This window comes from Chelmon rostratus, chromosome 4 (assembly GCF_017976325.1).
Source record: "Chelmon rostratus isolate fCheRos1 chromosome 4, fCheRos1.pri, whole genome shotgun sequence".
NCBI lineage: Eukaryota > Metazoa > Chordata > Actinopteri > Chaetodontiformes > Chaetodontidae > Chelmon > Chelmon rostratus.
This window is the reverse complement of record NC_055661.1, coordinates 3,027,313-3,099,401: the sequence shown is the minus strand read 5'-3', so window position 1 is coordinate 3,099,401 and position 72,089 is coordinate 3,027,313. Positions and strand designations below refer to the sequence as shown.

General features: G+C 41.1%; 1 non-coding gene across 1 annotated transcript; it reads right to left on the bottom strand.

Annotated features, from left to right (window-relative positions):
• Positions 1-34,376: 34,376 nt before the first annotated feature.
• On the bottom strand, positions 34,377-34,450 carry trnat-agu. The gene has a single exon. It is a non-coding gene; the product is annotated as a tRNA-Thr (tRNA).
• Positions 34,451-72,089: the final 37,639 nt, after the last annotated feature.

The following is a 72,089-nucleotide window of genomic DNA, read 5'->3' as shown; positions in this document are numbered from 1 at the left end:
CAAGGCAAGACTGTCACAAAATTTCAAATGTGATCACATCTAGTGAGGTTGATTTAGATGATGTTCAATGGCGATATTAATTATTATAAGTAGTAATCAAGCACCCTGCAGATATGTGTGGCCTAACCCCGCTGCTGTAACTGTCTCATCTGGCCCAGATCATAGAGATCAAACTGAGATCCACCTCCCTCACTTATTCCTTCCCTTTCTTAAGGTCTCTCCCTCAACAGAGCAGACCTGTGTTTGAGCCCCGAGGCACCCTGACCCAGCAGAACCTCAGCCATACCTCAGCCCTTTGCTTTTCCTGTCATCTTTTAAATAAAGTGACTCCTCCTGCAAGGTCAGGTCCTCAGAATACAACACACACACACACACACACACAAACACAAACACAAGCACACACTATTTTTTCAGACAGTCCTTTTTCCTGCCCTGAAGCATAATGTGAGCACACACACAGCACACAAATTGAGTAACATGAAGTAAGTAAATTAAGGTGCATTCAATGAAGCTTCCAACTGTCAGGAAACAATGTATTTATATCAAGTGATGCCACAGATAGTGTCGGTTGGGGCTGAAGGCTACAAGTTTAAAAATAAAAAAAATCTGGAAGAAGTGATCTTACCAGACCTCTGTAGCCTGCTCCTCATCTCTGCTTGGGGCTAATGGCTCAAGGCTTAATCAGCAGCTACTAGCACAACTAGGAGAATTCTGAACGAGCTGTCAGTGATTGAGTTGCATTGTGGGTAACGTAGGTACCTGGGGCCACATGCATAAAACTGCGTGTATGCACAAAAGTTACTGCCTGCTCCAGCACTCCTTAGAACTGTCAATGAAAAAATGGCAAAGAAGAAAAATGCAATTGAATCACAGTAACCATTTGACACAGCTGTGGCTATTTACAACACCTATACCACTAAAGCATCAGCTGTAAATCACCATCACTGTAATATCTCCATCATTAAACATCAGAAGAACAATCAATGATCAATATCTGCACCTCATATTGACTGACTTTGCAAAGTCCTTCACAATTCAGGATCAAAGGCAAAGATCATCAAATGTAACTAAAATGAATGATAAAATTAATCTTTATAAATGCTCCTTTGAGCAACATTTTTCAGAACACTGAGTAGTTTGCAAAATTATCTCACCTGCAGTTACCTCTTGAAAACCACGTGTACGCCTGCTCTGAAGAATGCTGAAGACACACATTCTTACCGCACATTCCTCTTTTATAACTTCCAGTTTGTGTGTGCGAGAGAAGGCGTACACACACTTTTTGAGCATACATGTCGCTTATACATCTGACCCCAGGTTTTAAAGGCATAGAATAACAAGGCTGCTGCATATATTTTGATTCTTTTTTTCAAACTATTCACTGCGAGTCTGACTGTGTTATTGGAGTGAAACGCTAAATCAGTGAAACACTCTTTTAAAGATTACAACTCCAAGTCACTATAAATCAGTATGCACCTGATTATTTGGTTTCAGCTTCCTAAACATGATGATTGCTGCTTTTCTTTGTTTGTATCATAGTAAACAAAGTTTCTTTGGGCTTTGGACATGACCTCTCCTCTCTGTCCTTCATTTAGTCTGTCCTGCACAGCTGTCTCGATAGCTGTCAGTTTCAAGCTGTTTCATGTCATTCAGATGCAGACAGTAGGGGTAGAGCTGAGTAGAGTAGCTCAAAACTGTACTCAAGTAAAGTACTGTTACTATGTAAAACCAAGTACTCAAGTAAAAGTAAAGGTATTCATCAAAATAACTTAGCTGAGTTAGAATACAAAAGTATTTACTGGCAAGTAAGTTAAGAAATTAAAAAAGAGTAAACTGGAATTATTTCAACCACAGATGGTCTTCCTCAGGTAAAGGTAAAGAAGTGAGCGTACGCCTGTATTTATTTGTGATGAAATGACAAGTCATCATCTCCCAGGGCAATATTCCCAGTCTGTGTATATGTATGTGTGTGTGTGAGCCCCCACATCCAGGCTTCTCCAATCACACAGAGACAACAAGATTAGAGAAGTGGCTGAATCTGTCGCTTATCTTCCAGAAAATGTCTCATATCAGATGACTCGTTGAGGCTAGTTAGGAGATAATGCTGCGATGTGTCATCATTAATGGCCTATTAAAATACATGTGTGTTCACTTTGACCTGATCAAGACCATCTGTGGCTGAAACATGACACTAGTCATGTCCACATGAAATTAAAATACAAAAATGTGTCTTTTGTCTTCTTTTGTGTGCTTAGTTCGGTCTCTGGTGTCTTAGCTTAAATATTTACATGACAGCAATTCTGAAGCATCATACCCTGTGTATACATATTAGAAATCTCTTATTAACATTCACACAACAGACACACTTACTGCTCTCTGTTCAGCTCAGTATCAGCACATTTGCTGATGACTTCAGACCAACGGTCACAACAGAGACCACTGCACTGTGCACTGTTAACTCATCTGTAAATATAGGCACTAGCACTATTTGAAAGCCACATTCCTGCTGTAGCCTCAGCCATTATGATGCTTTCAACAGGGTCAGGTGGAGGCATCAGACCTGGAAGCAGCTGACCACCACATGAATGCATGAAAAAATAGATACTGTTGTGCTGCCAGACAGACACCTAAAATGATAGGCCACAGACAGTATATATGTATACAGTGGTGGAAATAAGTATTTGATCCCCCACTGATTTTGAAAGTTTTCATACTAAGAAATAAATGATCAGTCTCTGATTTTTATGGCAGCTTTATTTTAACAGTGATAGAAAGAATATCAAAAAAACAATCGAGAAAATCACATGAAATTAAAAATAAAAATGTATTTGCATTTCATTGAGGTAAATAAGTATTTGACCCCCTAGCAAAACATGAGCAATGTTGGCTCCCACAGACCATTGACATACTCCTAATCTCAGTGAAGTCATTACCTACATGAGAGACACCTGTCCCAAATTGTCACCTGTATAAAAAGCCACCTGCCCACAGACTCGGTGACACTCCAACATCTCCACCATGGGCAAGACCAAAGAGCTGTCTAAAGATGTCAGGGACAAAATTGTTGACCTACACAAGGCTACAAAACCATAAGTAAGAAGCTGAATGAGAAGGTGACAACTGTTGGTGCAATTATTCATAAGTGGAAGAAATACAACATGACTGTCAATCGACCTAGGCTGGGGGCTCCATGCAAGATATCCCCTCGTGGGGTCTCAATGATCAAGAGAAAGGTTAGAGATCAGCCTAGAACTACACGGCAGGAGCTGGTTAATGATCTCAAGGAAGCTGGGACCACAGTCACAAAGAAAACCATTGGTAATACACTGAGAGGCAATGGTTTAAAATCCTGCAGTGCGCGCAAAGTCCCTCTGCTCAAGAAGGCTCACATCCAGGCCTGCCTCAAGTTTGCCAGTGAACATATTAATGACTCTGAGAGAGACTGGGAGAAGGTGCTGTGGTGAGATAAGACCAAAATCGAGCTATTTGGCCTCAACTCAACTCGACGTGTTTGGAGGAAGACAAATGTTGAATATGACCCCAAGAACACCATCCCCACCGTCAAGCATGGCAGTGGAAGCATTATGCTTTGGGGCTGTTTCTCTTCTACGGGGACAGGTCGACTTCACCGCATCGACGGTAAAATGAACGGGGCCATGTATCGCAAAATCTTGGGTGACAACCTCCTTGCCTCTGCCAGAATTTCCCATAAGAAATGAATGGGAAATTTCCTAAAATTTCAGTCTTTTTCAATTGTCCGCTGCTTCGCCATACTTTCTCCTAGTAGAGACTCCATTCAAACTTTAAAAGGTAGATAATTTTGTCGGCTCAAAATGAACTTTGGCACATTTTTTGATATCTCTTACGGTTTTCGAGCTATGACCATCTGAAGACCATAAAGTTTCACAAAAAATGCTCAGAATTTCTCCCCCTAGAGTGGGTGACATCATCAGTTAGAGTGAAAGAGGCAGTGAGAAATCGCCTGAAATTTTTTTTCTAAAATTGCCGTAAAATCCAAACGGTGAATAGGAGACACATAATTTTTGGATCTTTTTGTAGACAAACCTTTCGTCTCTCGTCAAAGTTCAGTTTTAAAGGGTTACCCCCCACCAAATTTAAATAAAGAGGGATCTTGCACCAGCTGCCCTGCTCTGCTGCTCCATGTAAGGTGTGCTCCAACACACCTGATTCAAATGCTCAGCTCGTTACTGGGCTCTGCTGAGGCCTGATAACGAGCCATTCATTTGAATCAGGTGTGCTGGAGCAGGGATACATCTAAAACATGCAGGGCAGTGGGACTCCAGGACCAGGCTTGAGAAACAGTGGTATACATAACACCAGCAGCCCCCTCGTGCAACTGTCAAAATTTCGGCAGCGCCGGAATTGTCTAGTTTATATTAGTGTGCTGTCTGCGGTCAACTTTCTGCATATCTCCACCAGATCAACCTTCTTGACCCCCATTGGTCTCGTTTCAGGGCCACTCAATTGAGACAATCCTCTCTGTTGTCAAAGGGGATCTCCGCACTGCTAAAGCAGTCTCCCTTTTGTCATACTGCTGGACCTTTCGGAAGACAACTGTATCTTCTTCTCCACCCTCCAAGAACTGGAGTCTCAGGCTTTGCACTCTCCATGTTGACATCCTATCTCAACATCCACACTAACAGGGTATCTTGGAGCGAACCTGTGTCTGAACCTTGTAGCCTCACTACTGAAGTTCTGAGGGATTTTGTTCTCAGTGGATATCTGCACACTACCTAAAGCTCAACCTCACAAGACTACTGAAGAACTGCTCTTCCTCCCAGGGCATCCATCCATGAGCAGTGTGTGCCAACATGTGCCACTGGACCACTGCAGCTCATGCAGAATGCAGCAGGCTGAATGATTTTCAACCTACACAAGTTCCCCAACACTACGCCACTCATCCACACCCCACACTGGCTACTGGTGACTGCTCGAATCCGATTCAAGATACTTGCCTAATGTGCTGCGAATGGCTCAGGCCCAGAACACAGATAGACGTGGACTTCAGTTCTGATCAAGTCTTTAGCTCCCACATACTCTACCTACTGCTGATGGGAAGCTGACAGGAAGACCCAAACTCTCTTATTTAAAAAGCCCACCAGATGTGCCGATTTCTGCCAAAATGTTCTGCAAGATCTCTGTGTGTGTAACAATGAAGGGGTCAAGCACCCTTAATTGAAGCAGTAATTTTCATAAGTGAGGACAAAGCAGTTTTGTGTGTTTGTGAACATTTTTGCATACATGTGTTTGTGTTAATGCTTCAATCTGGGGGTGTAAAAGAGGAAAGGAAGCACAGCGACCAACAGCACAGCTTTTGAATACAAATCTGCTCCCAACTCTCTGCTTCATTGGCTGCAATAACAACCACCTCCCACACACACACACACACACACACACAGATTTGCAAAATGCTTTCTCTGATAATTAACTTTGGCCATATCTTCTACACACACACACACACACCCACAGAGAGAGACACACACACACACTACACAGATTTGATTCTTGATTCCAAGGGGAATCCTTGGTGGTGATCAATGTTGAGAGCCTTCTCCGTTTCACTCCCCTGGTCACTGGTTGTTACAGGATCTCATTTAATATGCACGCTTACACACAAACATAAACTCACACACCTACCTAATTTCCTTACCTTGCATGCACACACCCTCCATAATACACATACAACATTCTGCACACACACTTATACAGATACATTTCGCATCCTTGGCAAAGTAAACAGTGCTGGCCGGTCTGAATGCATGTGCTCACAAACGCATGAGCACACGCACATGTACACACACACATAAAAACAAACACACAAGCCACAACAGCAGCCGCTAAATTAAAAGCAGAGGGCTAATTAGATTAATAACCTTTATTTGAAAAGGTTGCCCCACTATCAATAAGCAAAGCAATGTGTGGCAGTGAAATATCAAGCACTGGTTGTGCATCAAGGGAAGATCCACCTAAAAAATCACTGCAACATTTTGTAGAGCTGTATCAATAAACAAGTCTCAAAGAGCTAAAGGACTTTTACAAAACAGCCATTTTGATCAACCAAAATGTCACAACTGCAGCCAAATCCTTGCTATTCATTCTCTTGTCTACTCTTTTTTCTCTGCCAAATACTAAATCTCCTTTCATCCAGACTTTCTCACTTCACCTCATCAGTTGTGGAGTCAAATTGTATACTTAGCTTGCACCTTAGTTTCCTAGCTTTTTGTTCTGGTTGCCTGAGTCATGATCCGGCAATGCTACAGGCTGCACACGTGGAGCAGAGAGCAGCCCCGCCAGTCTGTCACGCTGGCCATGTCCACTTAATTCCCCCCTCACATGGTGGAACCACACCAATATCCCCGTCATCCTTGGTTGGCTCCAGGATGTCCCCCGCTGTGAGGCAGATGTTGAGAAGCACTGCACAGGCGGTGATGACTGAGGGGACAAAGGTGTGGTCGACCGCCAGAGCCCTGAAGAACAGCAATCTCCAACACGCCTTCAACACGCCAAAGACTTGCTCCATGATGGGATGGGCCTTAGCATGACGGTGGTTGAAGTGGCTCTGCACCCTCTGTTGCAGTGGTTCACTGTATGGGGTGATGATGGCCACAGGTAGGGGGGCAGGGGTAGTCAACATCATTCACAATGAAGTACCCTGCAGTGAGAGGGGAATCATATATTACAATATGCATGGTTGTTCATAACTGTTAATGTGTTAGGAAGTTACTTATGTCTTACCTGAGTGGGGGATACAGAACCTCGCTGGAGCTCCTGCTGTTCTTCAGGACTCTGGTGTCATGGACTAAGCCAGGATACCCCACAAGGTGTTGAATGAAGAGGCCCTTCCCATGACATGCAGCCTGCAACTGTATGGATGGAAAGAGCTTTCTGTTGAGGTCATGGCACCCACACACCTTCAGAACACTGGGCTGTTGGCCAGCTGTACGAATACATGACCAACCTCATTGCACATTTCTGCACCTCAGTGCACCATTCTGTACACTGTAGACTGTGGGGACACCACACTGTTTGATAAGCCATGTGTCAATCAGTAGATAGTACACAATATGTGTACCTCATGTGGCTGGCCCTGTGTGTGCCTTGATGCCAGGATCCAGCCAAGAGGTCCTCCCGACCATCATAATGCATGGCCTAAACTGGCGTATTGGGGTTTAGGTGTGCATATACTGGCTCCTGGTCACACTTCACAGGAAAAGGAATCTGTGTTACTTTTCACGTCTTATCTTCATGCAATAACATGTGTCTGAACTATATATTGTGTTTGACGCAGATAACATATTTGTTTTCATCTACCTGGCTGACATATTCCACCTTCTCTGTCTTGGCTAGTGTATGCATGCACAGTTGTTACATTAGGCAATATGCCATGGTGTGTGATGAGCCAACCTACAGCTAGCAATGTGTTTGCTGCATTTGCTATGTTTTTGTGATAATCACCAGTAGTAGGCACAGGATTGCACGCTGCCTCAGAAGTGCTCTCCTGCTTCTTGCATCCTCCTCCTCATTCTTGAGCATGTGCCAAATTGCCAGTGTGCATGCCGTTCACTATCGTCGCTCCGTTATCTATTTGGTTTGTAATCCACATGTGTCTGTCTTTGTTTCGCACTTGTATAGACCTGGTACCTGACATTCGTCGTTAACTAATTGAGTTGACTGGCCTCACCCAGCACAAGTAATTGGATTCAGTTCAAGTGCTGAACAGCTGCATGACAGTAATTACACAGAATGACACAGCTCCTCACAGAACACTGTTTATTGCCACTGATGGTATGTGGCAAAGTATGGCAAAAGACTCCATAACAATGCACATTTGAGTTCACCCATGAGGGTGGTGTTTGTCTTAACCTGGTGTGCTTCACACTAATGTCTTCAGTGTGTAGTAGATGGTGACCCACATATCACAGACTTTGGTAATTACGTCGTCAGCAATCACATATACGTATGTTGCACTTTAAGTGTGCATTCATCACAATGCTACGTACTCCTTTGGTGGTCCTGGTAACTTCATTCTAATATTGTGTTCATGAGTGTATGTGTCCACACGGCGTAATGAGGGTGGGGCGTGGGGGGTGTTTGTGTCAGTGTGCATATAGAGGTGAATGCTGGCCTTTTTATTCGGCAGATCCAGCTGTGTCGTGTCATCAGAAACAGACGTCGCTTCACATGACTGTCAGAGGGAAGGACGTCTCAATTCTCCTAAAACATATTTCCTCGTTTCTTCTCTCCTTGCGTGGTTTCCTTGCGTTGCTCCATGCATCCTCGGTGGGACCAACTAAGACGCAAGGAAAAGACGCAAGTGAGGGAAATGTGGATGCAATGAAGAGAAATTAGATGCACCCATTGACTGGTGTTTGGGAGCAATCTTGGGATGGAGTCCAACAATTCGTTGGTACGATAATGTTGAGACAGGAGTGGGCTAAGATAACTAAAAAGTGTACAGAACCTAGAGAGGACCTTGAGAAAAATCGAGAGTATGTAGAGTGGGGTTAGACAGTGTTGATGCTGTCTATCTCACAGGTAAAGAATACTGTATGATTTATTGTCAGATACATCTATGTCTATTAATCCCATGCTGAGTGAAAACAAGGTCCAAGGCATGGCCACAGTTATGTACTGTTTAAAGTTATAGGTAGGTATAGTGTAGTAGTACACAGTGTAGTGTAGTGTAGTGTTGTTTAATGCTTAAAAAACCACTGGCATTAACTTTGGGGAGTCATCAACATGAATATTAAAATCACAACAAAGAACAAATCACAAGCCTCCACAATGAGTACACCACCTTTTGTATTTGCTTTTTGTTTTCTGAGTGATTGTGAAATACATGCTGTGATTGGTCAGGGTCATACATGTAGTCTTGCCAGTCACCCGACCATCGTCAAAGACAAACAAATTATGTAGTCTGATCCCAGCATAAGACAATCATAGGTCAATACTCAGGTCAACAGATTGAGGTGAACCCATAGAAGAAGGGTTTCTGATGGGCATGAGTGAGATGTAAACGTTCAGTCATGTGGATGAGACAGCACTGTGTGCTGCAGTCGAATGCTTATAATATAATGATAATATATAATATATAATGCTTTTAAGTTGTGCACAGACCTCCCTGGGTTGGTGTTTCAGGCATGTCCATCTGGGAGGAGACCTCGGGGCAGACCCAGGACACGCTGAAGAGATTATATCTCTCGGCTGGCCTGGGAATGCCTTGGAATTCCTCCGGAAGAGCTGGCAGAAGTGGCTGGGGAGAAGACTGTCTGGGTTTCCTTGCTGAAGCTGCTGCCCCCGCCACCAGGAAAAAGACGGATGGATGGACGGAGAAAAAGACATTCAAGCAAACCTACTTAACAGACAGATCAGGCTAGTCACCTGTTAGTGGTTGGTAGCATTATGTTATGTAGGCCTATACCCTTTATCCATGTGTAGATTTGAAGGTCCAACAGTATGATGAACAACTGAAATCCTTAGAAGACATTGAAGAGAACACTGTGAAGAGAAACTTGTGCAAAAGGTGCAGGTTAGGTTGATTTTGATGCTAAAAATGGGGATAATCCCAATCTCACTGGAACTGATTCAACAGATTTGATCCAGATAAATGGTCAATTCAAAGCAACATATGACGTCCAGAAAAGGTGGATTAAAAACTTTCATTCTGGCCCATCTGAAGACGTCTTCTGGAGGTACACAAATGGCGTCTACCCACTTTTTGCTCAGCGAGTAGTATCTCAGTCTGTCTTGTAACTGCTTATGCTGTTGCCTTACCTTGTCCTGTGTTTTGTGCTCAGGTGATTCCAGTCACCTGGTCTTGTCTGTGCCCTGCTTGTCTGCTCTCCCAGTGAGATCTCGGTGGAAATCCTGCCACTCAAACCTTCGTCTGGACCCAGTCTGTCAGTACTCCTCTTGGAAACCTCAGATCACCCAAACCCCACCTGTGGATCTCATCTATTCCTCTGTCTGCCATCCCTGAAGACTGATCTGGAGCTTCTTGGACTTAGCACCATTGAACTCTCTTCATTTTTGGACCGCTTTGCTGGTTTGCTTGCTGAACATTTATCGAAACACTGCTTACGAACTCCTGTCTCCTCAGCCTGAGTCTAGCATTAGAGTCTGTTAAAAACCCTAAATTATGACAACTTATCAGATGCTCTTTGCTGGATCCTTCTGAATAATTGCAAACTGCCATTTGTGCCTCATTTCCTCGATGATTTTCTGCTCGAGGACTGTCCAAATTCAGAACCAAACCGATGCATCTACGCTCTCAAGCCTTCTTTCGCAAAATTAGGTGTTCCGCTATCTGAAGAGAAAACATCAGATCCGCTTCAATAGAATTTTTAGGCACTTTGGATAGCAACCCTAATGCAAGCCCCCCTGCCTCTGGAGAAATTAAATTGCATCAGAGAAATTATGAAAAACATCCAAGAGGCAGTAGCCATTTCTAAAAAAGAGTTGTTCTCTTTGCTTAGGTATCTTAATCTCACCATGCATGTTATTCCCCAAGGACGCTCCTTTACATCCAGGCTTCTCGACCTCTCCAAAACTGTTGAGAAGCTTACTGATATGGTGATCTTGAATGCAGGCTGCAGATCCAAGCTCTGCTTCTGGTGTCATCTGCTTGACAACTGGGATGGATTCTCATTCTTTTATAATGAAAATCTAGAAACTCTGTTGGCTTTGAAATTGTACACAGATGCAGTTCCTTCCATTGTTTTTTTTTTTTTTTTTAACAATGATTAAAATATACCCAATTGTTATTGCTTGTCTTCTGTTGGGTAGACACTGGGCAAGGACACAAATATTGTTTTTCTACAACCATGAGACAATTGTAAATATCGTTAACAAAGGGTGCTCCTCAGTTCCTTTCATTAACAGATTCGTTTTGCGCCTTACATGGTCATCTGTCTTGGGTAACTTCAAAATTCGAGGAGCTTGTAATTAATAATAGTAATGATGAAATTACTGTCATGATGTGATTTTCATATTCTGCTTAAATGCTTAAAGGCTGTTTCTTTACTAATTACAGCACAGCAACAGTGCATAGTTTGCAAAGTTTGACCTACCATGCTCTCTTGTTATTGGTAGGTGGTCGATGTTTAGATGCTTGTGTTCCTTGTACCGTCCGAGTTTGTTCTTAGTTCAGTTATGTATTTTATTTTGTACTCATTCTTGCCTCAGCCTGCACCCTCGGTTTTTGTTGCCTGCTTGTTTTTCTGGGCTGGAATTGTTATTTTGTTCCAGCTTGCTTTTGTTTCTTACATTCATCTATAAGGTCCAAACTCTTGATTTCCTGCCCCCTGCATACAGAACTGTGACGGTATCTGCTCTGCTTCCTCAGACAGATTAGTGATCTTTCAGTGGAGTAGTTTGCTTCATTAGTTGCCCAAACTCCTTCTGTGAATTAAATCTGCAATATTAGTTCAGTTGTAACTGAGATGGGTACAATGACAGTGTCTTTCCTCTATCTTATCCTGGTAGTATCACACCTGCTAAAAGGTCACAACTCCAGCAACACTTTTGTATTACAACTATTTATTCATACCAAAGGTATACATAGAGTTTGAACCCTTTAAGAGCACCTTCGCCTTCAGTTTTGCTAGTAATTCTCACTCACACCAATTCTTATAGCCATGTAAACAAAAGGGATTTTGCATGTGCATCAGTGATGATGTGAATTCATTAGAGGTGCTGAAACCTCCTGTAAAGTATAAGAGGCAGTGTTTTTTTGCTACATTTTTGGACACACTCTAAACACATGATGATGTGCAGAATAAGATTTTAATCTGAACAATGTCTTTAAGTTTGTACTATCTACCCAGCAGTCTAAAGAAATTCAAGTTTACAGCTTTAGCATGTCTTTCATGCACGACTCCACAGTTCTCAGCAGTACAGAGCATCTCCCAGCTCATTGTTTTTTCTCGTAAGCACGTGAAAGGGCAAGGAGGTTTTACAGGTATGGTTGTTTTGGGGGTCTTTGCCGCTGCTCTTCTTGCATATAGCTGTTCCATGTCGGCACATGGAAGAGCAGAGAGGTGCTCTCTCTGCTTCAGGCTTGTGAACCGATACCAACATGTGAACAGGAATAATTTCTTCCCCAGATGTAGTAGATGTATCAACAAATGAACAACCATGAAGAAAAGGAGACAATAAAGCCAGTTGTGTAGCCTTATAATTTTGCAGCACATGAGTCAAAGAGCACTAATTAACTCCTGCTCATAAAATAAAAAAGTTTTTTTCAACATGTATATTCACCTGCAGGATCTGCACAGTGTAAAAGATAGTGTTGCAAATACTCAATTCATAGGATAGGCTCACATCATAAAAGTTAAAACCACACGAATAAATGTGCATACAATAAATCAATTATATTGTGTGTCGTAATTCATCTTGCTCCCACCTATAAAATTCATTGAGGGGAATCGTATAAACAATAATAATCTCATAGCAAATTCATTATTATAGATGTAATTCTGCATGTCTCTTACTGATAGCATTGTGATAACAAATTGAGGTCTGATATTCACATGTTTCAATATAATAGCTGACTACTGTTAAGTGATATCCATAATATTCTACCTACAGATGCTATAAATAATGAAGGTTCACTTTCTCTGCTCTTATTTGTCTATAGAGAACAACAAAGACAAACAGCTGAAAACAAAGCTACTGAAAGGTGGATGCTCAGTACATTTATACATTGTGATAAAGGGAGGACTGTTGTGCTCGAATGCTTTGCATGTAATAGTTTTCTGTGTTGCACTCGAGGATTATAGAGAAGAAAACTGAACACTGCATGAAGACATATTCAAAAGGTATGAATGGCTTTGACAGATGAAAGAGAGCTTTTGCACCTTATTTCAGACGCTTTCTGCACTTCTATGTGCACAGGTACACTTGCCTTGAGCCTTTATGCATTTAAGGCAGGATCACAGAAATGGCTGGAGGAGATGAATGTTGTTGATGTGTGCATTCAGCCAGATTTATGAACCTTACACAGTTTGAAAGGGACCGTTTTGTGCAGAAAACTCTCTTCCTTGCCTTGGTAGACATTTGTGCAGAATATTAAGGGATGTTTTTTGACTGTAAACGGAAAGATTGAATTAAGTTGAATTCTATAGAAATCTCAATGACAGCGTTATAAAGAAATAATAAGCAGTTAGGTATGGGGAGTCGCTGCTCTTCGTTTATATAGGATTTTTTTCTGCATTCAACAACAAAACAAGAGCCACATTAGCAGCCCTGTGAGGCTATGCTCACCCACCCACGGTGCATCATGTTTTCCCTGGCCACTGTGCATTGATGCATCATGTACATCAGACACAACTGGTCCTGAGGAAATTCCACACAAACAGAGGAGGGAGAGGTGCTGAGGGTGATGCAACAACCCCCGCCCCCAGGGGGTGTAGAATGTGTATTAACATTATATATTTATCACTTTACATCCCACCTGCCCGGGTTCCTATCACCTGTGATACACAGGACAGATTTGTCTTAGTTATTGAAAGCAGGGGGAGCTTTGCAGATGGTTTTCTATAGTGTTTTGTATAGTGTCCTGCACTCATTTGTCTGCAGACCTATTGAGCTGCTGTGGCAGGAAGGTTTGGGACAACTTCAGACAGCCTCTTTTGAACGGACAAAGTATAGCTGAAATGCAGCTTTCAACCAACGGCAGCAGTGGCTTTGTCTCAAGTGCTGGCACTCTGTACTGTCAGTGCAGTTATACTGATGGCTAAAGTAGCCGACATTTCTTAACTATGATGTTTGATACTGTCAAAAATCATATGGTGGTGTTAAGATATTACTTACAATGTTGCAAGGACATTATGAAAGTATTTTGCACAAAAGTGTAATACTTTGGTTTTATTGGCTAAATTACAGATACGTACATGTGTGTTCTAGCTGAAATATATTTGCTTGGGCAAATGTTCTGTACTGTATATAAATCATCCTTTCTGGGCAGGACAGGGTTGAACTTGATGTTCTCTGAGATGACCGCACTCCTTTTATCGCAATACATTTGCATGACCAAAGTTTGTTTAGTGAGTCCTACTGCTTGAGTTCGGAACATTTCTGCAAATTTTATTATTCAGATTATTAGGATTTCATCAGTAAATTAACGTTTTCTCGTACTTGTATTGCATCCTTAGTAAATGTGTTGGAACGTTATTAATTCTGAATACATTTGGATTTCTTGTCTGATCTTTCTGAACTGTGCTTCTTGAAAGCCCCCTTGCACTCAGAGAGCATCTAGAGGGCAGCCAGTCACCGACTGCATAATGAGTTGCTCTCTTAGTAAGTCAGATCACACACAGAGTGAAAGTGCAAATTGGTTAAAATGTGCAGCGCAAGTTGTTGTTACGCTGTATGCACATCTAGCCCAGAGTAAAGGGAGTATGTTCTCAAAATTACAAATAAAAAGGCAAATATTCCAAAAAGTCCTGTCAGTAACCGTCCAAAATAACACCTAGAACAGTTCTTGGCTTTGGTTTGAAGTCCTTTTTTGGCTTAGGTAGAAAAATTCAAGTAGGGAGGTTAAAACTTCTTAGAGACAAAATTTCAAAAGCTGTTGTTGAAATACTTGAGAAGTTTAGTTCAGTTCACTCGACTGTGATGCGTTTAGCCCAACACTGGAGTTAAGAAGTGGATTTGTACAATACCAGTGGCAGATTGGGTGATCACCTGTTTTTCAAGTGTTTACCAAAATGGATAATAGTGGCATGTTGACTCAGGGGTTCTGTGTGTGTGTGTGTGTGTGTGTGTGTGTGTGCTCCTTCAGTGCTGTGTGGGAGCCAAACACACAGCCTCTCCAGTAATCAAGGCCCCTCTGTTTGAGTGCAGACAACAGCCATCATAATTAACTGAACTGTTTCATAACACCGCCATCATGTAAAAACCTCATGTGTCCCAAAAATAAACGGACTAGAAGAGAATGAGAAAAGATATTTCCAATGAGCTTTAAAGGCATTATTCAACATTTTGGGCAATGCAATTATTTGTCTTCTTTCCACAAGTGAGATAAAAGGATAAATATCAGTTTCAAATCTGTGCATTAAGAACTGATTTGGAGTCAGGACTTGGTTAGCCATGTTTAGCATAAATACTAAACAGGGGAAACAGCTCGTATCTGGCAATCCACACTTTAACCAGATGTGCTGGATAAACTATTGCTCATCAAATACTTGCTCCAAAAGTACCTTAAAGCCATCCTTAAATTCACACACTTTCTGTTAAATGAATATGATACATAATGTGAATAATACAACAAACCACTGATGTGGGTTATTTAGCAGCAAAAAAAATTTGATGAAGAATTCTGTAGCATAACAACAAATGCAGAGGGTTGCCAATCCTACGCTAACCACAGTGAGTGATTGCACTTTTTTTTTTAAATCTAGGAACAAAGGAAACCTTCCAGAATCCACCTCAGATGCCTACAAGGCTTATTTTTTTTTAACTTTGGATAGAACCAGCCTAATCAAATAATTTACATTATACAGATAAACTCCGATCAGATAGATTAAAAAACCTTGCAACTGTCATCCTTGATAGGAAACAAGTCTACGCACACATGTCAACACTGGCTGCATATAAACACAGTCAAACGTGCGTATGCAAACACACAGCGACAGCACATACAGAGCTCCCAGCGCTAAGCTGCATGACATAAAGAAGGGAATAAGTGCACAGACTTCAAATCAAACTGAGTCAAATGGAATTGATTCAGCTCAGCGGGCAGTCTGTGTGTCAGCCGTGACTCAGTGTCTCAGTGTGCTACTCACAGAGACAGAGAGAGAGAGAGAGAAAGAGAGAGAGAGCTTTGTCTTCATAACTGGTGTTGTAAATAAAAGGTGGGTAAACTATGACCTTCAGTCACCATGAGGCAATGCGCTGATATAAACATACATCAACTGCACTTTCATTTTCTCTTTCCATGGACTATTTATTGTTGCTTTCCATGAATTCATCTTCCAAATGTTAAAGTCATCCTGAACAGCACACTTTGGCTGAGCTCAAATGGCTTTACTTCCCACTACATCGCCGGCGTTTTGATGTATGAAAATATTTCAAGGGAAACAGCATCACAGTAGCACATTAGCAGCAGCGTTACCCAACCGCAGAGCAAGAAAGGGTCGTGTAAACTGAGATTACAAGAGCATTTGCTGCAGTGCGCTGTGGACCTGAAACGACTGCTCATGGTCGTATACAGTGTAAAAATCACATTGTGTTCCCGCTTTTGTTTCTTAAATGAGGGTGTTATCTTTCCAATATCACACACTTCCCACTCATAGCTGGCCAATGCAACCGCAGCTTCTGCCTCCAGATTTTCCATGGCAGCCAGGCTGGAATTGGCAACCTTCAAGTCACAAGCTCCTGTCTCTAACTGCTGGCCAGCTATGCGTGCTGTTTGATGCCAATGTGCTTATGATGCTGATGAAAATACTGTAGAATAGCATTTTCTTTCACATGGAGAACTCAAGTCTGGATTACAATATGTTAGGCAGGCTGCAGTTTAAACAACACAGAAGTTAAAAGGTGTTTTCATTTCCAATCTCATCTACAACCAGCAGATAAAGCTAGCACACACCGACATGACACTTTATCATCACCACCTTTTCTTCCACTTCACTCTTTCAAGCCAGCCATAATAGAGTGTTTATTATCCTTTAATAAACACTCCAACTTATAAATAATCGAGTGATGCTGCAGCCATAAGTTATTATTGAGAGCAATGGGTTGCCAGATGTACAATTGTTGTTTATCCTTTCCAAACACACTGGCTTTGTCTTTTTAGACCAAAATCCACTCATCAACAGGAAAAGGTACCATTTTGGGAAATACACTCAGCTGTATTTGCTTTCTTGCAGAGGGTTAGATGAGAAGAAGATCGGCTTCTCTCATGTCTGTCCAGCACAGAAACTGAAAAAAGAGTAAAACTGACAAGTTGCAGTTTCATGGGGGGATATGTGCCAGACTATTTCTTGTCTGGTTGCTGAACCATGAAAGGAGCCACCGCCCCCACCTAGAAACACAACCCTCATACAACCACGACTTGTTGTTTTTACACATTTGTTTGTGTTTAGATTAAACAAGCAGCATAAGATGTGCTGTTCAGCAAGCTTGAGAGGTCCTGCAGTGCTCGTTGTTTCCCCCTGTTTAATCACGTCAGTTGTGGACACATTACCAATTTCATTAGCAGGACAGTTAGGAATAGTATGTGTACGAGCAAACTTCCATTATATCACCACAAACTTATTTCACAAAGCTCATCTTAGAGATGTACACATGCTGTATGTGCCGTTTGTCTCTAATGTCCAAGCAGAGGTGCTGAAGGGAACTTACTTAAACTTATGACTTCAGAATTCAAGACTAACAAAGCAAAGAAGCATAGAATTTGCAGTCTCGGTTCTTAGCTGACCTTCACTTTTTTTTATAAAGTCATGTGTCTTTTCATTGATTTTGTGTTTTGCCTGCAACTTTGTACACTGTCATCTTGGCCAGGCGTTCCCAACATCAATGGGAATTAAATGGTTGAATAAAATAACAAATATATTACTGTGTAGTATGATAGTTTACAATTAAGCTTGGGTGAAGCTGCGCTGGATGCACTGCAACTCAAATCCTTCATTATCAAGCAGCGCGCCGGCGCACGCACACACACACACACACACACACACACACACACACACACTTATCGAACACATGTACTTCATACAACTCATCTGCAGAGTAATAAGATGCTTTGGTAATGCTCGTTCATACTGCACAACCTTGATGCCAATAAGCAGAGTTAACAGCCAGCTGTAGAGATGGAGGGAGAGCTCCAGGCGGGGAGAGGCAGGAGGCAGGCTGGGGTTAACGTTCAGCACCACGGACAGCGCCGCAGTGCCAAACGGACCGCTGTTAAACGGTTTACTGCACCCGTCTCTGTGTGCGCCTGTACGCGCGCGCGTGTGTGTGTGCGTCTGTGCGCTCCTGCAGACGCGTGGGCGCGAGGATGACACGGAGAAACAGGGACACTTCTGGTCTACAGGGAGAGTCGAGTCACCGAGTTTTTGATGCATATAGACTACATTCTCTCTCTCTCACACACACACACACACACGCACACGCACATGGCACGACCCTAAAACGGGCAACCCAAAACATTCCACCAACCTGTGCCGTGAATAAATACTCTTCCGGTGTCCACACAACGGCGAAGAACGATTAAAACATTTCCACGTTGAAGTTGTGTACCTTCAGCGGGGCAAATCCACGATTCGGTCAAACACGACGTGAAGAAGGTTTAGGATGAAAGCACAGAGAAGGAGCCGAGGTGGATTCCTCTGTTACTGTATTCCCCTTCGACAATCCCAGACATGTTCCTCTCCTCCGCCGTCCAACTCAGGATAGTTCAGGGGGGAGAGCTCAGCGTCAAGTCGAGCAGGAAACCCCCTCGTCCGTCCTCTCCTTAAAGTTTGAACACCGATCAGCCCCCCCACCCCCCCTTGCCGTCATGCAGCCGGGCTTTCGTGAGCGGACTGTCAAAAAGAACCGGAGGGGGAAACCGGGAGATAAAACCATGCGAGGGGTGCCGGTTTGCGCCCTGGCGGTGCACAGCGGTGTCTGCAGGCTTTAAGCCGTGTCCTCTAAGCTCTGGGGGTCTTGACCAGGTGAATAAACATTTTTCAAGTTTTTAATGCACTTTTCCTTAGAGTGGCTCCTTCACTGGTGAGACAGTCGGGTGAAAGCTGGGATACAGTGTCTGTCACTTTGTTCGCAAACGCAATTCATTACCAGTCCCTCATTTCTGAGAATTTAAACTGGAAGTTGTTCAAGGTTCAGTTTATTCATCCATAAAAACAAGGAAGCACATGCATTGCCCCCCAGTCAACATGAGCATGGAAATACTGATAGAAATCAAACCATTTAGATGAAAAAATAAAAACAGACAACTATTCCACACAAAATTGTGCAAATATGAAAGATGTTATCCAAACGTGGTGATGATGATCATCAGTGTGAGAGGAAGCATTAAAGTGCTCAGAAAGAAAAGCATCATTTGTTACGATTATAAATACTTTGACAATTTATCAAATCAGTTTTTTCCTTCACTTCTGCAGACGGGTGACGACTTAGAGGAAAAGCCCCGACATGCAGAGGCTTCCTTACACGTCACAACAGCAGACTGAACATGCTGTTAATCATATGACCTTCACAGTCTCCAGATCTCAACCCAGTGCTCGTACCACTGTCATGTTTTGCAAATGTTGCAATACAAGCTGGGGCTATATATCTGGTTCATGAGTGAAGGAGAAAGAATAAATGAGGAAGGAAAAGATTGTGGAGCGCAGCAAAGGAAAAGAAGCCACCTGTCATGTTGATTTCATGCAGTGGCTTTCAGGTAAACATGTTTTTTCGCTGTAGATTCAAATATTGTGTCATTTCTAACTGTCTTCTTAGATCAACATGAATTCAGCATTTTCTGATCTCACGCCTGTGCCCAGCAGCCCATTCAGTAATCCATATCTGTCGATCCAGGCGATAAACATCGTCGACCAGATATCGACCTTCTGTCCACGCTGACCACTCCCCTGTTCTTGTTGGTGACAGCATGATGATGATGATGGTTGAAAAGTTTTCTAGATCTTTAGACTTCTGCAGGACTACGCTTACAATATCACTACTTGGTGAAGTTCTGATCAAGTTTGTTCGGCCATGATTCCAAAACCAAAGATCCGAAACTAGTTCAAAACTATTAAACTGATCATTTCAAATCACTAATATGACATGAATGATAGTTAAACTATCACTCAATTCATCATTCTAGTGGAGAAGACCTGACACTCTGTTGAAGTTGGTCCACTTACGAATGTAATCCATCTAAAACAATTTTGGCGGTCCAGACACTGGCTTTCAGAGAGCACTTTAACAGCAGCCAAGTGCAGTGTTGTCCATTCACTGAGTTACTCGCTGAATTAACGTTAATAAGCAGGTCTGATATGACCTGCAAAAATTAGAAACTGCTGCCTGAATATTTTGTGCTCTGCTGGTTGCTGATAAGAACGAGAGAGATCAAAGATGCAACTCATCGCAGGTTAAAGTGAACAAAACACAGCTCGGCATGTGATCGGATTTATTCAAGCTGATAGCAATACACTAAAATGTGCCAGGATCAGCCATGATACTTGTCTTGTCTCTGGCGATCTCTATTCCTAACGTGATCTTTTGATATGTGATAACATGATACATATCAGCTGATCAGCAGATCTTGTGGACATTCCACATCAGGCCCAGTCACACATTAGCCTCTGAATCCAGTGGTTTGCTGATAGGGAATGACACTATTGTCTGGTCTCTATTGTCTAGTTTTACAAACTCAAACAAGGTGGGGAAGTGAATTTCGTGTACAAATGTTAATGCTTTGCTTTGGGTTGTCTTTTGCTTTACTTTCATGCCAGCACAACAGACTGAAATGAGAATTGTTAGAAGCTGAGTTCAGTTAGGGTCCCACTGGCACTCAATGACAAGCATGCCATTATATCTGCCATAATTTCCCTGGAGACATTTTTTTCTGTCCCCCAGTTCCCTTTCAATGGGACCTCCTTTTCAATATGTTCTGGTATGAACAAGTGGTTCATCTTTTTTTAAAAAATACAGCTACATCACTAAAGGTCCACTTGAGGATGAACTTTTTTCTTGATTCAGGCAGGTCATGAAGTCCTAACATGTAGTTTCTATTTGTAGAATAAATCAAGATTCAAGATTTCTTTATTGTCATTGAGCATGACATGTCAATGAAATTTGCATTGCAACCCCCATGTTAGAAACAGGATAAAGAGAAAGATAAGAAAGATACGAGAATAAAATAAACTAACATGCAGTAAAAATATTCTTAAATGTAATAAAAATATACCAGAAATGAAAATAAACTAAGACAATAAAAATATACTTAATAATAAGCAATAAAATGAAATGAAATGTACCAACAGCAGCTGAAATATACTAAAATCTATATACTGAATGCAAATGGCTGACCATTTAGTTAAGCATGTGTGTACCTAAATGTTAAGTACACAGAAGGTGCAGGTGGAGGTGGAGGTGTAAAGTGCAGTGTGCAGTGGTTCACAGTTCTCACAGTCTCTCACTGCAGTGAGGGGCTGCTGGGGGTGATAGCTCTGACAGCTCTGGGGAAGAAGCTTACCCTCAGTCTGGTGGTTGTGTGATAACACAACCACCAGACAACACGTGGAGCCAGTGGTGTAAAACATCACTACAACATGGAATGCTACAGTATGTAATTAAAACACCTTTAAAAATTTGCCACTTTTCATCTCAATGAACATGGGTGAAGTTCCTGTTCCAAGTTCTCCTGTTGCAAAAAGTCTCAATGTACTTGATGTTAAGTGTGTTTAAAGAGAAATAGCTGAAGAACTTCAACAGTAGCTGACTTTGCAGGAATATGTTTCTAATAACTAATTCCTGGTCAAATGTTAAAGTAGTCTGTTTGATGCAACACAGCCAAGCCTGCTCCTTGTAGAATACACAACTATGGAAATATTTTTCTTTCTTTTCTTTTTTTTCTTTGGTACACAAGACCACCAGCATCACACACGAGGCTTCTCTCAGTTTGACTGACAGTTGCTTCACCCGCCTCCCTGATAACATCTGAACTTGTGCGTGATCGTGAAATAAGACGTGCCGTGATTGGTCGAGGTCATACGTGCAGTCTCGCCAGTCATCCGACCAAGACACAGCAAGAGTTCAGATCTGATGCAGTGACCATCGTCAAAGACAAAACAATCGCGTGGTCTGATACCGGCACAACCATTACTGACATATTGTCTGTATGTTCTTTTAAAACTGTGTACATTAGTACACTGGGCTCCATGTTAACGGTCAGATACCTTTCTGCAAAGGTTAACATTTATGGTTATTCCTGGAACTATTGTCAGCATTTTATTTTACTAAGTGTATGTGCTGCACCTTCCATTAGCTTTTACTTCCTCTTTGGTTTCGGGCAGGACTTTACATTAGAACAAAGGTAAACGGGGTTGAGGATCTTTGGCAGCTGGATTTTTTTTCCCCCAGTTTGCAACTTTTTATGAGAGTCAAAAGTTAACTCATACTGATCTACAATCTGTAGGCCTAACAGACTAATGTACACACAGATTTAGCCATTCAGGACTTCTGGCTTGTGAGATGCAATGTGTGAAACATGCACTGTACCACTGAAGAAAGCAGAGACATTCTAACCCTTCTATGACAGCGGTTCCATTAATTATCACACAACCTGTAAAGTCACAGTGACTGAAATGAGAATCATGAACTGAGGGTGGCTGCACTTTTACCCCTCAGTTCATCAGACTATTCATGCACAACTGTCAGGCTTTTTGTTTTGCTAATAGCATGACACCACACATACACAGACTCACACACAGAGAAACGAGATGCTGAAATGGTTTTGGTGTCCCAGTTTTGAAAACCTCCGACAGGCACGTTGTATCGCTCCGCCGTAGAGAGCATGGAGGCAGACCTTCAGAAGCACAGAGCTGATGTTCTTAAATGTGTTTTCCTTTTTCTGACAGGAAATGGGATGGAGGATAATGGGGCAAAGCCTTAAACTGTGCATTGAAATGAAAAAAAAAAAACCTCAGAGAAAAAGGATGTTCTCACCTTTGCCACCGCTTGAAAGCGTATGCAGTTCTTGATAGCAGGAGATCATTTTCGGTGCAACAACTCGCACCTAATCTGATCAGTAATATTTTAAGAGAGGTGGAATCCGATTTGTGCTCGAAGGAGTTATCTTTATGAGAATGTTTCTTTCAAAATCCACTGAAAGTGTGATTTCCACTTTCAAACAGACAAGAAAACATTACTGGGAACTGGATCTGAAGCGTTAAAAGCCCTGATTTACGGTATTTCAAGACAGGGGTGATCTGACACTGTGATTGACCTGTTCAGGAGTGCAGATAACAGCTATAAGAGACAAAGATCAAATTAAGCCATCAGGGAAGAACAACGTTAGCAGATTATACTTTCAGCAGTTTCAGAAGTACCATCAATCCAAACGGGATTAAAGAAATGTTCTGCATTTTACAACAGTACACAGTGTCTGCTTTGTTTATCTGATAGCATTTCAGCCATGTTAGCAGTGTGTGACTGTGCCTGTCTGTCTGTCTCTCTGTCTGTTGGTTTTGACCACACTGAACTATGTCAACAACTTTTGTACAGACATTAATGGTCCCCAGAACGTTAATCCTAAAATTACTATTAGAGCTTTAAAGGATAACTTTCGTTTTTTACAACCTGGACTTTATTTGTAGCATTAAATACGCCCATTTACTCACCCAGACAACTTTGGTGGCATTTGGAGTCGTTTTGGAGAAATTAGCCCCAGAGGAGCGGCGCGTATATCCGTATAATGCGAGTACTCGGGGCATCCGTGCGTAGCCTCTATAAACGCATAATCTGTGGCAAAACTCATTCATATTCCAATATTTTGTTGTGATATGCTGGTGCTATTCCCCTCTGAGCCTGTGGTGGCATGTTATCAACATCCGGCGTCTCTAGACAACTACTTCTGACGTGGATGACGTCATTTTCGAGTGGCGCACTGCGAGCAACCAGCCACAACACGGCTAACTTTGCGGCGGTCGGCTAGTTTAGCTGTAGTTTGCGACTGTTATTTTTCACAAAATGGATGAATATTTTTCCGACTCTGAGGTGGTGGACGATGACTTAGTTTACAATGGATGTCCTTACCGTTTGAGCCAGAGTGCACGCGGAGGCAGAGAGAGGAACAGCTGGCCAAACAACAACAAACGAGTAGACGGTAACTGGTGGTGTTCTTGTGGACAATGTTCATCGATGACAACAGAGGAGGATATGTCTGTGCTACGCACGGGTGCGCATTACACGGATATACGCGCCGCTCCTCTGGGGCTAATTTCTTCAAAACGACTCCAAATGCCACCAAAGTTGTCTGGGTGTCTAAATGGTCATATTTTTGCTACAAATAAAGTCCAGGTTGTAAAAAACGAAAGTTATCCTTTAAGCTCTGAAGACATTTGAGTTGAGCATACCAGTTCTTTAACTTGAGACCGATAAAGGGACCAAGGACATTAAGATATGCAGGTATGACCTGTGTGTAGAAAAATGAAAGTAGGTGTGGACAATGTAAATAAGATCCTCATGTATACCCAGTGTGATCCAAACCCATGCTTCTCTGGACCTCTGTTGTGATGTTTATTACAGATGTGTGCAGAGGTGTGAGTGAAGGCTATTATTAAGCGCTCTCTGCTCCAGCAGCCTTTATTGACCAAACTCTGCTGTCTGCTTTTGAGCAGGTTGTTTCCTTATATGTTGAATGTGAACGAGACGCTTCAGGCTCAATAATAAACATTAATGTGAAAATCCAACCGCTCTTCTAATCCTTGATCAGATACTTAAAATGGCTTCTTTCATCAAAGAGGAGCAAGTGGAGCATAAATAGAAATCGATGATGTGCTCACAGAGTTGTGAAAAGAGCTTGACAGGTATCTGAGAGACCACACAGCGTTGTTACCAGTTACCACAAACCTCTTCAATATGAGTTTTGTAGGCCTATAAAACAACATATTTTCATCCTCAAAACATTAGCACTTTGACGGCAAAAGTCCTATAAGAGCTGTGATTGCCTTTTCACACAAGTTTCATGAACCGAGGCACTGTCAGTGGTGCCACAGAAGCAGTGGTGGCAACCAAGCCCACTAAAAACGTAACATTGAACATGCAGTATCTGCAAACTGCTCCAACACAATGTTCATTCTAAGCATATCTGCAAAATGTTCACTGCCAACATATTTTCTTTAACAGTATCTACACGCTTCGCAACTATGGTTATGTTTGTTGTGTTTAGGTTAACCAAAAAATGGTTAAGGTTTGGGAAAGACAATGGTCTTGTTCCAATATAGAAAAAGTCAGTGCTGACTTAAAGCATGCGATAGGACATGCTGTCTTATTTTAGATTAGATTAGATTCAATAGACAAGGTGCAAGTGCTGAGGCAATGAAACAGAGTTTAGTATCTAACCATAAGTGCAAAGAGCAGAGTATGGAGATAATATCTAATATAATAATAATAAACTTTATTTGTATGGCACCTTTCATACAGGAATTACAGCTCAAAATGCTTCACAAGAAAGAAATCACATGTACCAAGTGAGTGTGTCACATAGAAAAGACAGAATAGGCATAAAAGCAGACAGGAAATTAATGTAAAATAACAATAATAATAATTATAATAATAGTAAAAGTAAGATAGAATGTGGATGAAAATAAAAGTAAAGATAATGCATGAAACCACAGAATAAAATAATAAAATACGAATGCATGAAATCAAGTACAATACAACAATATATACAATATATAAACAAATAGTATAGTATTGATGATGAATATGGTAAGATATAGTATTAACTGTATGATTTATACTGTTCAGATTGTATAAACAGTATGAACAGAGTACACTAAGACATATGCAGCATGTGAAGTATAACATAACACATACATGCTGCAGTCTCATGATAGTGACAGTTGAAAGTGTTTCAGTAGCTCACATTAAAATGTGGCGCACAGGATGTGAACCCTCGTCGTACATTTCCTACTAAAAGTAATATATCTATGAATATATTTCGCTGGAGATCCTGGGCACATCGGAATCAGGGAGGTAGTCGTTTTACAGAGGTGCAATGAAAAGCATGCTGATTGGAAACGCAAACTGACATGGGATGTACACGGCCCACAGCTGGAGGACTCTGCAGCTGGTGATTAAAGAACATTACTGGTGCCCATCGACTAAGCATGAGTGATGTCGGTGAGATGAGGTGCTGTGCAGAGCCCAAAGGATACAAAGCAGCTTCTCTCCTCAGGCTGCGACTCTTAACTCCACCTCATCCTCTGCACTCCACCATAAAAAATTGACTCTCTCATAAAGCGTTTTGCATGGATGTTTCTGTTCTTTCTGGCCAAAAGCCCTGAAGGCAAACTTCTCAATGCACGGTGCACTTCAGCCTCCTGTGGCTGAAAGGAGTATTACACCAACAAACGCTTGAAAAATAATCCTGACATTAAAAAAATAAAATCAAAATCAACTCATTTTTTTTTTGTGGACAAGGCAAGTGATCTGACAGCAATCCAGCAAATTTGTATTTGTTCTTAAATAACAGTGTGTACAAAACTTAACCAGTCGGATTAGGATAAAAAATGATTTCCAATAACTTCTCAGACATGGAAATGAAGAGGACGTCATTTAATTATGTGCAACACAAGGAAAAACAAAACATTTATCCAATCGTTTTTAATTATAGCAGCTCCTCACCAGGAGAGAACACTCCATTCAATTTACAGTACGATTAAATTGACCGCCTTGTCTGGCATTGCAAAGTCCTAATTTGCTCTATAATTCACATGCAAACTACTCTGCAATCAGACGAACTCACATGTCAACAAGCCCAGCGCCCACAAACAAATTCAATAACTATAGGGAGAGGTATGGGCTGACGTGATAGGCTTAATAAATCAATGCTTGTCACCGGAACAATGCAGTCATTTCTTGGTGTAACTTTGTTTGTTAATTGGCTGTACCAGCTCACAGAAGATAATATTTATGCTTTGGGGGATGGAGAGGGCTGGTAAGTGGGATATACAGTGAGGTATTATAAACACTTTATTGCCCCAGAACAGAAGTTGCCATTGATCTTTGTGATGAGCACAAAAGATGAGAGCCATTACAGGGCACACAGTGCCTGGTAGCTTATAAATATGAGCTCTAAATACACCTACATACACATATGCAAAAACAGATTATCTCGGTAACCTCATCTCTTTTTATTGCAGATGACAGTTTACAACCTCCATTTATAAAATAATATCGTTCTCTGCAAGTAAAGCCAGACTGCCAACAAGTACCAAGGTAATGCAAAATGCTGAAATCATGCTGTTTGTTCTCAGTGGTTTGGTTTTTGATCACAGAGGACCTTCACAGGACAAGCATAAAAACTTCTTAGCTTCTAACCAAGATGCAGGTGCAGATCAGTTACAATTCCTACCTGCTAACTGAAGCCCTTGCAAAGTGCTTTGAACCCTTAACTGAGAGTGATATATTCATTCTGAAAATAAAGTAAAATACATTAAGAAAAACTGACTTAACGAACTCCTGACCTACTGTTTAACCTCTTTGCAGCAGTATTGTAGAAGAGTACTTCAGGGTGTGTCAGCACACTATCTACTACTACTATCACTGTTGCTTCGGCTCATAGTCGGGACACACTTGAAAATTTTGACCCAAGATGATGGTGAAACACTGAACCTGACGTTGAAGCCAGAGTAGGAAGTTTATTTCAGAAGCATTTGTTGAAATGGAAAGAGAATGAGTGAGCTGCAGCTACAGTGTTAAATGATCAGTTCACTGAAATCACAAATGTTTCCAATTTGCCCCGCAGCGGAAGGAGGGTTCAGTTTCTACCCAGGACAATGAAGGTGAATCTAATTCAATTTGTCCTGCTCAGAGGACTGAAACTACCATTTTAAAAATTCGAGCAGGACACAATCCAGGCACAACCTCCATAGTACTTTTGATAATGCAGACAGGTCTGTCAACAGTTTTCCTTGGGGTCTGTTTTGTTGATAGAAATACTAAATTCCATTCAGTTCCATTGTGTGTGCTGACTTTGATGATTCAATTTTGCAGAATTAATGTTTTGCTTGGTGATTTGGTTTGAAAGCAATGTTTTATATCCTTTACTCTCAATGTGTACTTCTAAAACATGGCAGTTGCAGTAAAAAAAAATGAAACCCCGCTCTGGTTTCCCTGCAGCTTCCTCTTTGCAGAGCAGTGACATTAGCATGTTTCTGATGTGTTTGTGACTCCATGGTCATGCAGTTATATGTTGATTTTCACGTGGTTGAATGTTAATGGCTGCAAAATAAGCATTTAGCACAAACCACGCAGGGCTGAGAACTGAGCACTGGTCCAAACCTGTGTGTGTCCTGGATGGAACGTGATTTACAATCCTGGTAATTACAGTCTCTTTGGGGAGTCTGCCTCCAAACACACACACACAGACATAGAAAGAAAAGTTCTGGACCTGGCTATCCATAACCCTGACACTGCCGCAGTGGCACAGCGGTCTCTGTTTCCTCTCCCTCTGACACACACACACACACACTCCACCATCCTTGCACCCTTGCTAACTGTTTCATTGATCACCGAACCACTGATTACCACCAGTTTGGATCCAAACAGTGAAGCCAACTGAGACCTACACTTAAAATTTTCTAAAGAAGCCATTGCGACTTGTCCCCCACATCACACACTGGGGCAAAATATGCTGTATCACAGGCAATATAGTATTCAAGGGATTTTATCACGCACACCAACCTCACCCACCTCTCGTTTAATTTGAAGTGTAACGGCGTCATTTGGGAGCAGAATATACTGAGGGCTCTAAGTGTGGCTTTAAAATATTTCCAGAGCATCTCCCTCATCGCCACACACACATTTACACACAGATCACTACTCTGGGTCTCTGGAGTGTGGCCCTAAAACATCTCCTCATCCCTTTTTTACTTTCCTCTGCACTCTATTAATCTAGCCAGCAGATACTTATCCCAGGCACTGATTTACCTGCAGATAAATCTGATGCCATATGGATTGGATTAAGCGTTGGCATACAGTTAAGTTTATAGTGCTGGTTTATGATGGAAGCCAAGGGGTCGGTGCCTGGCTTTGGATTAACACTCTAACTCTCTCTCACTTTCTGTCACTCTGTCATTCTCTCTCTCAGTGCAGGAGATTATATCAGGAGTAGGAATACAGTCAATCAATTTTGTCCTCGGTGCAACGGGCCTGTAAATTCTAATCACAGGCTCAGATTTAGCTGGACTGATTTTCACACACAGTGAAAATGTGACCTCCATTTCAATCCCTCGCAAGACACAGAAACACATTACCTGCTGAGTTTGGCTTCACTGGTTCTTTTACAGTAAATTAAAAGTAATTGTTAACATTTGTGCACAATATTTACATTGCGAATAATATGGTCTAGTATTTATTGTGATTAAATTACTTCATTCAGGCCTCGATAGTAGCAAACATCTATATATCATAAACAAGCCACGGTGAAAAACGTATCTGATAGATTTTGTATTTGACACAATTTCCCAGGCACGAGAGTCAGGACTCAAAATGCACGACACAGACAGGATGGGAGTACAAGGCTTCAGGCCGGTTTTAATAACAAAACTGATATTTACAAAAAGGAGGAACAAAAGGCGCACGGCTCAAAAATACAACTAAGGACGCGAGGTTTTCAGTTCTCAAAAAGGCAATGCAAAACAGAAGCTCAATGACAAGATAATGGCGATGGTTAACGCTGGACTGACGTGAGACAAGGTACAGGACAATCTGGCACAGGACAAGGGGAGACGCCGACTATATATACACATGAGGTAACAAGGAACAGGTGGAGACAATCAGGGCGGGGTAGACAATCAGACAGGCGGGAAACCACAGCAGGAAGTCAGGGTCTGAAACGAGAGGAGAGTCAGGGTTTCACAATAAAACAGGAAGTGCAAGACCAGACTAGACGCTCGTGAAACAAACACCTTAACAGACACAGTGAAGCTCTGTGGCACAGAGGGCAATGTATGAAGTTTTGGATACACACAGAATACTTGGATACATTTATCATTGATTTTGGTCTAACCGATCACTGGCTTCCAGTTATTCGACCTTTAACATTTAATTATTGTCTTAAGGCGTCTATAATCGCTATTTTTACTCTATATGACAATGTGTAAACAATGTGATAGTTTGAAAGGTGGTAGCTCGTAGCGAATTATCACCTGAATCTGGAGCCGTCCTCAGCTTCACTGAACTTTCTACGGAGTTTCAGCTCATTGTTTAGCTTTACTGTTGAGGTTCACGCTCACCGCTCTCATAGTGTTGTTTTCGGCAGCAGCAGGCAGCTGTTTTTTAAAACAAACCTTTGAAACCCCACTGTGCACTACCTGCTCAACACCAAGTCCAGAGGCACAGTGAATGGACCTCATGGGCAGGTGGAGACCAAAATCAGAGCTAAAACAGGTCTTACATTCATCAGATGGCGAGAAACTCCAAATTAATATTAATGCTGTTCCATAATGTGTAAATATGCTACTGTTTGTTAACAAGTTCACCATTTTAACTGAAAAGAATGACATGTCAACGTTTTATTCTTTAAGTTTACTTTTTTGATTTACAATCTCAAGACGAAAGTAAATTCTTTTTCAGCACTAATGCAGCATTATGCAAATAAACTGTGATGTTTTGTAACTCGCACTGCTGTTCAGTCAATTACCTAACAGTACTAAGTCTTCCATCAGACTGCTATAAGATGGCTATATCATGCTATGCTATTTGTTTGGTCATCGGATTCATTTCATGACCCATATTTTTAATAGACTTGTGAAAGTCCGATTCCTCTGTTTGCTATGTAAAATGCCAGGGAAGATGCAAAGCTCCTCTAAGCCAATTTGTTTGTGTTGTTAATCAGTTACGGGCTGATGCTTTTAATTAATATCACACTCCCTTCTTGGAAATTAATTTTTTGTTATTACCAATCTCCTCTTCCTCCTTCTCTTCCGCAGCTGTCTTTTGTCTCACATTTGTTTTTCTGCTTCTGCTCACTAAACACCGACATCCCACAAATCTGTAGATCCACACACACCATACAGCAGCTTTATTCTGTGAGTGTTGTGAGTTTTGTGAGATGGGGGGACTGTACCTGTCAATGTGGATTAACGAGACAGTTCTGTACTTTCACAGGATATAGTGGGACACATGCTGCACTAAATTAACATTTTTTAATTAGAAATTCATGTTTACTCTGTAGTTAATATAACTATCAATACTGTAATTAAAGTTGCATTTTAAAATGAGACTCTATCCCATTTAGATGCTCTTAAGCTGTGAGTGACACAATTTCTCAAGTTTCTCATAACTGTCAGTACAACCCCTTTTGCATCATTTTTCCTTCAGCTTTTTAAATATAGGTCAGTGTTATGAAATAACTGTCTTAAAGTTCAGTTCACACAGATTAAAATGAACTAGTTTGCATTCATTTCTTCTATTTTTTATCTATCAGCTGCATATCTCCTACACTGCAATGAGATACAAGTTTGTGTACTTGTTAGGAAAAGAGGGTTGGTCCTTTCCATAGTGTTGTGTTTGACCTGGACTGAGGAACTTTGCTGATGTTGGCTCTTTACTCTTTAAGGATTTTTTTTTGTTGTTATTATCGCTCAAGTATTTCCCAAGACTGACCAGATGCTTCAACTCAATGTGTCGTTTCAAATTCCACTGACTGACGTTCAGACTTGTTTTTGTCAGACCCAGCAGGATAATTTAAAATTTCTTCCGCTGGAATCTTTTCTGATTTTTTTAAATAAAAGTCCTTCAGATACTCATAGCTGGATCTGAAATTGCCAGTTGCACATGCCAATTTCTTCCCCCAAGATTACTAAGTAATGACCCGCCCTACTCTGCCTCTGATTGGCTAGTACTTGTAGCCTTCATTGTTTGATTTGCTTGCTTGGGTTTAGACTGGAGGAGTAAGATATGGTTAGGGTTAGAGTACTAATATCAGGCTAAGCCAATCAGATGCTGAGTCGGGCGGGTCATGACCAAGGAAGGCGGGGGGTCTCTGTGCTATCTGTTCAACTCCACCTCCTCCTTTGCCAGATCTGAAGAAAGACTCAGCCGTCGTATTGAGATATGCAGGGGACACCGCAACAGACACCGCAGAGAAGCCCCTCATTATGTGTGATGTCAGAGAGTTTGGTTGTCCTCAAAAATATTCCTTTAAAAGTTGAGTCCAATGACAAGCCCGGAGGGATGAGGTTTCAGGACTCAAAATACAGACTCAAACACCACAGCGAGGTTTCAAAATAAAGGAATGATTTATTAACAAAAGGCGCTCAGGATAATAACAACAGCACATACAACGTATGGCAGAAAAGTTCAAACAGAAGACGCTAAGGATAATTTGGTAAATAATGTAAACTCAAAACGGGCTCAATCGGCTAGAAACAAAGTAACAACAAAATCTGGATTAATGCTAGAAAAATACTAATTATCAACAAGGACTTACTTACGAAAAAACACTAGGAACAACAAGGAGACAAGGATCAAGGGAACTAGATAAATCACGGCTTGGCACGAGACAATCTGGCACAGGACAAAGGGAGACGCGGACTATATATACACGAGGTAACAATGAACAGGTGGAGACAATTAGGGCGGGGCAGACAATCAGACAGGCGGGAAACACACCGGGAAGTCAAGGGTCTGAAACGAGAGGAGAGTTAGGTTTCACATTAAGACAGGAAGTGTAAGACAAGACATGACGCTCGTGAAGAAAACACAGATCTGACGAGACATGACATCCAAGTAAATCTCATTCGGGTTTCTGGGCCCATTTACTGTGGATTCTATCATCAACACCTCTGCAGTCAAATTAAAATGACACACATGCATGAGAATCCATTCTGTGGTCCATGTCTCCCAACTCAAGCCTGTCTCCACCAGCCAGTTCAAACTGAAAAAGCTTAGCCTTTTGACGTGTACTCAATAGAACAAAGACTATATTTCATGTTTTACTTCAACTTAATTACTTATTCTGAATTCGATTTCATCAACACGTTTAAAACAAGTTGGGTCAGGAGCAACAAAAGCCTGGAAAAGCTGTGGAACGCTCCAAAAACACCTGTTTGGATCATTCCACAGGTAAACAGGTTGATTGGTAACAGGTGATAGTATCATGATTGGGTATGAAAGGAGCATCCTGGAAAGGCTCAGTTGTACACAAATGAGGATGGAGCGAGGTTCACCACTTTGTGATCACATGATTGGATAAAGGAGATTAATACATGGGCTCAGGAACACTTTGTAACGCTGTCAATAAATGCAATTAGTTTGTAAGTGACTGCATTCTTCTTTCATTTACGTTTTGCACCTTGTCCCAACTTTTTTTGGAATCAGGGTTGTATAGGCTAGTTTAAGGTAGTGCTAAGCTGAACGTGAGGGGTTTGACTAGCGACTCTCAGCCCCGCAGGGTCGTATGAACGGTGGTGCATTAATTTATCAATGTACGCACTGAGGTGCATTTGAACAGTGATGTGACCACTTAATGTAGTAACTAATAAATAAACAAATATTAAACCTACAGAGTCAGTGACTATGAATCACTGACCTGAACTGATCATAATTACTCAAATCAGCAAAATGATTCAACATCTGCTTTAAATGCTCTACATTTTGCACTGTGGCATTGGCATTGCTTGAATATTCAGACTAACTGAATGACCAGGTCACCTAACTACCAATGGCCAGTCAAAGCCTGCCATGTAACTGAATGCAGAGCTGGATATATTTTGTCATTTCAGAGGGTGTTGTAACATAAAACAGTGTACAGCTGAGGCTGCCTAGATTGGCATTCATTTTCCGGGTATTTGACACTAACCCAATTTAGTCAGCAAGATGAAATTCTGACCTGATGATTGATAATAAGTCAGGAGATCACTAAAGCTTTTACAATTCATCTTGAGGGAACATGAACGTCTGAACAAAATTTGTACCAATCCATCCAGCAGATGCAGGCATATTTTATTCTGGACAAAAACGGTCAAACCTGTCACAGAAGGGTAGGCAGTTCAACATTACTATCATAACACACGCTGCTCATATGGCTTAAAAATGCCAAGATATACGTGGCGTTTGTAACGATTAGAATGGTACAAATCTTCTCCAAGCCTACACACTCTCCTTCTTATAATGTGCTTTTTGATTCTTTACAAACAGGATTTGTTTTTATTTTGCACGATATGTTGTCAATCATGTTGTAAAGCCCCTTTCATCCACTAACAGTCTCAGATGGTTACCATAGGCGCGCACTACCACAGGCAAACGATGACATCCACTTCAAATAGGTGAGGATAAACTCCTAAAAAAACAAATCCATGAATATAAAAATTTCCAAAGCCTTGGGCTGTAGCAGAGAATATGGAACCTTGTCCGAGGAACACAGAACAAATTAGACAACAAGAAAACAATGACACTATTAGACAGTAGAGAAACCATATACAAGTAATAGAGTTATATTCAGGGGGGTCATCTATGGGAGTGAAGTCTGATTTTTTTTCTTTCATTTTTCTATATAAGTTAACAGCAACTAGGATTGTAATTGATAATTTCTTAATTTATGAATATAGTTTATATTTCCAGCTAGTTCTACTATTTCTATAAGATAAGATAGCACTTATTAATCCCCAGCCAGAGCAATTCAGGAAAGGTGCTGCTGGGATTTGAACCCAGGATCTCCTGTTTACTAGACAGGCGCTTTTACCAACTAAGCCACAGCACCTCTTATAGTGTGCCTGGATAAAAAGAGTTGTGTAATAAGACATGTCGCCCATCAGGAGGCACCCACAGGGAATGAGCGCCGAGCTCGACACTTCCAAATGCTTATCATGCAAAAGTTATTAGAGTAGTGCAACTGACTAACCTCATGAAGTCTTCCTTGTGTGACCTTTGACATGTGACAAGGCATTTAGTTATGCTTGAGGGGGAAGCTGTCAATATTTATTATATTTAAGATGTAAAACACAGGATGTAGCAGTATTTATGTTATGCAATTTTTTCCAACAGTTGGTGCCATGTTAGCTTGGCAATGACTGTGACTGGAGACATTGGGTTCTTAATATGCTTGTATTATTGTATTATTTATATACTTTTGTTTATTTCAGACATTGGTGTTGGGGTTGCTTCATGTTGGATTGGTGAAGTTTCTCTCTGTCTAGGTGGCTTCTGAATTCAAACACAAGGTCATTCAGCAAAGCAAAGCAAGAGACCTGGAGGAAGTGCTCCAACGCACATTAAGTACTTGAAATAAAGAGGAAATGGACGATGACAATGATTGGTCTGAACATCTGTTGTGCAGCCGCAAGCGCACACATTTAAGCCTGGCAGGATGGATTCTCATGTCGTGTGATGCTGTGAATCCAATCTAGTGGCTAGCTTGCGATCACAATGGAAGATTTACTGACTCAAGAGATGTGTAGCCCAAATCTGATCTTAAGTCAATATTGGATCCATTCATCAGATGCAGAGAAATCCAGCTCTGAATAAATGCTAATGTTCCTCTGACGATGTTGGATGTAGAAATTGTCACGAAGCACCTCAGTCAAATCAACTTTAAAAGGGTATAATATACCAACGCTGTCTTTGAGACCTATTGCAATGCCCACAGGTGGCCAAAAATAGATATATAAATATTATTATTTATTATTATTATTGCAGCTTTAAAGTCGACACCTTAAACGACCACATCACTGTTTATAACCCGATGATGTTATGGCACACACACACAGTTCCAGACAGGATGCACCAATCAGGAGGCAGCCTATCACTGAGTTCCATACACCAGGATTTCTATATTAGCACCGTCTAAGCTGGGGTTTAAACTATGTTTGGCCACTGAAAAACACAAGAAAATGTAAATGCAGACAGGTTCACTTCCAGTGTAATTACATGGAAGCTGAGGTAAGTGTGGCTACGTATCAGCTGCAGCAGTGGTTTGCCAGCTGAAACACTTTTATGCAAGATTTCTCTCATTTAGACAGAGGAAACAAACGCAGTGACACTTCATTCTTGGTGTGGCTGTAGAGATTAAGTCATTTGTTACCTTCAGAGAGCTGTGACTAAATTACGAAATAAGCCTTATTCTGCCATTTTGCTGTGTTGCAGAGTGAGTAGAGCAGACGACTGACCAGGCAGCACCAGCCGAGGAATTTCATTAGTGTTTGAGAATAAGGACAGTGGACTTTTTCAAAAGATTCTTTATTTTGAGTTCTGGATTGTTTTTATTATATCTTTCCTGCAATATGGAGTGACAGCATATTCCACTATTCAAACAATATTCCCAGGGCTGCAAGTATCAATGATCAGCATGAAGTTGAGTATGGAGAGGCAGATTATGGTGAGCCATTGCCAAGGGTGCCACCATTTACTCACCACAAACAAACTAATCCTATCTGCAAGACCGTGGCTAGATGAATCTGCATGTAGGGTAAAAATGAACTATAGGCCCTAATCACCAACCTCTCCCCATAAACCCTGAAATTTTCCTTCCTGTATCACTTAATGTGTAGTAATTTAATTTATGAACGTGTTCAATGAAGCAGAATAGTAGAACTGAACTGAAGCTAACATCAGAATGAATGTGAGGTTTCAAACTTATAATAATAAAGATGACACTTTTTCACATCCCTTCTTATTGCACTTTGGAATTTTCAATTAACCAACTGACTGCTATTGATACGAATATCATTTCTAGGAGACAGGGTTGTGGATTGACACGTAGTGAACTTGTGGCTTCAGGGGCCCTAGAGTCTGGGGACCGAGGTGAATTGTCTAACTGCTATATTTTATTAAAAGTTGAGATATATCTGATTAATAAGAAACTGATGAAGGAGAGCTTTTAAGGATGTGCTTTTACACTAGTGTATAGATAGTCTCATCCAGTTTATATAACACATTATTACCACTGCACAAGAAACGGATGAACAAATGAAAGTCAAATCTTGCATTCATGAAAACTTCAATATTAAAGGTTACACATTTAGTTGTTTTGTATGACTTAAGGACACTTAAGCGAAAAGATTACAATGAATAGAACTCATGGATAGGGATGCAGTGACAGAATTTGGAAAAACCTAAATGTCTTGTGAAACAAGTGATGCCATCAACCTCTTTACCATGGAGCACACATCACATTGGCACAAGCGTTGTAACTTTCCTAAAGCATCCTACAGTGCAGAGTGCAGACCCTAACCTGCCTATTAGTGCTACCAATAAGCCGGAATATAATACTACTATACTTTCACTCAGCAACAAAACTGGAGCGCAGACTTTTTGGACAGTCCGTTAGCACAAGTATCCACACAGAAAAAAACTCAACCAAAAGCACCAAAACCACAAACATGGCTAATTAGCTGAGGGGATGCCTCACAGACAGCTAACACCTGCTACCTGTCACTCAGAGCGGCCACTCCCTTAATTATGCATAACTTTAAGTCTTAATATAATGAGTGAGGTGAAAAATTCAACCCCTGATTCAGCCCCCATACAGTTTTCATAGGGAAATTAGCTATAGAGACCCAAATACTTTTTTGTACCAGGCTGCACATGTGTTCATTTCTGCTGTAAAGTTGGGCATTTTATCATGGCAGTCAGTGGAGAGTGACTCGCTTTCGGAGCCAGCCTCAAGTGGCCGTTTCTGGGACTGCAGTTTGTGGGACCTCCCCATATGCTTCATTTTCCAGCCCCTTTGCTGCTTGGTCTAGCTTGTGGGGATTTTGTCAGTGTTGCTACTGACATCAGCTCTGGTGTTTTTGTATAACCGCTTTTCCAAAAATGTTCGGACGCTGTGTAAAACATAAATAGAAACAGAATGTCTGCAAAACACTGATACCCCATATTTAATTGAAAATAGCACAAATACATATCAAATGTTGAAACTGAGAAATTTCACTATTTTTTGAAAATTATATTCATATTTAGAAATTGATGCCAGCAACGCATTAAAAAAAAAAAAAAGTATTTTTTTTTTCACTGCTCACATCTTGTTGGCCTCCTTTGTTTCTTCTCTTCTTGGAAAATATGAAAGCTACTGGAAGTAACTGAGAGCTGGTGAGACTTTTGGAAACAAACAGAAAATATGTGGCCATTGTATTTGGTGACCCCCCACGTGGTTCTGCTCTCACTTGGCAGACCGTAAGTACACCTGTCAATGTTCCCTCTCCCCTTCTCCCCCCACAGGCATGCAGCTACTCCACTGTACTGCCCAAGGAGCTGCCTGATGTCTATGAAGGGCTCAAGCTTTCCCATGATCAAGCCCTGCAACTTCAGGAGGAATCAAGACACCAGAGCACCTGTAAAGTATGACATTTCAAACGGGTCTGCTCCAGGCGCACAAACTTTTGAGTGTCTTGACTCTGAAGTCCATCCAAAGTGAGAAAAGGAAAAGGCAAGTCAAGCTAGAGATACAGGCAGCACTCTGGGAATCAAAAGTCACAGGTCATCAGGTTTTCCCTTGTGGCTTTGTGTTGATGTTGATGTTATCTGATACCTGACACGAGCGTCACACACCTCAGTGCAGACCCCTGCCATGGTCTTTGGAAATCATACGCCCCAACAATGACATCTGCAGGAGTTGTTCATAAATAATTGGAATGGAGGTTGGCTCTTGTTCCCTCAATCCTGGCCACTATGTATCACCAATATCACCATCACAAGTTTTATGAGCTATGTTTAAATTCTGTCCCAGTGCTGTATAAACAGCCAATGCCTCTGTCCCACTCTAACCAGTCCTCTCAGCCTCTCTGTCCCACTATAACCAGTCGTCTCAGCCTCTCTGTCCCACTCTAACCAGTCCTCTCAGCCTCTCTGTCCCACTCTAACCAGTCCTCTCAGCCTCTCTGTCCCACTATAACCAGTCGTCTCAGCCTCTCTGTCCCACTCTAACCAGTCCTCTCAGCCTCTCTGTCCCACTATAACCAGTCCTCTCAGCCTCTCTGTCCCACTCTAACCAGTCCTCTCAGCTCCTCTGCGCTCCTCAAATTTTAAAATATTTAGAGCTGAATGAGGCTCTGCAGTCACAACTGTGACAGAAATAGTCAGAAGCAGCAGAAAGTCCTCACACACCTCACTGAAGGGAGATGACGAGTGGATAAGCCACCTTGAGAATTTTAGCATTTTGCTAAATGCAACATGCTCGTATTGGTTATGCTATTATCTTGGGTGTGTTTGATTTGGGTCACTTAGCGCACTCACTGGGTGGTGCATTAAAGGTGGGGTGAGTCATTCTGGAGAAGGAGATTGTTGATATTGTCATGTCTCCTTCTTCACAATGCGATTAGAAAGAGAGAGAATAGCGGTGGCTAGTGAGAATAAAGAATCAGAGAATTGAAACTTCACTTTCTTATTGTTTCACTGATGTTACATTCTAAAGCTCGAATAAACACGCCCACACTTCTGCATAACCTTGAGAAAAAGTGCCATGTTGCTGGATTTTGTGTGAATGCAGCTGAAGCAAGTGCTTCAACATGTCCACTGTGGCCTCCCTGCACTGTGTTCAAGATTCAATTCAAGATTCAAGAGTCTTTATTGTCATTGCACATGTCAATGAAATTTTCATTGCAACCCCCATGTTAGATGGTAAGAAAGATAAGGCTAGAAAGAGTGAATAAAATTAAGATAACTACAATAAAATAAAATAAACCAACATGCAATAAAAAAAAAAAAAAATATTCGTGAAGCAATTAAAAATATATTGTGTGTGTGTGTGTGTGTGTGTGTGTGTGTGTGTGTGTGTCAGCCCAGCCCTTTGTCGAACGGACACACAGACCTGCAGCTCTTTATATTTCCATGACACAGACAGAGAGCAGAGGAGAGAGACTGAGAAGGTGATGTAATCTAGTAACATCTAGTCATATTGTATACGTTTATAAAAAAATGACTTACAAACAGGTAACGTCTGCTCACATTGTAGAGGTTTAAAATCATACCTACTAACATTACATTTACACTTACTAGTTAAAGAACAAACACAGCAAAACAGAAGTGGAATGCACCTTCACTTTTGTTTCTTCTACATCAGAGATGACATCACTACGAAGGTCGCACAGGGCTGCATAAATTCTTTCTAGGTCCTGTGTGGTAACTTCTTTGACACCTGATTGCTGATAATACCTGGGTACTTAAATAAGGTTTTCAATGCATGACTCCTGCATTTCACAGTGTGGTATTTTTCCTTTTAATTATGTAAAGAATCTGAAAACTCATCTAAGATGAGTTACTTTTGACACAGTCAAAGTATTTTCCTATAAACTGAAACTCTGCAGTCCTGGATTCCTCAGGCCTGAAAGGGGGATTAGTTTAGCTTTGAGAATCACAAAAGGACGACTCCGTCATCAGCAACAGTTTACTGGGCCAGCTTGTTTAATGATTGATTGAGTGATGTTGAAACGAAAGCTGTCACCAACTTCTCCAAATTCTTTATAGAGGTCAGTGTGTCTGTCCTTCCAGGAGCTTTGTCATTTGTTCTCTAAGCACAGCTTTGTAGCATCGCTTGCATATCCTTTTCCATTTCCAAAGCATTTCCAAACAGCACTTTTGTTTGTCAACCAAAGTCACAGAGGCTCTGCACTTACCATCTTTAACCAGCTAACACCAGAACAAAACCAACTATGTGCCACAGCCTGTTGTGAGATATGTTCAGCTGGAGCAAATGTGACGAGACGAGAAGACAGCAGCACTGTGAGTGAGTGGGGAGGCGGGGCTATGTGGCCACTGCAGCGGTTTGTGTGTCAGCTGGCTGTCAGACAGAAGAAAGCGCATCTAGCACCAGTGCATCAACACTCAGGAAAAATAGTATTGAAACCACTTTGAATATTCAAAATTGATGTGTTTTGAAAAATGTATTCATTTGACAACACATTTTATATTAATGTTTGGGGTATGTGTGTGTGTGTGTGTGTGTGTGTGTGTGTGTGTGCTGGTGGGAAGGGTGAGTCTGCTGCAGACTCAGACCATGCAGAAACTGCCAGATAGATTAACCGTAAAACTCATGCACACATTATATTCACAGGTCTGAAAGGTGACCACAGAGATGCATTTTCCTGTCTTCAATTATTGTTCATCGTTCACTTCACATTGTTCTCTCCCTGTCTGCAGGAATGATAATCATACCTGGAGTACCACAAACTGGAGATCAAGCACTTGCCCCGGCTCAGAAGGTCCACAGAAATGCAGACCATGGCAAAAGGTCAAAGGGGGAAAGTAAGGTAATTAGCTAATTAGCTTTCCCACAATCCATTTTGTTAAGAGCTGGACCCAAAAGCAGAACACAAAAACTGGAGGTTAGGATTAAGAAAGGATCTATTGTAGTGGATTTCATATTAGGCAGGAGAACCGATCCGTGTCGGCCCGGGTGAGAGCAGGCAGGCAGTGGAGGAGATCCACCAGGCGGGCAGGTGGGGGACTGGCAATGGCCAGGCAAGGGAGACAGGCAGGTAAGGACTGAGCTCGAGGGTTTCCATGTTAACCAAGATGGAGAACACAATGATCTGGCAAAGACTGGTCAGCAGAGCTGGGTATTTATCTTGTGGTGGATGAGGAGTGGATGGATGATTGGCAACAGGCACACAACCAGACATAACAAATAAGAGTGGGGAAAGCACAGGAAGACACAAGGAAGGGAAGCTGAAGGCAGCCCTCTTCCAACACATTTTTAATAATTGTCAGCAGTGGAACTTCTCTTTGTTTGTTTTGTCACATTTGTTCCTAATAAACTCATTTGTGTTTTGATTTTTCATTCTGGCATCTTATACATGGTGCTTTTTTATTCCCATATAAAATGGAACATCCCCCTCCTGCACCACAGATAGAACAGGTTGGAAGTCTATGTCTGTGAAAGTATGTTTTCAATTTCTGAAAGATTTATTGTTACAGCTGCTTTCCCTCATATTTATTCAGGAAGGTGCCATAATCTCTTTTTCCAGGGAGTCTCACTTGATCACAGTCAAGCTTTACCAGTTATGAGTTATTTATAGGAGTTTACTTTTGTGTATTTGGTATAAGGATGCTAGTTGCAAGTTATGCACAGGAAGTTGTGTACATATGATCAAAACTAAATGCACTGAAAACATGGACTGTGTACATTACTAATTCAGTCAGTACTGTCACGTTGATCCGATTGCTAACTAGGTCATAATATAATTAAATTAGAATGAAAAGACAATGCAGTATAGTTCATTCCACGTTGAAAAGTAAGGTGTTAAGGCAAAGTTGTACAGTATATTATAGAGTAGCAGTAGGCTAATTATTCAAGTAATTATCTTTAATTGATCTCCTTTAGTAAGTAAGTAATGATGTAGCAGATCATCTTATGTGGTTGTCTGAAGTATTTTATGTAATTATTTAAGTAACCCATAGACAGATTGCTCTATCCTCTGTCCTGCGTTCTGCAGTGCCCAGGTTCTTCTGTTTCCTGATTAGGGTCACATGGGGTTGGTGCCCATCCAACTAGGCAGTGGACAATAACAGGGAAACACCCTTGGTCACCAATCCATCTCAGAAATTTTATTTTACAAAAATTGTGAATCAAAATTTAGGTTTGTGAATTACCTCAAATCTGTCATTTCTTTGTCAACATAAACATCCCACATGACTATGAAACATTAGAAAATGAATAAAACTACACGAATGCTCAATCTTTTTTGAGTGGAGGTAACTTCCTCTCTGGTGAACCGCCTCCTCTCATTGAGAAACGGAGGCAAGAAATGACACATTGATGGTTGACAACAGATCACTAATGAGGAAACCTTATCTGTCATAACCTCATCCCCCTCCTCCAGCAGTGACAAGTGAGAAAGTGAGCCCTCGTGTAGACTGCTCACAAATGGAATTTCTCCAGAGGGTCTCGCACCAATCAACCCTTTCAAAGGTGGGGTGGGTCATTCAGGTTGTTGATATTTAAACTCAACAGCCAAACAAATACACCCACATCCGTGCAGATAGGAGGAGGCGATTTCCCTGAGCCAGCACACCGTCCAGACAGCGATAACTCTCCTGCTACTGTAGCGAACATCGCAACAAGAGCTTATCTTGGCAAACTAGACAGTGAGCTGAGCTGAATATCTATGGGAAAGTAATTTAATGTTAGCAAAACATTGCAACAGTAATGTTACCAAGCAGAAATAGAGGAGTCCGTCTTCATGCCTTTCAACTCTCCGAGGTCTCTGTGCCATTGGAAAGCCTTTCTGTGTTTCCCATTTACACAGCCAGGGCACAAACACAGAACAGATAGCTAGCAGACCACGTGGAAGCATTTGCTGAATATGTCAAGGTGTATTAGATTCTTTAAAGTTGTGCACCTTTTGCCGTTTGAATAGGTCTCAATATTAACCACCTTTGATTTGAATGCTAACATTAGCTGTCACCTAACAGCAGCTAATGGCCTAACAAATATATTGTTTTATTTTGGTGATGGCCAGATGTGCCTCCATTGAGAGCAGTGAGGTGCTAATGATTCAGATCCAGATTGCTAACAGTATCAGTATCGTCAGGTTCATTCGTTTATTGTCAGTGATTTGTCTGTTCATGTACTGAACACCTGTAGCGTGACAGTATATTGTGACAACATGTACACTTTTGAGCAAATATTCCTTCAAACTGCAGTGGGCTAATTTGATCAATTATTTTTAATGTTGCTGTAAGCTGAGCCAAGTTTATAATTGACAGCACCAACTTGGCAGCTACACATTTAAGTTTGTGCAAAATACCAATCAAAAGTAAGACGCTGTATGAGGCAACCAGAAACTGGCTTCACGATGTAAAAGCATGGTTGTTTTTTCTCTTTTGCCTCCCTCCTCTCTCCCTTCCATCTTCTATCTACCGCTGTCTCTCATCCTCCTGATGAGTGACATATGGATTGCACATGGATCTGTGCTCCTCATTACTGCTGATGGAGCGAGAGCCTTCAGCTCTTTAAAGTGCTACTATTTTAATGTAATGTCAAGTGTACTACTTAACAACAACAACAGCACTCGCTTGGCAATGGCAACTCTGTCTCTCTGCCGATATATTCCTCTTACTCTCAGTTTTAGTTACCTAACTGTCTCACCTATACTGACAAATTTTGCTTGTGAAAACACTGATCATTAATTCTCACACAATACAAAACGAGGTGGAGCCAGAAATAGTGCCGGTTATTCACACATGACCCTTCACGCCTTCATTATAATTAGAATGTATTCCACTTCACTCCTTATACCTTAACCAGAAGGGATGTTAGCGAGTAAAGCCAGCTAAACTCATTTTAAGCTTCTGTTCATGGTGACATAACTCGTAATTAATATAAAGGATAATACTGTCCAAGTAGTGTCAGAAAGACAGGGTAAGCATTTCAAGGAAAGCATCATCGAAATCTCTTTTAATAGGGGTTCGTTTCCCCAGGTAGCTATTTTCCTTGAGCCCCCTGAACCTCCCCAGCCAGCCAGGTCAGGCTGTGGCTTCGTTCCAGAAAGCTCAAACCTTGCCCTGGAACCAGTGGACCAAACGTGAGCCAGCTCTGGCTCATATATGACTGTGCTAGATTTGGCTGGGATTTCAGGGTGCAGACTTGGATCAGTTTGGGTTGAAAATCATTGGCAGTTAGCACCACCTGGGCCAGCTTTGGCCAGTTTCAACACCCAGAATCAGATAAGTGTACTTAAGTTGATACTGATGTGTTTGGAAAGTTGAACATTCAGTAAACTTTTCATGGGGAGTGCTATATAGCCTGTAGAAATAGACCTCTGTGGCTCTGGAGGAGCTCTCTGAAGTCTGCCAAAATAACCCTTGATGATGTCATCAGTGTCATCTCAGTTTGGGATTGAAAACTACTAACTGTTAACAGAAAGTCTGTGTTGTGTTCTGTCAGGTGGATTTTATGGGAGCTTGCCAAAGGAGTTGAAAAGTGGGATTTGCTCCTTCGAGCCACCAACCATCGTTATCAGAACAAAAGGTGAACAGCTGCATTAGAAAATATCTGGTTCTAATATCTAAATGTCTAAAAACTCAAGGTGAGAAGTTAACTAAGGTACATTTTGGTAAAAATATCATTTATGGCGCTTAAAAGCAAGCAGAATCTCCAGCTTAAATGAACTCACTCTTCTGATTTTGGGTCATTTTAGATTAACTCAGTGATGGTGTGTGTTTTCTTTTCTTTTCTTTTTTTTTTTTTTTTTGCTTTGTTTTGTTTTGTTATTGTTCCACAACTGCATCGACTTGATGAATGGTAACACACAACCCCAAAATCCCCAGTTTTTCCGTCAATAGATTTATGTTGCATGTTATTCCCCTTCTAAAAAAACTAAAAAAATAAAACAAAAAAACTGCAACTCACCTGTTATGATTTCTGAGAATTCCTCTCCATTTTTTCTCAAATGTATTCAGCGTTCCAGATTAACTGTCCACCAGTTATATCACCTGGGAGCATACTGGAAACCAGCAGCTCTCCCCTCTTTCCCAAAAGCAGTCCAAAAAAATAGATGCAGCCTTGCATTATGGGAAGTGTAGGATGCAGGGCTTTTTAAACTTGATCTCTTCTAGCAATTTAGGACAAGCAATGCAGTGAACAAGTATTCTTTAAATCTGTGTGTGACATGCCACCCAAGTCTATGGAAGTTTAATACTGCATTTCTGAAGTACTCGTCTGGCTAGAAACCAGACATGATGGACTTCAACCAAGCCATGCCACACACACACACACACACAAACTCACATCCACTCTTCAGAGTTAAGGCCAGTGCTACTCACCTACCCTGCGGCTAACAGAATCTATGGAACAAATGTAAACAGCTATTTATATGCAACAGAGAAAGCAACAGCCGAGCTCTGACAAAGAGCTGTGTGAGTGCTTCCACCTACCGCCATCATCCTCTGCTCCGCCTCTACTTCTACTCCGCTCTCTCTCTGGTCCTCTTTTTCTCCAATGCGCTATGAGTTCAGCTTCTTTGACTTCTCTTTGTCTGCTTTCTCCCTCCCGCCTCCACACTTTCGTACTCTCTCTTTCATTCCTCGTCTCTCTGTTCCTGTCTGGTAAGATGGCAAACGGGCTTCCTGTGGTTTGTGCTGCTAAATACAGCTTTCACCTAGTCACACTCACACACAGACGCATTCATCCATGCACACCATCACACTCTCATTCTGTATCACAAACTCCATCCAAATATAGTTTCTGTCACTTGCGGCCTATAAAATTAGAAAGTTTGAGTCTTGCAACTAGATCAGATCTTCTCACCAATCACAACCTGCTTGAAGCAAATTCTATTAAAACACAACTACAGAAACAATTTGGTTGAATAAGTAATGCCAATGTAGTATCCATAACCTATTAATCCAGACAAACACCTCAAACATACACTTTCCCATTTCATTTCTCCTTCATTTTCATTCACATGTTTTGACATTATTATGTATTTTCTGTTCCAACTCTTTATTGAAGCTAAAATTATTTTCATGCTGACTAACATATGCAACCAGCCTTCATCTAAAGCTATATCCCCGCTCAACATTTGGGTTTTAAGCAGAACTTTTAAATAAAGTTTTTGTGGGTGTGAAAAATGACTGCAGAATATATATATATATATATATATATATATATATAATTTAAAAATAGTGATGGTAATGAGGAAGCTAAAACGTAATGACAATTTGTAGATATTTTTGAGATTGCAAATATGCTCTGAAATGAGGCATACAGTCTCCAACCTGTGCAAGCCAGCCGAGAGGGTTGGTAGTGGTATGTGGGAAGCAGTGAGAATTGATATCAAGTAAAATGGGAAGAGAATGGAGGTGAATACAAAAGAAAATCACTTGACATATGCTGAAAATGGTAGCTATCTTTGTGTGTCTCTTTGCGACTATCTCTTTGCCTGTCTCTCCCTCTTTTTCTGTCTCTTAGTCTTGTGTGGGCGTACTATTGTCTGGAAAAAGGCTGTCACTCAATAGTCTAAAGAAAGACAGCAGACAGACACGCACAGTCTCACACCCTTAAAATACACACTGCCACACACACACACACACAGAGAGAGCGAGATATACACACCCTCCAAGACAAAGACAAATATTGCTATTTCCAAGTAGCTGCCACTCAGGGAAGCATATATCACCACCAAAAGCACTAGAAGATGATTCATACTCAACAGCAGGCTTTTAGGCTCAACATTAGCCATTGTCCTCCAGCTATAGCCGTATCTGCCAGTGAAGGGGGAAAAAGACAATTTACCAACAATGTCATTTTTATCTACGCTCTAGTGAGACCTCACACATGAGGAAAAAATGAAAATGACTTAGTGACCAAACAGAAATGAGGAATAGATGGAACAACAAATGGGAAGTGAGAAATCGTCTCCCAGGCTGAGGACTGGGAGAAGAATATGAAATGCATTTTAGCCAATCAGCTTCTTGTCTAACCCTCAACCATGATGGCAGGTTGAACGAGTGATGCCACTTAATTCAATTAATGGCTGGCTGATGTTCTAGTGTCCTCTCAGTGTTGTATTGAAAAAAGAAAAAACGTGAACAGTAAAAGGGAAACATATATATACTGTGCAATTAATTTTAATGTAATGTAGAAAAAAAACAGTTTGCTCATGAGGTAATTTGATTGGAATTGTGATGACTGTGCGATACAAGTATGTTGTTTTATTTACTGGCGAATGTGGACAAACACTGCAGCTTTAACGATGATAGAAGCCACAAGAAACATCTGGTTCCCTTCAGAGCCACACAGTTCAGGTGAACCAGTAAGGGACATTTAAAGGATAGTATTCAAAGATTACACAGAGTATATTTACACTTGAAGTGAATCACCTCCTGTTTCCAACTCCTTGCTTAATGCACAGGCACAACAGTGGTATTAATGATCTCATTGAACTCTCAACAAGGAAGCGAATAAGCTTCCTGTTGATCTGTAAACTGTTGATCTAGTGGTCACAGTCAGAACAGCGTGGGAATACAATAGGATCCCATGGTAAGTAAATATTTTTTGATTGTCAGAAACACTTCAAAAATAATAATAAAAAAAATTAAAGTCTCTAAAAATCTAAAACTGAGGTGGGTGCAGAGAACCTACAACCTGCTGATATTGTGGTTTCTCAGTGTTGTCTGTGTGAAATGCATCACATCAAAGAGACCCACAGTAGAGTACCTGAGTCCTACAGGGTCCTGATCTTCAGTTTACAGTAGCCAATGGCATAATTTCCACTGGGGATTGGGGGTGGAAAAGGACAATCCACCCTAAGACCTGGGTTTTGGGAGTTTAGGCATAGCAGAAGTGTGTAATGCACTCTAAAACCTGGAAAAGTTCAGACCACTCGAAATATTTACGTTATTCAGCCTATTTTTTTTATAAGTCAATACCAAAAATGAGTATTGTGCACTTTAAAATCCAACAAAATGTAAGAAAACATTTCGTTTTTAGTTTCTCCACACATAATTGTTTTATCATATCATACTCATCATATTGACTGAATAAAATTCAGTGACTCAGAAAATACACTTGTGCATAACTCAGAGGCGACTGAAATATTTTAAATTCAGAATACTAATTAAAAAACAAAAAAACACAACTTCAGCTGTACAGTTTAGTGTTTTTTGTTTGTTTGTTTGTTTGTTTTTACATTCAGTCTTTTATCAAATCATTCCAGAACATGTAACAGCAGTCTTTATTTTTCTAAAAAAAAAAAACTTTTCTCGATTACGATTGTCTAACCGTGTGTCATGGAGGCCAGTGTAAGCAGGTTTTCCTTTCAAACAAAGACTGATTGCTCAAGCTCCTCTGGCTGACAGTGAAATCAGCTGGTGAAGTGTTTGGTTTGAAGGAAAACCTGCACAGGCAGGTTTTTTTTAGCTGTAAATGGACTCTAGACATGCAGTAAAACATGTTGATGTCGGTGGTTGTCTGTATATCTTTATGTGAGTATTTGTGTGGCTTTATACAATTGTGATTGTGCGTGAATGTGTGTATGTCGGGACACTGTACATGTACAAGAATTCCCTAAATGACTAAACAGTTTTGCCTGTGAGGAGAGCTGTTTTAAGTCACAAAAGGGACAGGCAAAAAGTGTACATCCTGTCTGTGCTCCTATACCTCTACCAATTCTACATGCCTCTTTGTGAAACTGTGACAAATTAATATTCAACGCATTGAATAACTGCAAGTGTCCCAGAGACATGTACAGTGGCCGACAAGGGCACATGGCCGGCAAAAGCCCAAAATATTTCCATCGGGAGAAATATGCTGCAGCTTCAGAAACTATGCCAATTCACAAACACATACGCAAATCCAAAACAAATACAACAGAAACAAGCCAAACGTGCTGCAGAAAGCCAAAACAAATACATTAAAAGCAACTGCAAATACAGAAATGATGCAAAGTCTAAACCACAAAAACTCCAAAAACACATGTAGGAGAGAAATGCTGCATTTCCAGAGAGACACGACTGAAGTGCTCCAGGTCTCTATGGGGAACACTCAGGGAAACAGCGTACTGATGGTAGCAAAAACTTACCTGGCCCCTGTGAGGTCTCATTTGAATGAATGTGGCTCACTACCCAAAATGAGTTTGATACCCCTGTTCTAGTCTCAGCTAGGATACATTTTGAAAATACACTTTTGCTTCCATTAACAGATAGCTGAACTGAGTCAAATGTATTCCTGCAAAGCTACGCTGCTAGTCTTACAGTGTTTACCTGCAGCTCATCTGCACACACATGCATTTTTAAAATTAATAGGTGGAATAGCCAGTGAAGACTGTATAATAAAATATTAGTTTGTTTTTACACTTTATCAACTTTATTTCCAAAAGAAATGTCAAACCACAGTCATTCCCACCATAGGAAATTCCCAAATGAATGCTTCTCAGTCTCACCTTCCTTCTTGTAGGAGATCAGCTCAGTCTTGCTTCCTGGAAGATCAGTAGCTGCGTTTCCATTGCCCCTAGAAATGCGCAAATCCTAAATATCGCAATTAAAAAACGGTAATGGAAACACCTAAATTTCAAAAATCCTCTCAAATATCGCAAAAACATTTTTACGCTCTCATGAGGTGGTTTTTCAGACGTGTCGATATTTAGGTGTATCGCAAAAGTGTAATGGAAACACTTTTTTCGCATTTACACGTCTCCGAGGTCAGCGGACTCCCCGTTTTCGTATTGGAAGGATCAGAAAAGGACCTGGCTGAGTTATTACTAGTCGACTCGTCAACTGGTTGGAAACCATCAGTCTGGAAGCTGTCTGACTCCAGAGCAGGCATGTCCAAACAATTCCATGCGGCGGCAGGTTTTCATTCCAAACAAGGAGGAGCAAACCAGGCTGGATTTAATCGTCGGATCTCAGTCTGTCTGTTTCCTGAGTCGATCAACACCAAGTCTGCTTCTGGGTCTGCTGATGCCTTGTATGTTCTTTAGTCTCAGCCTGAGGTCGCTCCTGTTCCTGAGTCTGAGTTGACTTACATCCTGTCGGCCTCTCGCTGGCTTCCAGTCCCTCTGCCCTCTTGCTGGCCTCCATCTCCTGCTGCTGGTCTGGTCCTGATCTCCAGCCAAGTTGCCAGGGGATCCACTGTTGCCGCCAGCCTCCAGCTGGACCTCCAAAGGGATCCTGCCTTTGCTCCTGGTCTCCTGCCTGACCTCCAGAGGGATTTCACCTTCAACACGAGCCTCCTGCCTGACCTAAAGCCAATGTGTACTGGCATCTTGTGTGGTCTTTCCCAGGCTGCCTGCCTGAAGTTTTCAGCTCAGCTCCTGCCTGCCACTGCAGTTTTTGCCTGCCTGTTTGGTTTGCTTGGATTCAGCTTTTGTTATTACAGCTTGCTGAACTGAACTGAAACAATAGTTTTAAATAAATTTCATTAGGATAGAGTTTTTTTGAAGTAAACATTACTGCATCCATCAGAAAGTATTGGGTATCTCTAAATGAAGCAAGGATTTTAAGAAGGGTCATTCAATACAGTGCTACTGAAGTGTACAAAATGTCCACAAGCATTTGAAAAAGACTTGTAAGTCTTTAACTTGACAAGACTATACACTGTCTCCATCATCGCCTCCCTTTAAACCTTCTTTTAAAGGAGTCATCAGTCCTACATCTCCTCCATTACCCTCACCTGTCCCAACCAGCCAGCGAAGGACCACAGTCTGGCTTTTTTGCCTTGTCCTACCTCAGTCTCAATCATCCATACATCCTTTTATCCCCATACTCCTGCGGGCCAAAGCTACCCACAGAGAGCTTGCTCAACATCTGTCGCCAAGCTGTTGTTGAGGTGTACAGTTTCCGTGGTTGCCTGCGTGGGCCTCATTATGCTGTGTCCTGTATAAACAGGCAGCTGTTGCCATCCCAGATGGCCATCTCCACTCTGTTGCTATTACAGAGACTGTTAGGCCATTAAAGATTAGTGGAGCACACCAGAGTTCACACTAAATAACAGAGTGGCATATCATGCAAATATGAAGCTGGATTTCTGCCATTAACCTAAAGAACCCTGCCTGTCCAGCTGCGATACATACACCAGCTTTAGTACATTAATGCATTGAGGCAATACTTTGTCTGAGACATTCTTCTCTTCATCATGCCTGAATTTAAACAGGATTTTGTAGCATGGACAGCACTTTATGCTGTGTCCACTCAAAAGGGCTCAGCTCGGACAGCGGAGGCTTTCCTCGGGGGCTGGCAACCTCTGTGAGACCATTCTCAGATTAATTTGGGATTATTATTTTCCCTGTAGGAGAATGAAACTGTAGCTATACCTCTTTAACCTATGTGTTACATACATCTCGTAAGAAAAAAAAAAGATCACATGAGAATTGTGACTGTTGTCTCGTACAATCCTGAGTTGATACACAGATTCCAAAAATCGTCTCAATGTCTAATAACATTATGTTGACGGAACAGGAAAATTAGAACTGTGCTGCTAGGAGTTCATCTTCAATAAAGGCAAGAGTTTAGGCTCATTGTGGATTAAAAATGTAAAGGAATAATTTGACATGTTTTCTTGCCGTGAGTAACCTCTTTCATGTCTGAACAATGTGTGAACCGTCAAAGAACACTCTTTGATCTCTTTCTTTGATGAACAACATCAAAGACAGTTAGCCAGGAGCCAGTTAGCTTAGCTAAGCACAAAGACTGGAAACAGAGGGGGACACCTAGCCTGGCTCCAAAGGTGACAGAATCCAGCTACTAGCATCTCTAATTATGATGTACGTATTTCTTGTTTGTTTAATCTGTCATGGTCATAGTCAATCATTTGTCACATTGACTGATTGCAAACAAAGAAGGGTCTTATCCGGTCTAATAAAAGAGAGAGGGACGTCAGAGAGAGAGGAGAAATGAATGTATGTGAGTGGCTTCACAAACACCCTGAAGGATTTTGGTTTAGTTTCTGTCTGCATCTTTTTATTAACATAAATGACCTGAAACCAATGTTGAACTCACACTGTTGGCAACATGAGAAGGGGGCCGAAGAGGATACGAGCACACTGACCCCAACCACTTAAAGCATTAGACACATCGTGGGGTGTGACTGCCAAAAGTGAGTCAAGCTCATCATGGTTCAGGTAAGGCCTGCTTTCTATTTGTGTTCTGTTCTCTTGGCAACTAGAGATCTTTGGTGCGTGTTATGTACTGGTGCAGCTGTAAGGCTCAGTGTTAGATCCCTTAGGCCTAACAACAAATCATTTAAGCAATACTGTGCCGTGACAAATCCATACAAAGATGACAAGTTGCAGTTTCACAGGGGATCATGTGAGGGACTTTCTTGGCAGTAACTTCCTGGATTCTTGTTACTATGAGGTTGCAAGGCAACCAACAGAAACTCCCACATTTCTTCTTCTTTGGTTTACTATTTAGCTTCAGATTTTGTGAATACATTGCATACCATCAACCAGAAAGTTAGTTGAGTACCGAAGTCCAGCCTCAGAACAAGCCAGCCATCGAATAAACACCACGGCACCATGGTGATAAGAAAATTATACTTAGATTTATTGTTCTTTTTCAGACAGGAGACAATACAGTTAATACGGCACAGAAAATCAACAGATCGATGTTTCTTTAAACTCTTGTCTAATTTCAGTCACTTGTAAAATAAATTCAATCTAGCAATTATACACACACATCTACATAACAATTATGAGACATTCACACAGAGCAGAATAAGATTTAAATCAATATGAATAGAAAGTGTTCATGAGGGAAATGGTAGAGAGAAATGACTACAGGAAATGATGGAAAGCTGATTTATTCAATGATAAACTTTTTTCAATGAGACAAAAATAATAATAAATAAATAACATAATGAATAAAAGGCACTAAAATTTAAAAACCGAGACACCAAAGGTGATCATCATCCAGTGCCTCCTCCCAGCTCACACCTGGATGAGAGAAAGATAGAGGTCAGCTCAGGGTGAGAGGCTGTTTAATAATAGACAAGGCTTGGACATGTTCCTTTCTGAGTAATGTCACCAGCATGCTAAGATGATATCTGATGCACAGATTATATACAGAATTCATACTGGGAGGCCACATCCTGTCGCTAACGCTGAAGGCTCGAAAAGAATAGTATTTTACCATTACAACAACAAACACATATCTCTAATGCTAAAATGTGTGTGTTCCACAACACTTCTTTTTTTCTATTTTTTATAATTCAATTCACCCAAATGTAAAATAGATATGCTTCATCAACCAGGGATGGTTTGCCACTGGGGGCAGGCAGCTGGGGACAGTGGGAGGCACAATGCTACCTGGGGATGGGTGAGATAGGATTGCGAGGTGGAGGGATAGGTGGATTCTGGGTATTGGGGATAGAGGATGTTAGAAGGAGTGGGTAGCGTGAAGTGTGACCCATGAAGATGCTGATGGGGTTGGTGGAGGTGGTGAGGAGGTCCCATGCTGTGGCCTGGTCAGCAAAACCTGTGAGCAGTCAATGGCTGTCGGGTCCAGAGCCCACACCTCTTGAACCACCACTCCTCAATCCTTTAACCTCTGGTCAGAGTCTCTTAGGATACCTGAAATCTCCTCCTTGGGAACCAATAAAGAATAAGATCACAAGATCTGGAGAAAATCACATCCTGAAGCTGCAGAAATTGCTGCGTGTGGTGGCAGGTACACGAGAATGATACCATCCCTCTGTGACACCCGGACCACCTCTGAATCCAGGTGGTGTCTGTCTATGACAAGCAGTAGAGCAAGCAATTTTTCTTTGTACGTCTTTCTTAACCTCAGATTATGTCAAACATGATCCTGCATTTACCTTGGCTAGACAAAGCAGTGTAAAGCTAACTCCAGAATGCACTCAGGAGGAGCTTCAGCAGCACATTGAAAATGCAGACACACATTTTAGGGGGAAAGAATGCTGCCCAAGCATGCTTTAAGTCACTTTTGTGCAGTAATTAGATAATGTTCATGTATACATATACAATTTGACGTAGGTTCTTAGATGTGTATAAATTAATTCCACTTTCACTATGGTGGCAATCACTAAAAACAACCCCAGCGGAACGAGCAGGAAACACATCAGACTACATTTGTTCCACTCAGGAGAAATGCGGCAATCGATGGCCAAGTCAGGGCACAGTTATATGTAATGGAGGTTCCATAAGATTCCCACCTCTTCCATAGGCAGAAGTTTCTATTGAAGCACAAATTAAAATAGATTACATTCAGACTGCAGGCACAAGTGGCCCAAAAGTGATTTTTTTTTTTTTTTTGCACACTCAAATTTTATGTGAACAACACAAATCACATGGAATCTGGTCTTTTCAATACTAATTTAGGCCACTTTCATATGTGGTCCTAAATCAGATGCAATGTCTGTACAGTCATATTGTAATCCATGCGACTGAACTGCGACAGATGTAGTAAAAGTAGCCCTTGACATCCTGAAAGCTTGTATGAAGTTTATTTCTGTGAAGCCGTTCACATCACAATCCCACCACCCCCGGCTCAGACTGTCTGTCCACACACACCTCCACACAGAAGCAGTAGTCATTTTTCTACAAAAAGCCAAAATGAAAAATTTGTCTCCCTTTCTCCTCATCTGCTCACAAATTTGCATATTAACTTACAGCATAAATTAAACTGGAAACGCTGACTTCAGTGGCCTCAAAGTTTACCTCCATATGACAGCATGCTGCATGTGACCCTATGACATATGCATATACTTTTGTGCATGTGGGTCAGTTTAGTACCATGACGAGTTCACACTGGAAGTTCACACATTTAAAAAATAATGTGAACAGCAAAACAAAAATAAAAAAATCCCATCTGAGCAATAAATCTGATTTTCAGTCAGTGTGTCCTAGAAATTATATGTATATACTACTAAATTGATTTGCTTCTTACGTTGTGGCAACAGATGGAATCAATCACTGCCTGATTATGTTCAGAGGCACTTGAATGAAATAACCTCTCATTATGTACACACATTACACACCAGAGCTGCAGAGAGGTGGTCGGGGTAGACAGCAGTCATCCAAAGTGGAGGACAAAGACCAAGGTTCAGATCAACCGGAGTCCTGTGCCTGATTAGGGTTAGCAACAAAAGCACTTCGACTGAGGAAGGACTGTGGTTTTCATTAAATGTTGTGTCTCCTGTCTCAGACTTTTTCTGTATTATATCAAGACCACAATAATTCTCCAGTCTTAACAAGTGATCCAAATACCTGAACGTAACCATAAAGAAGTTTAACCGTGTTGTAAAACATAAGAGGTTAGCTGACTTGTATCTCTTTGGCGCCACAGACCAATGCATTATCCAGCACTCCTGCTGTGACTGAATGCTCAAGAGGACAGGTTCAAAGGTCAAAGAGGTGGATTGACATCAGCCAAGAGAGAACGGACGTAAAAAAAGGATACAGGGGATGACAAAGGAGGGAAGCAAACTGAGCGTACTCCAGGGAGGAGTTACCTTACGTCCGCGCCTCGCCAATATGTCTCCCTGAAGAGGCTCCTGAATGTGGAGATTTGTTTCGCTTCTGGGATGGAGATACTACCTCCTTCAGCAAGTGTTCGCCCTCCTTTTCCTCCCGCTCTCTCCTGGCTTCCCTCCCCTCCCACACTGCTTCTTCTTCTCTTTCCCTCTCAGGGAGTCAGGCCCATAAATCAAGAGATCAAAGGCATGGACTTAATCTGAGCTTTCTGCCTCCAGTTGACAAAGGGCTGTTTGTATTGTTGCAAGATGCCAGCTTGTACTGCAGTGGAAGACATACATTGTGGCTGTTAGCTCCCTCTACACTACCCTGCAGGTACGGCCTTAAAAGCATGAATACACTCATCTACACATACCTTTTTTAAAACTACCATTACTGTTGATTTATTGTTATTTTTTTCAAGTTTTTATTCATCCACCTCAAGCGATGGGAAACAAAAGTAACAAATTACTGGTCGCTGCCCTCTGCTCACTGCTCCCTTTCCCCTTTTAACCCAGCACTGAGAATTGTTGTGCCATATCTGCTGTTTTATGGTCAATAAAGTTCTTGGGAGGTGAAACAGATGATAACATATGACTGCAAAATATGATTTCACCCAGAGGATGGTGCTTATGGCCCAAACTGGAATAAACACATTCAATATATATGATAGATAGATCGATAGATAGATAGATAGATAGATAGATAGATAGATAGATAGATAGATAGATAGATAGATAGATAGTCTACAAATACAAGACTTTTGAGGTGGTGTGTGTGTGTGTGTGTGTGTGTGTACAATCTTTTCAATATGCAAGGTCCTTTTTTGATAGCTTGTCCCCACCTTAACTAGCTTTAAAAGACTATAGTATTATATCAAGAAAGACTAATGTCAGAGGGATTGGTCATACAGAAAACCCACAGATAATTCTCACTCTGCAGTCCCTCTTAGTTCTTCAAAGTTTTTTTTAGCATCTTTTAGCTCATTGCTTTCAGTCAGTCTCACTGCTCTCATCAGTCTTGCTTCCAGTAGCAGCATGTAGCTGTTCAGTGAAAAACCCTCAGCTAGCCATCCTCACCCCATATTATGTTTAGTTGCAGCCTCTAGTGGTCTTGGTCGTCTTGATGGGAGCAAAGGAGGAAGTCAGAGGGATAAACAGCACTAAAGTTTGTACGTGGAGGAGGTGGGGTGGATGGATGGATGGATGGATGGATCAAACAACTACCCAGCAGAATGCTGTTCATGTCCCGTGTGAAACCTAAAGTCAATATCCAGGTTCCACCTAAATGAAGGTCTGGTCCAACAAAGGTCTGGTACATTTATCACTACTACTCTCCATCGGCCATATACTGTATGTCATCTTATCTACCTAGAAGATCTAGGTAGGTAAATAGGTATCTAGTTAGTGAATGGCTGGTCAACATTGTGGAGCATCTAGCAGCTAAAAAGCCAGACATAGTTCTCAGAAGTTGGTGCAGACCAAACCAGATCTAATAGGAGGTGGAATATTGAACTCACGTTAGTCAGGTGGCCAGAAACATGGCATGACTTAGCCAACACAGCCAGGGTCACAGTTTTATATGTCATAATATGTCACGTGTGTGTGGAGGTCTATCCCCAGCTGACCCCCCTTCACATAATAACAACAACAACAACAAAAGTGCTACTTTATTTGAAAAGTTTTCTGGCCATTATGGAACTGAGCAAACTGAACAAACTGTAGATCCTCATGGTTGTAGGTTTGGCCATCATCCATTTTTTGGTATTTGACGTGTCATGTTTGCCTACACAAAGTTACATAAAATAGTACACTGTCTCACTTTACAATGAAGTTTGAGGCAACTCTTTTAGAGTGTAACATTAACTCTGAGTTCATTTTTCCTTTAAGTTCACCATATGCTGACATCAGTCATTCCGATGGTCTCTCAATGCTTTAAGGCGACAAGACAAAGGCACAAATGATAACAGCAGCTCTCATTAAGATGGCTGGAAGAGACTGTTGTATTAAGCGGTTATAATGCTGCTTATCTTGTCAAAATCCCAACTTTTGTTCTCATTAGGCATCGTCAGTCAAAGCTAAAACTTAGTCATTGTTTCTGCTTCATTAATAGGGTGAAGGAATTGAGGTCAAATGACAGTCATCTCTTTCTTTAACATCTTTTCTTTTGTCAGTTTAATTCAGCATAAGGTCAACTAAAATGTCATGATTTTTTTTCCTCAAATGTTTTCTCCCACTATTAATTCATTAATAGTTCTTCTATTGTTTAAGTGACACTAAGACCTCTACCTAGGTAGTGATCTGCCAGAAAAATGGTGATTGCCCCTTTGAAATCCTAATTTTAACTAGACGGTGCTGCCACATTTAGCATGCAAATCACTCTTTCTCTCTTAAACACACATGGTGTGATAGCATCCTGGCATTGCAGAGTAACTTCCAAAAGCTCCAGCTGGCTCATGGACATGCACACACGTACCCCTGAACACACACACACACACACACACACACACACACACACACACACACACACACACACACACACACACAGTGCAACATGTCAAAGTGTTTTTTTTTGTTGTTGTTCTTGTCTTTGTTTGGCTTGCTGTTAGTTCAAGAGGACGGAGTCTGTTTTTAAATTTGTTAGTTTATCTCGGCTGATTCTTTGATAAACTTAATCAGAGGAAATATAGCACATTTATTACAGCACGGATGTTCCAGCAATTTTGAAATTTCATTTATTGGCCTGAAGGGTGCTACGACAACAGGAAAATAACAAGAATTAGAGTTTACAGCCAGAGCCCTGTGAGGCAGTAAATGTCATTATTCACCAGAAAACAAAATAATAATCATGGATAATGGCTAAAAATAACAAATGGATTTAAAAAAAAGACAACTTTGCTTTTCTTAAGTGCTTTACACCAGTCGAGCAAAAATGGTGAAGTCAGACCTGAGTTTGGTGCCAGAAGAAAGACAGTACTGTCACCTAAACGAAAAACCTAAAATCTGCAGTACTTTGTCTGCCTCAGCTGTACTTCCTGTCATGTGGAGCAGATGCTGGTGATGTGAAGAGTTAGTTAGTGGTGGCCTACGATTGAATGAGAGTTGGTGTAAAAAATGGCATGCATTTACCAAAGTAGCATTCATTTATTGTATAGTTGAATAACCTTGAATAACTGCACTAGCTCATTGCCATAACTTTTTTTTAATTGGCTTTCAGTAAATACAATATTTTCAGTAGTAACTATCCTAACTTTTTGACATTGGTGATAGCGGGATCATCGGCACAGTAAAGTGGGTGCTGAGGTGCTGTTGCAGCCACATTTTTTCCGTTCTCCAACTCCTGCGCAGCTGACAGAACAGATGCTTCATTTTCAACAATACAGCTATTTACAGAGGCTGTGTAACCACCCAAACACTATTTTTATGTTTCATGAGTCTTCATGTTTCTTCGGTTTAACATTTTTCCCCATCTACTTTAACAGCGTGATTCCTGTGATTCTTTATTGGACGATGAGCACTGGCAAAAAAAAAAAAAAAAAAACCTTTAGGGCTACTTTGATTCCAGGCAGCTTTTAAGCAGAAGGTGGTTTCCTCTGTTTTCATGTTAGGTGTGTGTCCAAAGCACAGAAAGACAGTTGCGGCTGATTAGCTCGGGCCAGATGTTGTTTGCAGTGTATCATGCAGTTTGTTTAAGAGAAATAACAGAGACTGACCTCCTTCCTCCAGTAATTAAAGTGCCCCTTCACTCATTTAGCCTGAAGCTAACTGGCACAGATACATGTGAAGAGAAGAATTCACTCACTTCATGTGTCTAACATTTAACCCTGCCGCTCCAAACAAGGGCAGAGCAGAGCCAGCTGCTGGACAAAATAGGCTGCAGTGTCTCTTGTGATTCATTCACTTGTTTTTACATGAAGGCACATTTTGAGAACTGTCAGCTGAGTGAAATTGAGGTTGACCTCAGTCAGCAGCAATGGGTCCTGCATCGCCGGTCTGGTAGTGATATGTTCTGTACATAGATGCTCCTCATCAAAATATTCTTGTTTCCATTGTGCCACTAGTGATCAACAATCCCATGAGGTTTAATGTGTGTAAAATGTTTCTTTCTTGTCTCACAAAGCCTGGAATACCTTGAATGACAAAACAACGGATTCTTATTCTGTTGTACATCATTGTTGTTTGTCTTTTCTTGGACATGCATTACAGCTATTAGAAACTTTCCACGTACGGGTAGATGGATCAGGCTCAGAGATTTTAAGATTCTGTTTTTGCATTTATGCATGAATTGATTTTTTTGTCCACTTGGGGCAGCGCCACCGGCTGTAAACACAACCGTGACACATTATCATTATAAAGCTGTTCTGGCAAATGTAACAACAAAAATAGTCACTCTCCTTTTAGTCTTGCTTTGGTCTCCGTCAACTCCTGAAGGAAATATCTGTCTCTTTAGCTGCTAAATGCTGCACTATAATCAGCTAGACGCCAGCTCCGATTATCTGTTGTTTGGTTCTTGTGTGATTGCGTCAGAGCTTTTTTGTCGAAAGTTTGACTTGTTTTAACCATGGCTGAGTGTCCCTTTCTACACTCAGAAAAGAACAGGGTGTCTGTCTCTATAGATACTTTGCTGGTTGGACAGAGCAGAGCAGTTTATTGTGAGACTTATTTTCTTCCTTCTTTGTCTAGTGGTCATTTTTCTAGTGGATTTCAGGTTTTCCTTCCTGCTCACCATTCACTGAGTGCTGTTCCATGTATGTATGCAACAGAGTTTCCTCTTATTCGACTTACATGGAGTCATAGAGAAATGCTCTAACTTTGGGTATTTAAGAAGAAAATAACAGTTTTGCTCTTCATGCTTCATTTGGAGTATTGATTTGAACAAATATAGTTTTACCGACTTCAAATTGTAAATTTTATATATTATTTATATATAAAGATTTTTACAGTAGCTTTGACTGCAAAACAAACTTCCAAACAAGAAAACAAGTGACAAAAATTAGAGACTGTATCTCTTGCCCTGAAGTGTAGACTCAGGAAATGGAGTAAATAAGGTACAAAAAAGCCCGTTATTTTCTTGGTCTAAGGGCTGGTTTACAGACAAGCCAGGCAGATCAGGAAAACAAATCCAAAGGACTAAGACAAGCAGGGAATGGTCAAAAAACAGACGATGGGTCATCAGGAGTCAGACAGGAACAGACTGGCTGAAGAGGATCAGGCTGAAACACATTGGCCACTGCGCAGCAGGTTCTGGGATGCTCAGGTGTGGCGAGGTGCAGTTTTCTCCTCCTTTTCCTATTGTGTTCCTGGTTGGACAGGCCTTAGACATCAATATACTCACATGACACATAGTCATCTGATCCACTGGTAACAGAAAGTATTGGTAAGTTTCAAAGCTGTTAAGTGTCAGTAGTTAATAGAGTTCCAATGTTCGCCCATTCACTAAATGTGTGAGTGCCTGCCTTGAGTGGTGAGTGAGACTCGACATACGTATACTACAGAATACTATATTCTGTGCATTTGAGTCTCATAGCACTGAGTGAAAGGATGAATGCCGACTTCTATCACAACTTGTAAAGCTAAGAGTCTTTTGGTTCTTGTTAAGAAGACGTCCTTGAAAAAGGCTCCTTTTTCTATGAGATTCCTGAGGCGTCTTGCATACACTGATTTTTTTAGGTTTATCCACAGATTTCAATGATTTAGTGTCAGCTTGAGCCTCTTGAGGTGGTCCATTGTGGATTTTGAACACCCTGATAGGCATATAGTCAAAAACCACAGCTGGCAAATGTGTGTGCCCTGCACTAGTTCTTGCTGTGGCAGAAAACATGAAACATTGTGTGAAAAGTTAAAATGGGCTTAATGTGAGCTGCAAAGCAGTTGCCACCTGTTGTCACCTGCCACTGTGTCCTTGAGCAGAGCATTTCCAACTTCATCACCTCAGAAGGGTGTCATGCATGCAGCAGCAGTTAGCTTTCAGCTGATAGACAGAGTAGAGCTTTTGTTGCTGGGTTTGTTATGATAGCTCAGAGGCATTTTGATGAAGGAATACTATTATTGCTGGCTCACATTTCCATAATGCTCTATGTGTTTGCTTCTCAGCTGGAATCCAATACTGGCTGAATCTGCCCCATAGGAAATATATTTTACCAAAATGACACAAACACACACACAAACACACACACACACACCCTCTAGCACCATCAAGAGCAAAAGAGGAAGCATCGTGTTCATGCTGACGATCAGATCCACAAATGGATCAGCGTCATTTTACACCTCCTCCAAGCTCTTCATCCACAGTCTGTTCCTTCTCAAACATGTCTGTATTATTTTATCTCTGCCTCATTAATCCTGAGCAGACAGAGACAGAGACAGAGTTTAGCTAGCTTCTAGCAGTGCAACCCTGGCCTCCCCGGGGCCCTGAGCAAACTTCTGCCAGGGGGCCGATTTGACCTGAAGAAAACACTTCCCACACAGTCACGACAACACTGCCGAATGCTGCTGCTGCCCCTGTCTGGACTGGAGCTCAGGCTGTCCCACTGCTGCATTATTATCCAACAGTCCCTCGGGAGCCAGATGTATAAAAGATGTGTATGCACAAATCCATGCATATCCCAATTACTACACAGAAATTAAAAAAAAAAAAAGTGCAGTGAGATGATGCACACCTCTCACATAGATCATACACATTCTCAAGAATGCAGAGAATTAAGTGATAATGTGCAGGAAAATTAAGTGAAAGAAGTAATTTAAATGGTTAAGTTGTTTGTTTAGGTTGCTAGCCAATTTCATCGATTGTCTGATTTATTACAACCTACACAGTGATTTAAACATTATGGTGCATTTAAACTTAATTTTGACAGATTTGTGTGATCATTTGTATCATTATTTTCATTCAGATTGGAGGCATCTTTTTGTTTTGCTAAGCTACTGTTCTTTTCATTTTATTTATTATTCCTTTCTGATGTTTAATAATGATGGTTGAGTTATTCCCGCCAATCATTTGTAATGATGACTGCTCCAGCGTTGACATCCCCATGAGTTCCACAATGAGATTGTTAAAACTCCTTCCAGCCTCCTACACAGACAGACTTTGGAGGTAAATTTGTTGGTTGGTTGGTTGTTGGTTGTTTGTTTTTGTTGTACGATGTCCAGAGTGCAGCTGGATGAGAATTTTACTTTTCCTTGCTACCAGCAAGTAGCGTCAATATTGATTGCCACAGCTGCTTCACAACATGGTAAAAATATCTCAGTAATTCCCACATTTGAGTTCTGTCCAACTGAGCATCACTTTAGAAACGATCTGTACAGAGCCCAGCAGGTATCAGGGGTGAAGATTTTGATAATTTTGTTCACATGAATTAGCATTAACGTTACAAATAAGTGTTTTGTACCATCTAATTCATTGTTTTTTAGGACCACTCATGGCACAAATACTGCATGTGCATACACCATTAGCACGGCAATGCAACAGCAGGACTAGCATTTACTCTTAGCTGCTGATTTAGAGTACTGTCAGCTGGTTTATTCCAATTCAAGCACTGAAGACATAAAGGAATAGTTAATATGATTAGATGATGAAGTCACTAAGATAAGAACACTTCCTTGCATCCATCTTTAAACAATGTAGTACTATGCATAGGAGAACAGTTGTGTTTCTCCTGGTGCAAACAGAGAGAACAAATGATGCAACATTCAGTGGGAGTGAAGCAAACATGCAGACTACACATCAGGTGTAAGAACATGATACAAAAACAGGTGGGTATGAAACAAAGTGCAAATGTGTAGTGTAATACGCAGGGCAAATATGCAATAGCTTAGAATTAGAAAATATAAGTAAGTGTAAATGGTGTAAAGTTACATAGTGCAGTATCAGCAGTAAGAATATTTCCACCGCTGTCAGGCTGTACAACTCAAATGTATAGTTACTATGTGCAATAACCTCTGTTTGCCCAGCAATCCACTATTGCTGGGCAAAAGACACTTTCTATTTTTTTCTCTTGAACTTACTGTACATAGGATACCTTTTTGTTTTTGTAATTCTTTTTGTGCTTTTTGCTGTTTGCTTCCTCTCCTTGTGTGTTCTGAAGTGTTCTGAAGAGCTTCTGTAAGAATAAATGTATGCATTGTGTTTGTTAGTTTGTGTTTGGTGTGGACAGAGGATGCAGGGTACTACACAGTGATGGAGAAGGTGAGGACACTGGGTGCAAACTTTCAAACAGTGCTGTCCAGTTGAAGCTTCAGAATCAGAATTGCTATACAGTATACCCTTGTTTTTCGCGGGGGTTACGTTCCAAAAAGAACCCGTGATAGGCAAAATCCGTGAAGTAGAAACCTTTATTTTTTTATTTTTTTTTTACAATTATTATACAATTAAATACTCTATTATACATTGAAAAGAAAGATCAAACCATTTTACAGGCTCAAGCATTTGTTTCACAAATACTTTACTTTAGAAACGTTTTTTTTCAACAAATAACTTCTGTACTGTACTGCCAAATAATAATTTTAATCATCGATGTGAACAGAAGGCTTCAAATTGCGGATTATTGGATTAAACGGGAGAAAATTAAAAATGATTATGAAAAACATACAAAGTGCAGTCGGACAAATATTGACTCAGGTGTATTTCACTGCTCTTCAGACTGAGCCGCTGCATCCTGACTCCGCTCTGCAGTGTTTTCTTCTTATGAAGCCCGCGGTGCAGGTGTGTTTGTTCGGGAGAAGAACATAGTGATAGGCAGTCGCTCTTTTTTTTTCCGCATCCTCCGCTGCCTTTTGGGCCCCGACGCAGGTGCTTTTGTCGGTCCAGAGCGTTTTGTCGACATTATGGGTTTTAAAAGAAACTCGAAATTGCAAGAGAATTTGCACGTACGTAATGTAAATTTGGCAAGCTGTTTTACATGCGTGTACGTAAGAAGAAGTGGAGTGACTTTTTAGCCAATCAGAATGCAGAACACAATGCACGATGCAAATCTGTGAAGTAGCGAAACCGTGAAAAGTAAACCGGGATATAGCGAGGGATCACTGTACAGTTTTTACAATTTCACTCGTTGATGTAGCGATGAAACAAGAACATGGAAAACTAAAAGGCTAAGTTTAAAAAAAATTGTAAAACTTGAATGCAAAAAATTGCCTTCAATTGGCTACAACTGCCAAGTTGGAGGATGAGGGAGGCAGCTAGAATGGGTTTTTAGGAGAATGGTGGCCTTAGAGAAAAAACATGCTCGGTCGTCTTGTTGTCCTGGTGCTGATGGAACCAAACCTGTGGCTGGAAGGAAGCTTTTTGAAGAGGCTGTGAGCCAAGTGTGATGGTCTGCCACTATCCCACTGGCCTGTCTGGGTTTGGCATCATGCAGAACACTCAAGGGCACTTGTTCCTGGCCTGTGACCCACCTTGATGTTTGCATAATGTTTTCTAGTTTGTGTTTGGTGTGGACAGAGGATGCAGGGTACTACATAGTGATGGAGAAGGTGAGGACACTGCCTCTGTAGAACTGGGCTCGCTTGATGACATTAGATGAATGTGCCTCCCTTTTATTGTGCTGATGATTGTGGTACCCAGAAACTAGACTCCACCACCTTTAAGATAAGAAAAAGTAAGATAAGACTTTATTAATGCCCAGCCAGGGAAGTTTCTTTTACGTGTTTACAAATGGACAAGGCTGGGAAGATTGGTCATATAGACATTAACATTTGAACAACGTTGAGTTATTGTCATATTGTTATTGCTTTGCACTTTTTCGACAGTTACTAGTTTTGGGAGTGAACAGAGTTGTCGCAACGCTGGTTTGTATTCTATTAATAAAGTTTGACTGACAGAATTATCTGACTGTTTTGACATTGCCTTTAGCGCAGATCCATCTAGTGGATGCGTAAAGCAACCCCAGACACCACAGTACGGTAGTTTCTTTCTATGCGCCTTATATATGAAAAAGTTTTTAAAAAAGGCCATTTATTGAAGGTGCGCCTTATAGTGCAAAAATACGGTATTCAACTGTTTCTACAAAATTCAAAAAATGCATTGTATTTTTACATTTATATGGATTCCATCAGTTGTCTGATTGTGCAATGAAATACATGCTCAAACTTGGATGTTTTTTTTTTTTAATTTTAATGTTTTTTAAAAGAAAAGGTCTGATTTGCATTATTAAAAAAAATAAATTTCTGGTTTGGTCTGATTTGTCATAAATATTAGAGTTTTATTATGTAACTAACTATCTTTTCTCCATTAACTCTTTTTCTAAGGAAAAACAATGTATGTGGTTGATAGTCTTTTAAATATGGTGTTAAAATGGCATTTGAGTTTTGGTAACAGCACAGAAAAAAATGCAATGATAATTAACTTTAAAAAGTTGTAATAAATTAAATAAAGTAGCCTGAGATTGACCAGTACTCATTTTGAATGAGTAAGTATGTATATTACTAAATTCTATATTGAAAAGTTTAATTTTGAAAAGTTGTAATGAGCAAATGGCACTCTTTTGGCGGAATGACTCAGTAGTTTATTTTGACTCACACACGGCCACATACACTGTCCTGTTGCTGTTCTTCAGTTGAAGAATTTTCCCAACAAATGGACTATTTCCCCCTGTCCGAGCAATTTTTGTTGAAAACTACAGCAGCCAGCTTTCTCAGTAAATTGCGGAGGCTTTTAAAAATCTGTATCTATATATGTGTAACCTTTTTTCATTATTTAATGTTAAATGGGATTGGGTGTGGAAGACAAAGTATTGAGAGATGGATAGTGTTCTCCAATTTCACAGAAGTAAACTGGTGGGAACACCCACTAACTTGCACAGTAACTGGTAACACACCACAGGGCTGGTCATGGTGCGTTCATTATGAATATTCCGCCAACTCTCTCCCTGCTGTCTGGTGAACCTCCCCACAGAATGCACAGCTGCACCATCCCTTTAGCATTATACTGTATCAGTACAGTATAATGCTAAAGGGACGGTGCATCTCTGACTACTAAAACAGCAAAATAGAATAAATTCACTGTTGAGTAGTTACCACAGAACATGATCTCATCAAATGATACATTAAGACTAACATAAATGTGGGTAAGGTGATGAGGTATAAATCCCAAACTGCTGGCAGTGACATATTTACAGCATTTCCCTCCAAAATATACTGAAGTAAAGATACAACAAAACAGAAAATGGAGAAACTCAAGATAAGTACAACTACCTAAAAATGCTCCTTATGTGCAGTACTTAAGAGTAAATGTGTTTAGTTTACATTCCACCATCATTGCTAAGTCACTACAGGGAAGTTATTATACAGGGCTTGAAGCTTTTAAAATTTTGTGGTTGATACTACTTTCACTCCTGCCCGCTTCATGCAAATATTAGGCATAATCAATAACAGTTTCCGTTTAGGCACACATTCCACCACATGGAATTGGAACCGGCTAAATAAGCCACTTTAGGCATATGAATTAATTTATGCTCCTCAAAATTACATATTTAGAAGTTTTCTGTTTTGTTTTTACTTCCACATAAAATGGTGTAAATATATCTCTAAACCTGAAGTGTTGTTGAAGTGTGTTGTTAGGGATGGCAATGTTTAGTTGCAGCTGCCTTGTTCTTGGTTGTTTCCTTTCTTTGCAGCTTTTTTGGCCTGGTTTCATCTGTCTGATGTCTGCAGGTTGTTTTGCAAGCCACAATGCTTTCATTGTCGTTGCTGCTTTTTGCATTCTCTTTTCCTCGTCCCTCTGTTTACCAGTCTCATCTCCTGCTCCTTCCATCAAAGTTGGCATGGTGCAGCAGCACCAAGTTTGCTATGCTTGGGAAATGGATGTTTCAAGATCCTCCGGGTTTCTGCAAAAACTGTAAACTCGCTTTTCACAAAATAGCTGGTAAATGTACAGTTACTTTATCACCGTAGAAACATACTGTGGAAACGTACCGTATTTTGTTGAGTCCTCTCTCGAAAAAATACACCAATCTGTGTAAAAGTTTATGATATGTCATATTAATTATGATAGAAATATTGTACAGTTGCAGCTGTACAGTGTATGATGAGATATAAGTAGAACTTTAGTGACATGCCAAAATACACACACCCCCACAGACACACATAGACAAGCAAGAGTAAAATAAGAGAAAAAACTAGCTCTTGAAATAACTACCAAAATAACTCAAAATAATGAACATTTCCATGCCTGCTCCATTTTCTCTGGATTGGACACTCTGCAGCATACAGTTTGTTGTACAGTAGGTAATGAAAATGACAGAGCTCAAGGTGATTTTTAGATGCACAAACAAGGAAAACATGAATTTATGTGAGATGGTATCACTTTACCTGATGATACGTTTGTGTCAGTTGAAAATGTTTCAGTGTCATGCCAAAACATTGTGTGTATTTCAGGGCTACCTAATAAATGTACAGAGGTAAAAGGAACAAGGAAGGATATAACAGAATAGCCAGAGTTACTGGTGAGTTTTGACATCAGTCAGAGGCCGAGGTGAACACAAACACACAGGCACACTACTATACTCATTGGTTGTGACTAATATCTGTACAGTTGGTACACTTGGTGAAATAAACAGAGTGCCACTCAGAGTTGACTGAGTGGCTTTCTCTCTCTCTTTCACTAACTCACATACCCACCCATGTGACTTAACAAGGCCTTTAGTTTAGTGATTTCTTTATGTCCTTGTCTTCTTCCTCCAAGAGTGTACTGGGTCTATTTGGGGGCATTTTGCATGGCAATTTCATAGAAGACAATACAAGACTGCAAAAAACTGGGCGTCTAGACCAAGCTAGTCGATGGGCCCACTAGTCCTGTTGGATCAAGGTCCCAAGTTCAAGATTAAAGAAGCAAAGTAGATGAGTCCTGGAATATATTCCAGTGCAGACTGACGTTCAAAATCGCTTCACAGGTGTATCTTGATTAGCTGCATTGAGCCAATATAAGGTCAAGGCAAAGCAAGCTTGTTTGCAGGTTTACCGGGAAGTCAATGCTCCGTCCTCCATGTTTTTCTTTGGTTAACATTAACTGCAAAGTTTTGCTTGTTGTTGCTGGTTATTGTGCATACACAAGCAAATCTTGCTGGATATGCACTGCTGTTCAGGGGTTGTCAGCAATATTATTATAACACATCCATTTTCATGTCGTCAGTGGGTGTTAATGGGTAAGTCATGGTGTGTGATGGAGTGATAGAAGCCATCTATGTCAAACTGGAACGACAATAACTGAACAGAGGAGGTGATCTACGACCCCACATACGAGCCACTTCCAGTGCAGGCCCTAGATCCCTTCCCAGGCTGCTTAACACTCATTCACACCATGACCCTAACTACTCACATGATGGCTGGGTGGGTCAACGATCCCGCAAGAGGATAAATGCCAGTGAGTCTCCAACACTAAGTAAGAATTGAAAAAGCCTCTTGGATGACAGGTGGAAAATCTTGTAGAAACTCAAGCAACACCAGTTGCCTTTGTAAAGCAGGTAGAAAAAATAAATTGCTGACAAACCAGGCAGTCATGGAGGCAGGTAAAGGTATTTATTCCAAGTATGTAGACGATTATGATTGAAGAAGGGGAAAGGAAGCCTTACTAGAGATACAGGGATTGGAGCTTGATCTGGGCAGAGCCTCCTGAGAGGTCTTTAGGGGAACGGGATTTGTGAATCCGAGACAGGGTGGCAGATTCCACTTTCATGGGTAGGTCTTTCAAAGAGAGATATATCTTTTGGCCAGGGGTGTAAGTCAGGGCAGGGGCATGGTGATGATTGACCTGGGAATGGGACCAGGTGGAAGCCCAAAGAAGGGTAGCCTGAGCCTTCTTTCAAGTCCGTCAGCAGTAGCACAGCTACTAAATAACCAGGAGTTCACAAATACAAATTTGGTAATTCCTCTCTGTAGAAGACATTTTGCGAGAAAATAATGCACATGGATGGAGTTTTTGATCAGAGGTGGAATATTGAGAAAGCACAGCCCCTACCACAGTGCCATTCACCTCCACAATGAACTGGAGCTCCTTCTTTGCAATGCATTACACATGAGTGCACACCTATGGTACATGGTTTGCTGCAACAACACTGCCCGTACTTCTGTCTGCCGAACTGGTCTTCAACTCCTCCAGCACATGCAGCTCTCTGACATCCATAAACGCTGCCAACAAAGACTCTCCATCACCCCCAACCTCCTGCTTCTACTTTACAAAAGCATAGTACAACCCATTCTCCTCTGCTGCTCCCCCTAGTTCTTTAATATGCTGTCAACCCACACCAAGAACAGACTTACGCACATCACACACAAGGCCGCCAAGATCACTGGCCTTCCAAACCCCAACCTCAACAAAAAAGACCTCAACAGCACAGCCACTGCACACAGAGCACACACCATAGCACCTGACCCCAGTCACTGTTACAGGTCGCTGGCATTGAAAAAAGTGAAGTTCAGCAGGAGTTTTGCTCCCCTTGTAGAAATTAGTCCCAAAAAAAAGTCCAAAAAAGCACTGTAGTTGTTTCAGGTTTGTGGGTGATGGCCACACATGAGGAACTGCAGACAGGTCTGGAGGTTCTAGGGTAGACTGGGGGACAGACAAAACAGAACCCACGGCAGTATGTAGACCAGTCTATAGGAGAAATGCGCACCTTTAACAAGGGATGGGCAAGAAGTGTGAGGGCAATCAGTTATATGGAAACACGTTCTTCTTGATGGTTCCCTGAGAGATTCAGAGCAAAGGGAACAGTTTTTTACTCACCAAATCAAGAAGCTGACCATTGAGAGGCCTCGGTGGGAGAAACCAGGGGGACAGTCTTAATACCCAGCTGAGTGTCTGTCCTTTGATCTATAAAGTGCTCTTTGGCACCAGAATCAATGAGCATAGGCAGGGTGAAAGACTGCCCCCCCCACACCAGGGTGCCATTTAGCAAATTGCTGGGGAGAGATGAACAGGTAGTACGACTCGGCAGAGTACTTCCCACTAATGCCTCCCCTTTCATTGGACACAAGGGACAGGCAGAAAGGAAATGGCCAACCTGACCAGAACACAGGGCAACTCTTGGTGTTGAGACTTGCTGTCTTTCTTCAGGGGAGAGGCAGGCCTGCCAAGCCGCTTTCAGTTTCTGGAACAGACTTGAGAGGAGAGACTGTCAAAACAAGGAACAGGGCGCAAAAAGTATTATATAGCATATTCTTACCTGTCCTCAACACTCATCGAGCTGGTTACAAACCCAGATTGCCAGAGAGATTAACTTGTCCAGGCTGCTGGGCTCATCTCTAAACACCAAGTCATCGTTAATAGTTTTGTATAATGTCTTCTGGAAAACCACCTGGAGCGCTTTCTCATTCCAGCCACTCTCTGCTTCAAGGGTGGGAAACTGATAGTGGTTGGTACACTAGCGAATGATCACTGTTTGCATGTTTTTAACTGTTACCACAGCAATATTCAAATCTTTATGTCAGATACAGCATTGGACCTCAACAAACTATTTCGTGAAATAGTCTCAGATGATCATACCAACTCCAGTAATTACAAACAATTTACAAAAAAAATTAATTTTTCTGTGCATAATGTTGCTACTTACATGCCTTGCACTGAACTCTAAGTTTAAAAAAATAAATACATTTAAAAATAACTGCTGGGCCTACTGATCCAAACTCAGGTTCACTGACAGTGAAAGCCAAAGCCAAATATCGAAATGTAAAAATGAAAGAGAATAACATTGATGACAGACCTGGTGAAAAAGAACAGAGCAGAACTGTCTAATAATAAAAAAAAACATTTTTAATAACATTGGACTAACAGCACCATATCCAATCAAACATTTACTAGTACCAGCTAATTGGTGATGCAATCAGGCAAGGTTGTTTTAAAATGACAAAACAATAGCAAACAACAAAACAGTCCTTAAAAATAATGGTGGCTGTGTAGCTTTTTATCTCAAGCTCATATCTTTCTACAAAAGTGGAAAACTTTCTCTCTACTGCAATTTAAATGTATTCTTTTGCACTCTCACTCAGTTTTCTCTTGTCACCTCACCCCTCCTCTCTCTGCTCTCACCTATACTTGCTCCTCTCCTCCTGCTCTATTTGCGTTTTCACCAATGCTATATCACACTGAAGACAAGTGGATATACTGTTCTTGTAAAACTTTGTGTGAAGCATTTGTGGAACCATCCGGGGATCAGGATGTCTGTAAATGTTAGGGAAAGCTGTTTGTTTTGAAAAACATAGCTTTTTCTATTAAGACTGGGAGATCTGTCAGTAATTCTCTGTAACATTTTCTTTACTTTAACCTATACACCTAAAAAATACTTCTATAGCACATTGATGAAAACTTTGGTATTTGTTGTACTCATTGTCTGGCAGTTTGTTTTCCCTGGGAAGAGAAAAACCTCAGTCATGACAGAGCATAGTTTTAACACGTTGGGGGAGGATTTAAGAGGAGGATGATGAATAATTTTACAAAGAGTTAAAGGTGCTGTCCTTGAGATATCATTCCTGGGTGATTTGTTGATATCTGTGGTTATCATGGTAACAGAAAGTG